Raw genomic sequence first — 72,089 nt, 5'->3', positions numbered from 1 at the left:
GTTGATTTAAACCGACAAATAAATCGTGTTTTCAATGTCGAAGATTTTGGATGACATTGAGTAAGAGACTTAGCTACTTTAAATATGAATAGGCAGATTCGTATGAATTGTTGCATACTTTGTAATGTAAACTTATCCAACTAAACTGCGTAGTCAAATGAAGAAAAATAAACATTGCCGATCAGTTAGATTTATTAAAAGACACTTTGGCTATAAGCCACTGATCAGCAAATGTTTCTTTTTCTTTTTTATAATCCCACATTTTTATGTGACGTATATTGTCGTCGCCCCTGTCCGTCCGTCCATCCGTCCACAATTTGTTTGTGGACAATCTACAGGTAACAATTTTTATCAAATTTTGGAGGAAACTTGAAATATAGATTTATCCCCCACAGATCTCGGTTCTTTGCGATGTTGGCGTGTATCAGATGGTAACTTCATGGATTATGACCCCTTATTGTACAAAAAATCGCGTTTTTAGCTAGTGGACACTCTAGAGGTCACATTTTATCGATTTTGATGAAACTTGACATATATGTTTATAACCCAACGATCTTGCTGAAAATTTCAGTCAAATTGATCCACTATGAACAGAGATTATAGCGATTGAATTTTCGGTATAGCCTCGATCATCATTACTAAAGTCGGTAGGATAAAAAATATAGTCTCGATTATCCAGTTCATGATTCAATTATGAAATTGGAACCTAATCCAATAAACATCACAGGCTAGCGATGCCACCGAGAGTTCATTATGGTCTGGATAAGTAAATTAATGTATAATTAATAATTTAGATAACATTTCAGGCCGAAAGAAAGACCTGCAATAGACAGATTTAGCTCTTGCATAATGTATGTTTAAATATATAATTGCTTTTATCACAAATCGAATAGCTGAAACCAGAATGTAAAACTTGCAGAAAGAAAGTTCCCAACTGAATTTTCGTTTTTGAATTACTGATTAAAAAATTTTTTGTGAGTCAAATCTGTAAATAGAATTTTCCGATCGTTTCAAAGAATTATGGCACCGATTTATATTGTCAGGGGAAGCGTAAAATGTAGAAATAGTCGCATGAAAAAGAATTTTATCAACTTCAAAAGCAGAGAATAATTAAATTGATTTAATGTGATTTTGTGTAACGCATTTTTTACAATTAAATTATACACTTGCATTGCCTTATTATTGGCTTGAAAATAAAAGACGATGCCGTGGAAAATAACGTCCTACTTTATGAAATGAAATGAAAATGAAATGAAATGGGGTTTAACGTCCTACTGTTTGCTCCTATACTGGGATAATAAAGACGGGCACACGCCGTACAGTGTGCTATGGGGGAATTTTTGCCCAGACAACAGCACTGCGGCCTACTCCTATTTCGAATTCCAACTGCCAAGGATTCTTTTCCGTGAACGCCAATGTGTAGACGAGAAATTATCAAATTCATAGCATCACTCAAAGGCCTAATTATCGACAATTCAAGCACTGGGCTATTTAATAACATATAAGTAAAGGCGGTTCGTTCAACTCCCTTACAACCATTAAAAATGCTGTACAAAGGGATAGTTAAAGCGGGCCTATCTCATTGGTAGGCTTTAAAAATATGTCTCAAAGATTGCACACTCCCGAAGAATCCCGATTTTACTGTATATTCAAATTATGTCAAATCATAAAATCTCTAGATATGTTGTACGACTGGAAAATTTAAAGTGGTCTCGCCGGGTGACTAGGGATATTGGTCTCAGACTGTACGCAATGCTGTTAATTTGGAAATCCCCGATTTAAATGTCAGATCAATTCCCATCGGATATGTGTTTTGCTTTCTTTAAATTTACCATCCAGTGCTAATGTCTCTTTAAATTTTTAAAACATTCTTTTTCTGTAAATAAGCATAAACCATAAACCAAAATCCATAAATAATAAACCATAAAACAAAAATCATTAATCATAAACAATAAATCATAAGCCATAAATAACAGACCATAAATCATAAATCATACATCTTAAACTATAAATCATAACCATAAAACAAAAATCATAAAACATAAATCATAAATCACCAATCATAGACCATAAATCACCAATCATAAATCATAAACCATAAATCACCAATCATAAATCACCAATCATAAATCACCAATCAGAAACCTTAAATCATAACCATATATCATAAATTATAAACCATAAAGTGGTAATTATTTTTGAACATTAAAGAGGCATTATGTAAGAACATCATCTGCCTATTGTAGGATATGTTTTTTTATTATTTTGGCTTTAAATTATACATAAATTATTGTTTACAAATTTATTCACATGGCAAGCCTATAATCAACTCTCTTGACCACCGAACGGTGGAGGTTTAAGCAGATTGAAATATTATCGCCATTAATGATTTAAATTTTTAACATGGAGAAGCGAGGATGACTCTGAGTAACGTTGCTATGATAATAACCAATCTAGGCTACATCTTCAAACACTCATAACTTTGCTCAGTATAAAGTGAAATGAAATGAAATGAAATGGGGTTTAACGTCCTACTGTTCTGCTCCTGTACTGGGCTAATGAAGACGGGCATACGCCATACAGTGTGCTATGAGGGAAATTGTGCCCGGACAGCGGCACTATCGCCTACTCTTATATCGAATTCCAACTGCCAAGGGATCTTTTACGTGCATTCTAATGGATACACGGTACCTCGGTTTTTCGTCTCATCCGAAGGACTAGACAGCTGTCCTTGTCAGGGCTAGCGAGCCAGCGTCTTAACCACCTAGCCACCGTGGGTCCCTCGGTATAAAGTAATTTGAATGAAATTTTCAATATATTCATTCTTCATTATCTATTTTTGAACTATATATTATAGCAAGAATGGCCAGCTTTTTAAATAAATCTTATTCTTTGAATGGCATTTAGTAATTGGAACATAATCAAAAACACACTTTTATGGAATAACAATTATTATGGTTTATTTCACTGCGACGTTTCAACAAGATTTCACAAGTCGTTATCAAAGAACGTCGCAGTGAAATAAATCATAGTAATTGTTATTCCATAAAAGTGTGTTTTTCATAACTAAAACTTACATTAACCTTAGACGCCTGAAGATCAACCCCGTCGATTTTATTTGATCAATTCCAGTTAATCAAATGATGATAACACTATATTCCCTGACCTTTAAATCATATTCTTTGACCTTTACATCAATATAGATCATAGCAGTCACAACTAAATCATTTATTTGAGATAACGTACATGGAAAAACACTCATGGTGCGTTTTGAAAGCATCAATATATGATAATTAAGCCACGTGCACACTAGTCGTTTCTCTTATTGCTTCTGTAACACTCAATGTTACTTCCCAGTTGTTTAAGTTCCACTTTGTTAACAGGTAAGAGGTGGACAGACTAGCCGAATGATTCGGCCGAATCGTTCGACCGAATCAATCGGCGCCGTATTGAGATTCAGTCGAATGAGTAGACACACTAGACGAATCCTTCGCCCGATTCACCACTCGATTGCATTAACTTTCACATTACATGATTATACTAGGCAGCGACCGTGTCTTTAAACAATCACGTGTCTTCTCGATATCCGTGGTGATTGGCCAATGAATTCTACAATCGGGCAAATGCTTCGGCGAAGCGGACACACTAGGTGAAAATAGTTCGGCCGAATCAAAACATGTTCGATTTGGCCGAATCATTCGGCTAGCGTGTCCACCGCTTTAGACATGGCATTCGCAACAAAATCTCAAACAGAACACGAACGGAAAGTGTCTGGGTTGGGGGGTCGGTTCAACACAATAATTCTGTCTTTGTACTATGTTACAATTTTTTCGGGACAGCAGCCTTTCCGCCTACTTTTCATGTCAAGTGTTTCTCGTCCCACCCGAACGACTAGACAACACTTTTCTGGTCAACACCCCAGGCGCAGCACTTGACAAATCGGAACTAGGCTTAAAAACTTCTTGTTCACGACCCACGCTGGGATTCAACCCCGGTCATTCGAGTGGCGAGTCCATAGCTCGACTACCTCGCTCCCATAATTCTATAAATACTATGCGTGTGTTTATGATGCATTAGACATTCACAAAATCTTATTTGTTCAATTCATGCGCGCGGATTCAGTGCGTTTTGGGTTTTTTTTTTGTTTTTTTTTTTGGGGGGGGGGGGGGTTACCACAAGACATCGCGTGTCGGCCTGTAACCAAATTTACATAACTAACTATATATATTTTGTAATGTGATAAAAGCTGTGCTGTTGGAACCGACAAAATATCGTTTCATGTGTATAGGGCTTTAGTGATGTGAAATATATCGTCAAATTGGTCACTTAAAGCAAGGCACGTAGAATTTAATCGGACTAACTTTAAATTATTGGTACGCTTTGAGTTAAATTTCTCGACTAAAACTGTTTCGTATAGATTGAATATTTTTGAATGTTATTAGAACGGTAAACAACCATTAACACCATAAACTGGCATGACATCTTGGACAAGGGAGCCACAGTGGCTCAGTGAGTGAGACGTTGGCTCGCTAACATATGGAGGTTCCGCGTTCGATCGTATTGTTGGCCGAAAAAGTTGATCTGGATTCTCTAGTGGGGCTCCACCTTGTAAGTGACGCAGGCCAGATGGTCTGGCAATTGACAAGGTATAGTCATTCGGATGAGACGATAAATCGAGGTTTTATCGAGAGAGAGAGAGAGAGAGAGAGAGAGAGAGAGAGAGAGATTTTACCTCTGTCAAAATAGATTAATTTTGGTCCAATTTTCGGCACGCACGCTCCCCCACCCCTATTTATTTTCTGCGGTGGCGAACAACTTTTTGCCCCATATATTCTCGCGGGAAAGGAGACCAAATATAGTTTAAGATGCAAATCGTGATTTACTCCGAAACAAGCCGGTTGGTGACTTGGTTGATTGCCCGTCAGTCCGCCGGGATTCGCACTCCCAAGTGGGGGTAGCACGCCCCCCCCCCCCTTCTGAAAATCCTGGATCCGCCGCTGAATTTTCTTCATGGCGTGAAAAGACAAGTCTTATTTAAACATCTTGGGGTTTAATCAAACTTGCTGTTAGGTCCATTAGCGTAAATGTCTTGTTGGTCTGGAGAATGGATAGTTTCAGTTATAGAAAAGTGAAGACTTTTAGTGACAGTCGTGTGTTTAAATCGGATTCTAGACGACTTTTACTTTACTTATCACAAACATTTTCTATTTTTAACGAAAATACTGTTCTGCTCCGAACTGGACTAATGAAGATGGGCATACACTATAATACAGTGTGCTATGAGAGAAATTTTTCCCGGGCAGTGGATGGCCTACTCTTATATCGAATTCCATCTGCCTAGGGATCTTTTACGTGCACGCTAATGTGAACACGTGACCTTGGTTTTTCGTCCCAACCGAACGACTAGACAGCTGTCTTTGTCTGGCCCTCCTTCCTAAACCAGTGACAAGGGGAAACCACGTCGGAAAAATCCCAATGAACTTTCTCAGCCAATGCAGGGATCAAAACGCGACCTTGTCTTACCCATTCAGCCACCGTGGCTCCCTGAGTTAGATGGAATAAATTTAACACGTTTTACCATTTTGCATCGACTGGGATAATTAAGAATAGCGTGCGCCTTACAATGTATTATTAGTGACATTTTGCCCAGACAGCGTGAAATGGATATGAAGAGGAGAAGGAAGATCAAATTTGTCAATACAAACACGATTTTTCAATTAAGAGGTTCAAAGGTCAGCATCGATTACTATAACTCGATAATGACCAGTAATGCTTGGTGGTTAGGAATTTTTTCTCGTCCACATCAAATCCTATTTAAATTATAGAACCGGTCAATAATATACAGTATGACTTATTGACACTTTGATTGACATGTGCCATCATGACCTAGTTCCTGTAAAACATCTTTAATTATTGTGTCCAACGTCTTCTTTAGATCTATAAGACAGATAAATATAACGCTATTTGGGGCGTTAGATGGCCGAATGGTTAGAACGTGCGCGCTGTATCATTATTATTATTATTACAGCATATTTATATAACATGTTCAGGGGCTTTACAAAGTGACAATGTGATCATAATCATAAATAAACAACAAGATTATGGACATGTTAAAGATTGTATATAGAGTCACTTAAAAGCCTGATTACATAAATGTGGTTTAAGTTGTTTTTTTAAAAGAATAACGTCTGTCACTGAGTCAACTGGCGTGGTTTCGAATCCCCGGTTGTACGTGACAAGGATTAGGGTCGCCTATCCAATCTCGTGTGTTTTATCCGGGTCCTCCAGTTTGCTCCCACTTCTAAAGACACCTACGCGCAAGCGAATTTTTGAAATAAAATTGAACCATATCTTAGTCCCGAAATAACCTAGCTTGTGTCGAGTGGACGTTAAACCCATCTCTCCCCCCCCCCCCCTCTCTCTCTCTCCTTAACTATTTATTCAATAAATACTTTAATATATGACATAAAGTTGAATAGAACTGGTACATAAAGCAACAAGCTAATACAGAATTCGTTGTCTGCGATATCACCTCGATGGAAGCGAACGTTAAATAAAGCTATTTCACATATATAGAATTCCTCTTGTCTGCGACATCAAACTTGGTGGAAGTGAATTTAAAGCCCCGTGAAATAACCTTAGAGATGTATTGAAAAGTTGGACCTTAAACCTTATTTACGAAACACTGTTCAGTTTTTGATATTGGCCGTCCAGGGTTAATTCAGTCATTCATTCTTCGTTTGTTTGTTCCTTAACGTCTGCTTCTACCTTGGGTGATATCGCAGACAGCTCATCAGTCATTAAATCTGTTCAGTTGTTAAACAATCTGATTACAACACAGATCTTATTTCGTTTCGTTTTTATAGTTCAAAATTTTGTTTTACTTGTCTTTACTACACAATGATCTGGAAGATTTGATATTTAACCTGTATTCTAGATGATGTGAGAAATAAGCCAATGAAACAGTCTGTTACGACGACTTCTTGGCGTACCATGCACGGAACTGTGGGTAAACCCACTAAAAACGCCAACGCTGATTGATTAATCAATGTCTGACGTCATAGGTCATAAGCCACTCGTGCGACCCCTGACGCAACCTTCCAGTACAGCAGGTCATATCTTCATGTAGTGTAGGCCATCGAAAGTATAAAAAACGAAACGAAGTATAGATCTGTATTTTAAACAGATTGATTGTTATATAGGGGTGATTTTTCTGGGGGAGCCACTGTGGTTAGATGGTTAAGACGCTGACTCGCTAGCCTGGAGGTCGGGTGTTCGATCCCTGCATTGGCCGAGAAAGTTCATCCAGATTTTCCGGCGTGGTTTCCGCTTGTCAGTGGTGCAGAACGGAGGGTCTGACAAGGACAGCTGTCTAGTCCTTCGGATAAGACGAAAAATCGAGGTCCCGTGTATACATTGGAATGCACGTAAAAGATCCCTTGGCAGTTGGAATTCGATATAAGAGTAGGCGATAGTGCCGCTGCCCCGGCAAAATTTCCCTCATCGCACACTGTATGGCGTATGCCCGTCTTCATTAGCCCAGTATAGGAGCAGAACAGTAGGACGTTAAACCCCATTTCATTTCATTTCAATTCGTGATTCTTGTGTACTATTTATATATAAATAAGCCTACATTTATAATTCATAACATATTTATCCCATTTCATTTTTCCAGACATGTTTTAAGCTTTGCTATTAGGTTTTGTCGGGTTCAGACGACAATATGTAATACTATAGGGGTTACTTTAGTTCTATGAAAGCTGCTCTGTTTAAATAACCTGAAGTTGTTAAACAAATGAGTGACAACTATAGAAATGGGCTAAGTCGGTATTTTGCAAGACTAACTCACAGACAGTTCCGACCACCATCAATTGCTGAAAGTAGGGTACTATCGTCCAGTCATCTCGTACACAGATTAGTCAAATTAAATAGAATAATGTTGACGATAAACGATGCCCATACGAAACACTTACCCCAAAATGTTAATCGCCTCGACTGACGCCAGGGCCGCAAGCTCCAGGAATTACCAGTAGGCTTGCCAGACTGACGCCAGGGCTCCAAACTCCAGGAATTTCCAATAGGCTTGACAGACTGACGCCAGGGCCTCAAGCTCCAAGAATATTATAGGCTTGATAAACTGACGCCTAGGGCCCCAATATCCAGGAATTACTAATAGGTTTGACAAAATCTCGATTATCCAGTTTTACTTCCCGTCCCAGTTTTTGTTTCCGACCTCGGATAATGATTGATGACCGTATTCTTTTGTTACTTTTTGCTTTATCTGATTGTTCTTAAAGGAATTATATTTTTGTTTGATGTGACGTGACATGAAAATAAATACAATTTTTAAATGTAAATTTGTTTGAAGCGAGTTGAATCTGATATCATCTCGACAAGATTACCAATACTTGAAACAGTGATTGAAAGATTGAACTGTCATTCAACACACGCCAGATCAGTGTGTGAGAGGGAGAGCTCGAGAGAGAAATGAAATGAAATGAAATGGGGTTTAACGTCCTACTGTTCTGCTCCTAAACCGGGCTAATGAAGACGGGCTTACGCCATACAGTGTGCTATGAGGGAAATTTTGCACGGGCAGCGGCGCTACGGCCTACTCTTATATCAAATTCCAACTGCCAAGGGATCTTTTACGTGCACACCAATATGTACACGGGACCTCGGTTTTTCGTCCCATCCGAACGACTAGACAGCTGACCTTGTCAGGCTCTCCGTCCTGCATCACTGACAAGGGGAAACCACGCCGGAAAATCTGGATGAACTTTCTCGGCCAATGCAGGGATCGAACACCCGACCTCCAGGCTAGCGAGCCAGCTTCTTACCCACTTAGCCACGTGATCCCCAGCTCGAGAAAGAGAGAAAGAGAGAGAGAGAGAGAGAGAGGGGTGGGGGAGGAGGGGGTTAACCTCCATTCACCACAAACAAACCAGATCATTTCGAGACTACTATGTAGTATATTTTTTAAAAAAATAATTCGCTTGCAAGCTGTAATCTTTTAGATTTTGGAGAAAACTACTGGAATACGCAGAGAAACCCACGAAGTTAGCCAGGCGAATCTACTCTTTATCACGTACAAGCATACCTCATGCTTTGAAGCACACACGGGGAGCTACGGTGGCTAAGTGGGTAAGGCGCTGACTCGCTAGCCTGGAAGTCGCGTGTTCAATCCTTGCATTTTGCAACGTGGTTTACCCTTGTCAGTGGTAAGGATGGACGGACAGACAATGGCAGCCCCCTGGTCGTTCTGATGGGACGAAAAACCGAGGTCCCGTGTTCACATTGGCGTGCACATAAAAGATCTCTGGCAGTTGGAATTCGATATAAGAGTAGACCATAGTGTCGCGGCCCGGGGGAATTCCCCTCATAGCACACTGTATGGCGTATGACCGTCTTCATTACCCCAGTCGGAACAGAACAGTACGACGTTAATTTTCATTTCATTTTCTTTTCATTTCATTTTCATTTCATTTTCATTTTCATTTTATTTTCATTTCATTTAAAGCGCACACGTTAGAGAACTAGGTCACACACCCACGAATATGGGTAAGATATTCATCATTTCCCTGTTCAAACTTTTAAAATAGATTTATATTTATTTAACTGAGTACAGAAAAAGAGAAAGTGTTTCCTATAAGTTAATTATCTATCGTCTAAGAGGAAATTTAAATATAGGTCTATATGTTTAAGTCTATAGTTTGTTGTTAAGTAATCTCGATATGTCGCGTCTACTTGTCCCTTTCATTTACACTAATGGAACTCGCTATAAAGAACAAATTTATTTACAGTTGTAAGACTTGCTTCTTCTTTCACTGCTTGGTTAATGAATTAATGAAGAATCGGTCTTCAGCTATGGCACAGAAAGAAGTTCAGTGGTGTTTCCGCCCGATGATAATTAATGAAGAATTGGTCTTCAGCTATGGCACAGAAAGAAGTTCAGTGGTGTTTCCGCCCGAGGATAATTAATGCTTAAAACGTTCTTCTAAAGTCATTTGATGTATTTGTAATCTCTTGATAACAACAATCCAACCTCGTGGGTTTTCTCCGGGTCCTCCGGTTTCCTCCCACTGCTAAAGACCCCTACGCGCAAGCGAATTATTGAAATAAAATTAAACCATGTGTTAGTCCCGAAATGACCTAGTTTGTGTCGAGTGGACGTTAAACCCCATTTCTCTCTCTCTCTCTCTCTGATAACAACAATAATAGGAAAATTGAATCTCTAAAAGGAAATGAAATGAAATGAAATGGGGTTTAACGTCCTACTGTTCTGTTCCGACTTATTGAAATAAAATTAAACCATGTGTTAGTCCCGAAATGACCTAGTTTGTGTCGAGTGGACGTTAAACCACGGGCAGCGGCACTATGGCCTACTCTTATATCGAATTCCAACTGTCAGAGATCTTTTACGTGCACACCTTTAATGTATACACAGATCCTAGGAAATAGAAATAGATTAAATACTTCTCGGTATTCCAGAAGTGCACTAAAATCGGCCATTTAGAAATTCAAATGTCGGTTAATCCGTTTCGTGTCTGTTCTCAAACGGGGCTAATTTTAGAGACAGCGCAAGTTTCGTATTCAAAAGATGTCGGTATCGTGTGGGGGACAGCGTAAGTTTCGTATTCAAAAGATGTCGATATCTTGTGCCATTGCTATAAATGTGATTAATTCTAGTCAGGCAAAACGTGTGATGTTCATCTTTGTTTTAATATCCTTCTCCTATGTTTTTCTGGAATTAGATGGCGATTTATTGATCTCGGATGCTTCATTATTTGACCACACTTTATTGTAACAAGCCACTGGTCGACTGGTCAGTGTTTATTCTCTTGATGGTATTTATTACTTTGACCACTGCCCTTTGTAGAACGATGTTTGGTTTTATGGTTAATCTAAGAGACTTGACCTCAATTGACTTGGATACTTCTGACCATGGACAAGGAATACACTGAGTGAATATCTATAATCGATATTATTAAAGGACATTGCTGGTGTCCACCCAAATTATATATTATTATATGATAAAAAACTGGTTGAACACATTCCAAATACAATTGAAGAGTCCAGGGGAAGAACGATCTAAGTCTCATTTTTGTCTTTTTGCATAAATGGCAAAACAGACTTTTGGACGAGAATGCTTGACGCGAACAGAACAACGAGTGGGTTTAATTACAACTTCAAAATGATGTTTAATACGAACCATAATTACCAGTACAACAACTGACTTCAACTTTTCAGCCAATTTAAGGTCAAATAAAGGGTACGGTGGACTTGTATTTGTCCGAGAAGCCATTTTAGAAGGGCCTTGGCTCAATGTGACTCCGATTGTTTTTACCTGAAATTGATTGTTCCACAGAAAGCTTATACAATTTGCTACCAGATGGCGCCATTAACTGTGGTTCGTTGAAAAAGTGACTTAGATCGTTCTTTCCCGGGGCTCTTCAATTTTAACACAGAGATCTTTGAAGTACCCGTAAATCGATTTTCGGCTCACTGATACTTCCTTTTAAGACATAGGGGGGTTGGGGGGAGGGGGGGGGTAACACGTGCAAGTGAAATCATAAGGTCCGTTATTGATTCAAGTGGTGTGGTTTCGATTTCCAACTTGTAGTGACAAAAGGTAGGGTCGCCTGTCCAACCTCATGGGTTTTCTCCGGGTCAACCGGTTTCATCCAACTGCTAAAGACTCCTGCACACACGCAAATTATTGAATTACATGTAGTTTGTGTCAAGTGGATGCTCTTCCTCCCTCTCTGGTAATACTACAGTGCACTCTGCCACATCCGACATCGTACAGGTTTGTTACAATATGTCGGATTACACAGAGTGTCGGAATACCCAGTTTTCTCAAAACCGGAAATATTGTAACTTGTAGTTTAATATTGAACCATGTGGAGTGGATGTTTTAAACACCAATTCTCTCTCTCTCTCTCTCTCTCTCTCCCTCTCCCTCTCTCACCTGGTGGGTTTCCCTGCATATAGATACCGATACCCGCTTGCAAGCCAATTATTATTGAATGGGCATCTCTCTCTCTCTCTCTCTCTATTGACTGTGTTCTAAAACCAGGGCAATTAACGGGAAATTAAACCATATTTATTTATCAAATACTGCATTCATATTCATTTTTCATCTGACCGATTAAAAGTTCTTGCAAAAATAGTCATTGAAAATTTTTCTAATTGATCTTTGTGTAGATTAGGTACCCAGCGCCCTACTCACTAAGGTACCATGGCTCCCACGGATGGAGGGAAAAATGTTTTATGAATCTCTATTTTCACCGAAAAGCGAGTGACAATAAAAACAGAGAGAGAGAGAAATGGGGTTTAACGCCCACTCGACACAAACTAGGTCATTTCAGGACTAACATATGGTTCTATTTTATTTCAATAATTCGCTTGCGCGTAGGGGTCTTTAGCAGTGGGAGGAAACCGGAGGACCCGAAGAAAACCCATGAAGTTGGACAGACGACCCTACTCCTTGTCACGTACAACCAACAATAAAAACAGATATAGAGAAGATATTTTATTTTCTAATATATGTATCACGTTATATTACAGGGTTTTATATAATATCTTTTATATCATAAATTATAAATGCAAATTATTGCCGCTTTATTTTCTTTCACAGGCTATCTTAGCCTTTCGGATAGGACAAAATAACCCTTAACAGGTGGAATTCGATATAAGAGTAGGCCGTAGTGCCGCTGTCCAGACACAATTTCCCTCATAGCACACTGTATGGCGTATGCCCGTCTTCGTTAACAAAGTCGGGGCAGAACAGTAGGACGTTAAACCCCATTTCATTTCCTATTTTGACTACTGTTTCTATTTCCGCTGACTTTATTCACAGTTGGGAGGGGGGGGGTATTATGCACGAAGAGGTGGCATGTCGGATATAATCCAACGGACGTGGGATCTTTTATGTCATAATCCGATTTTGGATTATCGAAGAAAGGGAGATAATTTTGCAGGAAAGATGGCGTTAATAAGCCAACTGACATGGGACCGCTTACTTGCTCTGTCAATATGCACCGTGGACAATAATAGTTTATGAAGACTGAATGGTCTGTATGTAGGCATCCTCAGTGGTCTCATTCCTTACTATTCAACTTTACCCTGGGTTCATCCATAGGGTATTCGCGCATTCAAATTATCTGCCCTTGGTCATAACTTGATTCTACGAACCAATCAAAATAGAGTTTACAAACCAGTCTTAGTCTCATTGTTTACGTTCACAACAATATGGCGGCTTGTTTGCTCAATTATGAGAAAGTTTGCAATAAATTTAATATAAAAGAGGTCACAAGCACACAAAAAGATGTCCAAAAACATCTCTTTGATGTTTTTGTCAATTTTTTTTTATGTATTTAACGATTTTTAGATTGATCGATAAAAATAGCACATTCATCAAGGGCAGATAATTTGAATAAGTGTCTCCTCCATGGATGAACCCATGGGTTAGTGGAGTGGCACGGAATGAGACCACTGGGCATACCGCGGATGACTTTTAGGCTGGTTGTGGAATTTGGAAATTCTCAAACGCCGAGACACGACCTGGTTTATGGGTAGATTATCTTAAACCCAACCCATAATCCCGAATTTCCAATAGATGGAAATTACGTGTGGCAATTACCACGCTCAGCCAATCGGAAACTGGTGGCGAGAGATATGTAGGCTTATATAGTCTATGAAAGAAAATATGTATGGATTTTGATACTTTATTAATTTGAGTAGAATTGTTCATGATATAAGGAACACAATTAAAGATGACTGAATAATCAATGAATTGCACAATGCTTTATCAAGCTCATTAAAATAAGACGTAAATTTCATTCCGTTTTATTTTTGATGTTGCTAAAAAAAACGACAATAAACGAAACGTTATTCCAGTCAAATTATAATTAGATTGTATATGACTAATATCAAGCTCATTAAAATAAGACGTAAATTTCGTTCCGTTTATTTTTGATGTTGCGTAAAAAAACAGATAATAAACGAAACGATATTCTAGTCAAATTATAATTAGATTGTATACGACTGATCTAACTATACAATAATGGAAATTAATCATTTCTAACCCTTCTATTAAACATATAACCATTTAAAATACATTAAAATTATACAGGAAAACATCTAACCGAAGCAATTTAACAATCATTTCTAAACAACAAAACTAGGCAATTTCGGGACTAATAAATTGTAAATATAGTTCTATTTCCCCTATTTTTGTGTAGCACTCGTTAGCATTGTGAAGAAAGCCAAAATTCTAAGAAATTAAGAAATGCAATGACATTTCTAAACAACAAAACTAGGCAATTTCGGGACTAATAAATTGTAAATATAGGTCTATGTCCCCTATTTGTGTGTAGCACTCGTTAGCATTGTGAAGAAAACCAAAATTCTAAGAAATTAAGAAATGCAATGACATGAAGGTTTTAACGACTTACTTTTGTGGATTGATGAAATTTCAGGGTTAGAGGTTTTGATCATCCAGTCTCTAAATGAATTAGTGTGCGGGAAGACATTTTACACTACCCGGGAAAACGGAGATGACCTGGGGCCTGTTTCACGAAATTTTAACTAAGATAAAATCCAAATTTTAGTAATTTGATTGGATAATATTAGACTGATTGTAGTGCTTAGCCGATCAAAATTGAAGTATCTACTAAAAGTTGGATTTTATCTTTAGTTAAGATTTCGAAAAACAGGGCCCTGATCCTTGTTGCTGCATTTTCGGGGATAACCTATTATCTCTGAGGCTCTAAACGTCCACTCGACACAATCTAGGTTATTTGGGGACCAACCTTTGGTTCAATTTTGTGTGTAGGGGTCTTTAGCAGCAGGCGGATACCGCAGGACCCAGAGAAACCCACAAGGTAAGACAAGTGATCCTACTTGTGGGATCAAAACAACGCCACTTCACACTTGACAGACCCTATGCTTTCAGTGCATGCATTAGACCACTCGGCCACGCAACAGAACAGACCAAATGAATTGAAAGCATAGATCATTTGCCAGCTTCGTGTGTGCGCAATGTTATGATAATAAATGTATATGTAAAGTAACGGTTTATTCCATCAGACCCGTTCAGCAGAAAGAAAACATTTAAAAATTACTAGCAACAAAATTACAAAATTGTACAAAACTTCTCTTCCAACAATTAAACAAAACAAACTGCCAACAAACTAAACCTATAAACAGAATTTTTAAAGGTTCAATACCACTCTTGTTGTAACTGAATAATATGTCCCAATCTTTATTCTGGTCAACAAATTGTACTATTTTACAATATTCCAATTAATTGATGATACAAATTTCATCTTAACACACCTAATTTAAAAAATTGGAAAAATTCAACTAAATGATTTGAAAAGCCTGACGTAAAGCTTTTCAAATGTGACTTGGATTAAAAAATATTTTTGAACCCTCTGGACAAGTAAAATACCCAAGAGTTATTTGTGGATGTGCATCAGGCCCAGTGTCTTGTTAATTGAGAAAAAAAATTCTAACGATATGATGTGCATTAGGCCCAGTGTCTTGTTAATCAAGAACAAATTCTAACGATATGATGTGTAGCAGACGTAGTGTCTTGTTAATCGAGAACATGTTCTAACGATATGATTAACATCAGACCCAGTGTCTTGTTAATCGAGAAAATGTTCTAACGATATGATTAACATCAGGCCTAGAGTCTTGTTAATCGAGAACATGTTCTAACGATATGATGTACATCAGGCCCAGTGTATTGTTAATAGAGAAATGGTTCTAACGATATGATTAACATCAGGCCTAGAGTCTTGTTAATCGAGAACATGTTCTAACGATATGATGTACATCAGGCCCAGTGTCTTGTTAATCAAGTAAAATTTCTAATGATGTGATGTGCGTAAAGGTAATCTCAATTATCCAGACAATATATATTATCAAGCATGGCTGTCATGTTTATACTAAATTAAAACCTATAAAGTAGGCAGGTTTAAGTAATTAAATCAAACCCCAAAAATACGATAATTTAGTCTATTAAAGGGGGAACCCCTGATTTCACATAGAGGTCGTAAATAAAACCAGATGACAATAGGGGAAGTCCCTCATTTTATAAAAATTGGTTTAATGTAAATTAACGATCAATATATGGCAATATTGTCTATATAGTTAGAATTATTTAACCCTAAACAAATCATAATTCATTCATTTTTAAAGATATACATAATAAATTAAATATATTTATTTCACAAAGCAACACTTAACTATTCAGCACTTGGTACATATTTAAATATTGACTATGCCGTTTACTTGAAAAGAGAGGTGATCCTCTAGTCTATTTATTTCACACATTTACTTTGATATTAACCCTTTGGGATCCGGTAAATGAAAAATTAGCCACCCCGGCCAGTTCCTTGAAGATAGTATAGAGAAAAGCAATCTGATTAGAATACAGATCTATATTTCGTTTCATTTTTTTTTTTTATACTTTCGATGGCCTGTAGTGAAGACAAGTAAAACAAGTTTTTGAACTATAATAAAATGAAACGAAATAGGATCTGTGTTTTTTATCAGATTGAGAGAAAAGTGATCTATTTTAGGCCAGTAAACTATAACACATACTGATTGAAGAGCAATTGCCAATTTATTTTGTACTAGATTGAAAACTCTGAGAGAATACTCTGAGGGAAACACCCCCAAAATAAATCAGTAGTTGCTCTGCCATAAATATGTATTATTGCTTTATTCAGTTACTAAATGCTATGAGACAATTAATGTTACATATAAATATATATCTGAACAGCCTGAAACCATCTGAAACTAACGTTCCTTGGACCAATTCAAACTGCAAACCGACTAAGTTATGTCAACAACACTCTGTGTTGTAGGACGGTTTAGTAGTTCTTATGGGTGTCAAAGTTATTTGCGTTGTCTAAGATGCATTAGTTATATGCGGAGTGGTCTTATATAAAGCTTACATTAAAGCCAGTTTACAAGAACAGGGATTGCATATCACCTATACTTTGCTTAGGCAGAAGGGTATACTACAGCCGGTGGCTGGAGGATGATGGAGGGAAGAAATGACGGGGTAGAGAACACCTGGTGAGGGAGGGAGGAGTGTCTGTCCGGTTTCAGATCATGGAACTATGATCTGGATCAGGGGCGTCAAACATACGGCCCAACAGGCCAGATTCGGCTCGTCGAGGGTTTAAACGTGACCCGTTGAACAAACTGCAACAAACTGACGTGTCTATAATTCTTAGAAACTGGCGGTGGAAATCATTTGTTATCATAAATTCTAGATATTCCTCCCTTAAAAACATTTCCCAGGGTCATCATCTAGTCAAAAGAGTGATCAGAGAATTGTAACCATATTACAGTATTGGTCTGAATTTGATGGTCATCATCTGATCTCCTATAGACTTTAAAATGATTAAATGGACAACAAGGATAGCTCTAGAGACTTTAAGCAAAGAATTTTAAGCATTTTACAGCAATGGTCTGAATTTGATTGTGAAAGAAAGCATCAAATGGTGAAACAAGTACTGGTATAATAGTATTATATAGTTATCGCAGAATTGTGATATTACATCAAAATTCAAAGTTCGTCAATTGATGCACAATTGTCTAAGGTACATGCATGTCAAGTTTCATATCAATAGTACTTATAGCATGGACTAGGAACGGAGCAGGACATCATCATCACCATATTGGCATTGTGACGTCATATCAAAATCTGAAGTCTGTCAGATCATTGCACAATTGTCAGAGGTACAAGCATGCCTAGTTTCATGTTGATTGTACGTGAACCAGAGCAGTCTTAGGTAGGATCTTTGTGAAGAACGTCGCCCCCAACAAGAACAATAAGATAATCAGTGCTTACGGACCTGGGGCCTTTTTCACAAAATTTTAACTAAGATAAAATCCAAATTTTAGTAATTTGATTGGATAATATTAGATTGATTTTAGTGCTTAGCCAATCAAAATTGAAGTATCTACTAATATTTGGATTCTATCTTTAGTTAAGATTTCGAGAAACAGGGCCCAGTTCCTAATTGAAAAATTTGACTATTCTAAAATATTCTTCACCAAGATAATTCAATAACAACCATAATCATAATTCAGGGCTAGTAGAATACGACAATTAGAAGCAGGTGCTTGTGTAAAAGTTCAAATGTACATGGACGTTTATTTACTTAATTATTGATATATTTTTTTTACAATTTTAATTGTGCCGAGAATTCAGCGACATAAAATATTTATACAATATGACTATTATTTCTTGCCTTAAAATCAACTAGACTAAAGACATTAATTATTGATGTATTATTTTCACAATTTTAATCCTGCATTGAAAGATAGCAACATAAAATACTTTTACAGTATCACTGTTAATTTATGAGCTAACTGTTATTGACGTAAATTCAATTACACTAATGACGTAAAAATTGGAGTTTTATCAGCCAATAAGCTACAGTTACCCATGTGACTGATTATAATGATGACATCAGAGACAATATGACATCATCTCCATGGTTACCATGCAGCTCATTTCTGACACCCATTCAACAGCATGTATGATATGAATGGGCATTATTTAGAGTTGCTGATCTTCTTTTTGAATTTTTGGGACAATAATCCACGCTAGATTGTACTCAAAAGTCCTTATAATATCATTTATTAAAGAAAAAAAAATAAAAATATCAACGGTAGACAATCTCCTGGTTTGGATGAATTGGATTAAAAAGAAGCCAATCAAAAGATTTCTGCGGAAATCATAGGTGATGCTGACTTGTGTTGACCCTATCGAATACATTGTATGCTGAGGATGCCGAATTAATTAAAGGGGCATTATGTAAGATTGGATAAAGAGCTGACAAATAGGTAAATTACTTCACTCTGAGCCAAGTTACCAGCGTTACAAGAACAGAGTAGCCTCAATTGTCATTGCTACCATCGTTACGATAATAAACAAAGTCTTGATTATCCATTTTTACGTTAAATCATCAACTGCAAATCATATGTTGAAAATCTAACGTATCTAATGGCATCGAGATTTGATTAGGATCTTGGTAAGATATTAAATGTCTAAGCAACATTTAATGTCTGCAATAGGCAGGCCTAGCTCTTACATAATGCCTGTTTCATTCTTAAAATATTTAGGCCCTATCCATGTCTCAGGAAATATGACAGCATCATTACAAAAGGGAGTAATTTTAAATCAACAGGCCTGGAAATAACGCTTTTAGATGTACCTAGCAAAATGAAATAGTACCTGACATTTTCAACTTAGTGCCGGACATGTATTAGTAATATCAATAAAAAAGAAAAATCAGTGCCGGACAAAATGACAGGCACCAGAGGTTTAGTGCCTGACAAAGCCTGAATCTGTGTCTGACATTGTCTGTGACAGGTGCCTTATTATTGTCAGGCTTATATGGAACATTGTGTAAGTTCTAGCCTAATTCCTAATCTATTTGTGCCTAAACATAGATGTTTTGTTTTCATTCAAAAGCAGAATTTACTATACAAATGTCCAAAAGAAAGTATACGCAATAAATATAGGACTAAGTTTTTTTTAGATTAAAAACATTTGATGAAACGTTACTGAGTTCGTCTCTTGCGTCCAAACTCAACATTTCTAAGCAAAATAAACAAAGTGAAACAAATTGACATTGTACCCAAATACCACATACAATGGAAAAATTATTTTGGTTGATGCAGCACCAAATGGACGATGTATACTTTCTTATGGACATTAGTCTATTATCACTGATCTGTACTTATTTTAAAAAAATATTATATTGGATATTTAACCACATGGCTTTCAAATTCCTCGTCATGGTTTCCTTGTATATTCAGAAACTATTTACAGGCTATTTTATGTTAAGTAACACTGTAACCCAGGTATCATTTAATATTTGGTATTTAGCACTAATTTCTTTCAACTTCGTTTAACATGAAATCTTTGTTTAAAAATTTGTAAAAATCGTTTAAAATCACCAAAAATCATTCAGTTTAAAGCTGACCATTCCATTTTGATAATGAGTGTCCAATTTACCAATTTAAAAGTGTTTAATTTCTCAACCACTGTTAAAAAATAAACAACCCAATTGATTATTGGTGTATAATGAATAATTTTTAAACAGTGGTCAGAAAATTGAATACTTGTAAATTAGGCACTCATTATCAAAATTAATCAATCATTTTTAAACTGGACACAAGTACAAATTAGATGATTTTGGGTGATTTTAAACGATTTTTATGAATTATTAAACAAAAATTTGATGTTAAATGAATGTGAAAGAAATTAGTGCTAAATACACAAGATTAAATGATACCCGGGTTACAGTGACAGGACCAATTAGATTTTGTTTTCATTGTGTTTATTTTGCACTCAATCCCTTTAAAGTTGATTTTTAATTAGAATGTTCGTCCAGATGTGACATAGTCAACAATTTGCGTTTTATTGTAGCCCTTCTAGGTGTATAAAATAAAGGGATGATATTTTGTTGTAAGATTCTAACCCAACTTTAAGATAAAATACAACTACTTTTCTCTTGTCCAACATTTTCTGATTTTTCTACTGTCATCAATATCTGTGTAAAAACATCTTGTACACTCTGAAATAATAACAAACAATACAAGGGAATGAATGAATGAATTACTGAATGAATGAATAAATGAAATAATAAACAATACAGAGAGAGAAATGAGGTTTAACGTCCACTCAACACAAACTAGGTCATTTCGGGATTAACATATGGTTTAATTTTATTTCAATAATTCGATTGCGCGTATGGGTCTGTAGCAGTGGGAGGAAACCGGAGGACCCGGAGAAAACCCAAGAGGTTGGACAGACGACCCTACTCCTTGTCACGTACAACTGGGGATTCGAAACCACGCCAGTTGACTCAATGACAGGCTTTATGATACAGCTCGCACGTGCTAACCATTCGCCCGCCCCCCCCCCCCCAATAAACAATACAGGAGAAAGAATGAATTGAATAAATGATATTTAGCCACCTATGTGTACCTTTCTGCACCTACAACCAGTCGTGCAATGTGCTATGAGGGACATTTTTGAACAATGAATTCCAACTGTCAAGGGTTCTTTTACGTGCACGCCTAAGTATAAACAGGAAATTTTGTAACCAACATATGGAACGAACCCAGTACCGCCAGCTAAACAAGCCAGCACCTAGCTCACTGAGCTACCCTGGCTCCTTCATACATAAACCATACAGGGGCATGAATAAATGAACGAATAAATGAATAAATTAATGATTTTTCTGCACCTACAGCCAGTCATGCAGTGTGCTATGCTGGAATTTTGCCTGGTCAGCAAATGAATTCCAACTGTCAACGATTTTTTTTTTAACCTGCATGCCAAAGTGTAAACAGGAATAGAACCCTGTAGTACTGTCAGGTAAATGAGCCATCAACTTTTGCACAGACAGTGGTGCTATGGTCTACTCTTATATTGAATTCCAATGATCAACGGATCTTTAACCTGGATGCCAATGTGTAGAAGGGACCTTGTTTTTCCAACCCATCCGAATGCCTATACGTTGTCCATGCTAGGACCTCTGTCCTGTCGCACTGAAGCGTTCCGCAAAATCTCAATGAACTTTCTCGCCCAATGCAGGAATCAAACAAGCGACCTCAAGGTTAGCGAGCCAACATCCTACTCACTGAGCCACCATGGCTCCCTGCATTAAAAGGGATTGAGCTATATAATAATTATATCCTTGTAAAGGTCTGGCGGCCACATTAATGAATTAATTCAAGAGAATACCCTACCTGGTTTTCTTTGGCTGATGCTTCTAAAAATGGTGCTTTCCACGATTCAGCTATTTTCTTACCATCATCAAAACTGATTTCCCTGTATAATCAAAATAAACACAACTAATGATTTCCCTGTATCATCAAAATAAACATTACTAAATCCGGAGCAAAAAAGAGAGAGAGAGAAATGAGGTTTAGCGTCCACTCGACACAAACTAGGTCATTTCGGGACTAACACATGGTTTTAATTTTATTTCAATAATTCGCTTGGCAGTGGGAGGAAACCAGAGGACCCGGAGAAAACCCACGAGGTTGGACAGGCAACCCTACTCCTTGCCACGTACAACCGGGGATTCGTAACCACGCCAGTTTACTCAATGACAGACTTTATGGTACAGCGCGCACATGCTAACCATTCAGCCCCCCCCACCCCACCCCCCGGGAGCAAAAACAACCATAATAATATTAATAACCCGTTACAAAATACATTTTACTTTATATTTAATCAGGATACTTAGTTCCTATCGAATTATAAAAGCTAACCGGATGCCTGATTGTGATTCCAGGACGTTCAGAATTAACAGAATAGGAATCGAGGGAAACAGAAATGAGTCCCTTCAAAGTTCTGCCAGTCCCAACAACCGAATGATTAATGGACATAACCATGCATTGTGCTATACGGAGAATTTTGCCAGAACAGTGGCAATTCGCCATAATGATAAGTCAACTTCCAGCTGCCTATGTTTATTTTTACATTCATGCTAATGTGCACTGTTCCTTGTCTGGCCCTGGCATGTTAGTCCCTTTCGGGTCAATGGAGATCTGCAATAAATACTGGGGATACACTGTAACCAGGGTATCATTTAATCTTGTGTATCTAGCACTAATTTATTTCACATTCGTTTAATATCAAAGTATAAATTAGATGATTTATGGTGATTTTAAAACGTTTTACGAATTTTTAAACAAAAATTTGATATTAGACATATGTGAAATAAATTAGTGCTAGATACACAAGATTAAATGATACCCTGGTTACAGTGATACTTGTTTGAACGTTCTGGAATAGAATTCTCTCAATCACAATAATAGAGACAACCAATTGAAACAAGGATTTCAGGCTGCAAAGTTTGTGCCATATGCATAAGAAAATACCTCAACCAACCATGACATCTGAAACATATTTGTTGTGTTTAATGAGGTTATGATTCCATTGACACCACCTCCATTGTCTGTGATGGGACTGGATTCCTTTTTACTCAATTGCAGGTCTGTCAATTCGGAACAACATATATAAAGGGAGGTAAATCCAGAATAGCAAATAGTACGGGGACACTAGATTGAAGTTACAGAATTAAATTTTCTCAATTCCAAAAATAGTGTCAATTGAGTGAAAAGGAGAATTTCAGAGTACAACGCATGTACGTGCTGACTGCATAAAAAATATCTCAACCAATCACTTGATTGCAATTCTGTCAATTCGGGATGTTCCGGACTCACAATCGAGCACCCCAATGTGAATTTATGTCTACTAATTACAAGTGTAATCAATCAAATCAATCAATGATTAATATTAATTTTTAAATTCAGCCTACCTCTCCATTCTAAGGTCACTTTTATTACCAACCAAAACAACTGGAACTCTAAAATAAAAAATGCCATACAATTTAAACAGTCAAAGTAGATCCAGTGATGGCAACTTTCTCAATCTGATTAAAATAGATCAATATTTCTTTACGTTTTTTTATACTTTCGATGGCCTCCACTAAAAGAAGATCTAACCAGATGGTGTGAAAGGTCGCGTCAGCGGTCATACGAGCAACTTTTGACCCTATGACGTCTGATATTTGATTAGCTAAGACCTCGCTGTAAAAGACCATTTAATTGGCTTATCCCTAACGAGGGTTATATATAGAGAGAGAGAGAAATGGGGTTTAACATCCACTCGACACAAACTAGGTCATTTCGGGACTAACACATGGCCCTCGCCAACAAATAGACAATTATTCTTGCCTGGCCCACCCATCCTGCTACAGTAGAACAAGGCTGGCAACTCTCAAGGAACTCTTTCAGCCATTTGACCAAACAAAAATATCTATATGTTGGTCTCAAAATGACCAAATATTGTGTTGAGGAGATTTAACCAGCGGCTGCCAAGAGATGGATAGAAAACAAGCTAAAACGAAAGTGATTTTTCCTACAATCAAGGGCCATAATTCAGGAAATTACAATTCGATATGCGCAAATATCGAAGGGAACCAAGATCTTTGAGTTATAAACTTACATTTCAAGTTTCAACAAAATCGGATAAAAATTGTGACCTCTGTACGGTCCACAACCTTGATATAGCATATTTTTACGCAATTTGAGAACGCGGGGTGGCCATTTTGTCTGTCAGTTTTGGGCCGATTTTCACGAAATTCTAACTTAATTGCCCTTAGGGTGTAACGGTGATATAATAATATGTTTTTTTAAATCGGATAAAAATTATGACCTCTATAGGGTCCACAAGCTAAAAACGTGATTTTTCGTACAATCAGGGGCCATAATTCAGTAAGTTACGGTCCGATATGCGCGAATATCGAAAGGAACAGAGATCTTTGGGTTATAAACTTACATTTCAAGTTTCAACAAAATCGGATAAAAATTGTGACCTCTACAGTGTTCACAAGCCAAAAACGTGATTTTTCGTACAATCAGGGGCCATAATCCATGAAGTTACGGTCCGATAGATGCCAATATCGAAAGGAACCGTGATCTTAGGGTGATAAACCTATATTTCAAGTTTCATTGAAATCGGATACAAATTGTGGCCTGTAGACTGTTCACAAACAATTGTGGACGGACGGACGGACAGGGGCGACGACAATATACGACCACATGAAAATGTGGGCGTATAAAAATACATTTCTTTTGATGCAAACACATTTATATCTGTAGTACTGTAGTTAATCCCAATTTCCTTGAGACACAGTATCTGATTGGCTGATCAAGTTCTTCTGATAACCAATGATAACTTTCAACAAAAAATATTAGATCAAAGAAATATCTTATTACGAAATAGGTTGTGTACAAAGTTTCACAAAAACATTTTATGACATTGGCTCGTAAAGCGCAGAATAGCAAGGCTTGTGTTGATGTTTGACAAGATCCATAACTTGTGAGAAGAATGATATATTGATATATGTTAGTAATTTTCACACACACTGCACGCTTACGGCTGGCCACCGGATCCATTCACTTGATTTGATATTTGTTTTTTTCTTGCAATGTTTTGTCCCCAGGTTTGTCTTGACGGTTGTGTTTTGTGTGTTGTGCAGTCCTCCTGCAGTTACTATTAAGTAAAATAATTACTTACTGTGTCTTTCCTTTCATGTCTAATATTTTATCATACACATATTTTATCACATCTAGGCTGAAAGAAAAAAAAACACCATCAAGTAATGGATATATTTCTTTATTATGAACACATACAATATATAAATGGTGTTTAATATCCGACTGTTCTGCACTGACTCAACTAATGAAGTTGGGTATATGCCATGCATCATGCCAGAAGCTAAGTTTGACCTCTAAAGGTACACAGCAGTACTTCCACCTACTATTTGTTGAATTCCAACTGTCACAGGTTTTTTAACGTGCACTGCAATATGTACACGGTACCACAGTCAAATGACTTGACTTTGTTCCTTGTCAGGCCCTCAAATTCCAACTGCCAAGGGGAAATGGATGGCTGAATGCTTAGCACATGCACATTATATCAGTTTCCTCCGACTTCTAAAGACTCCTACATTCAAGTTAATTATTGAAATAAAATTAATAAAATTGAACCATATGTCAGTCCTGAAATGACCTTGTTTGTGTCGAGTGGACCTTAAACCCCATTTGTCTCTCTTTCTCTCTCCTTGCCAGGCCCTGTTCCTTGTCCTGCAACACTGAAAGCTAGTTGGATATACCAAGACACCAGCACCTTATACACTGAGCCATTCTGGCCACAGAATCAAGTAACCTACAAGACTTTTAACTAGCAAACTATTGTCAAAATAAGAAGAACAGAAATTTTTTGTGATTGTTTTTCTTTTTAGAAGCCCAAAATTTAGTACAAACCTTTTTGATGAGTTTACAGAATAAACTAGTACATAACCATCAATATTGGTAAAATACGACTGAGGTAGAACAGAATATTCATCCTAGAAGAGAAATAATAATTATATTTCAACATACATTGCCTGAGCAGTTATCTTTAAACATACATTATGTAAGAGCTAAATCTGCCTATTGCAGGTCTTTCTTTAGGCCTATTGCAGGTCTTTCTTTAGGCCTATTGCAGGTCTTTCTTTAGGCCTATTGCAGGTCTTTCTTTAGGCCTATTGCAGGTCTTTCTTTAGGCCTGAAATGTTATATAAACTATTAATTTGACATAATTTAAAGATACATTATGGGAGATAAGATAAAGAGCTGGAACTTCTCACTATAATAGTTAAAAACTAGATAAGGTAAAGGCAATTTGGAAAAAATTTAAGTCAAATTGATCGACTTTGAACCAAAATTTTAGAGATTGAATTTTTTTCAGCCTAGCCTCGATCATTATTACGTAAGTCGGTGCGATAAAAAACATAGTCTCGATTATCCATTTCATGATTAAATCATGAATGGAAGTCGAACAGCAAATCGGAACCTAATCCAATAAACATTGCAGGCTAGCTTTGACATCGAGAGATGATTATGGAAACCAGGCTGGAAAATCTCAAGGATCAAGCCTCGGACGTCTGGTTAGTAAGCCTGTATTAAACATTAAACAAAAAATATGGTAATTTACCTGCCCAGCTGTATCTACAAGTTGTAAACTATATTCTTGACCTCGTATTTTTATAACTTTCTGAAATGCTAAAAACATAAAAATAAAAGTAACATTCCACATATCTTTATAAATACTGAAGGGCGGGGGGGGGGCGAGGAGAGAGAGAAAGAGAAATAAGCTTTAATGTCCACTCGACCCGAACTAGGCCATTTCAGGAATAACACATGGTTCAATTTTATTTCAATTAATTTGCTTGCACGTGGGGGTATTAAGAAGTGGGAGGAAGCCGGATGGACCAAATCCCACGAGGTTGGACAGACGACCCTACACCTTGCCACGTACAACCGGGGAATCGAAACCAGTGACAGACCTTATGATACAACACGCTAACTATTTGGCCATCCAACACCCCTTGAACCAAATGGAACCATTTTTGGACTGATATTTATGAGATATATGATTCCTATGGCCTTGAACCCCTCTAGTAAACTTGTGGCAGTCAAGCGCTCCAGGCCCCAACTTTGCCTTTGCTTGATCATAAAACAAGCGTCCCAGTTTCTTCCATGAATAATTTAGGGAGGTTGGATGACCGAATGGTTAGGGAATGCACGCTGTATGATAAGATCTGTCATTGAGTCAACTGGCGTGGTTTCGATTCCCCGGTTGTACGTGACAATGAGTCGGAATGTCTGTCCAACCTCATGGGTTTTTTCCAGGTCCTCTGGTTTCCTCCCACTGCTAAAGACGCCTATGCCTAAGCGAATTATTGAAATAAAATTGAACCATATGTTAGTCCCAAAATGATCTAGTTTGTGTTCAGTGGACCTTAAACCCTCTCTCTCTCTCTCTCTATCTCTCTCTCTCTCTCTCTCTCCATGAATAATCTGGTAATACTAGCTACATTCAAGTGATTTAATATTAAACACCAATTCTCTCCCTCTGTGTCTCTCTCTCACTCCATCTCTCTCTCAATAATTTCAGTATAATTATAAACTTACTGTTTTCTATAGTTGGATCATAAGAATCAACAAACTGATTTTCAACATACTGTATAGTTAATGAAGATTTCCCTGTAAAATAAACAAATATACACACAATTGATTCATTGAAATTTACAGGACACAATACCTAGATGAAATATTAAATACAATTACTGGTTACAATTAGGCTGATAAACACCATGGATTCATTACAGCTGTGACACAATCTGATTAAAACATGTCAGGCATTCATCATTGGCAAATTTTAAACTTGTTAAGAAGATTTTCACTTCAATTTCAATTTCTCATAGCTTTGTAAATACTGAACAGAACTGAATCCTTTTTGCATTCATATTATAGCAATCTGATTAAAACACAGATCCTATTTCGTTTCGTTTTTTATAGTTCAAAATTTCGTTTTACTTGTCTTTACTGCACTAGGATCTGGAAGAGTTGTTATATATAACCAGCGTTCTAGTTGATGTGAGGGGTTAGCCAATGAAACGGTCTGTTACGAAGAGTTTTTGGCGTGATTTGCATGGAACTGTGGGTAACCCAATAGAAACATCTACATGTACGCTGATTGGTTAATCAATTGTATAACATCATAGGGTCAAAAGCTGCTCGAATGATGTCTGACGCGATCTCCCGTTACAACTGGTCTGATCTTCATGTAGTAGACGCTATCGAAAGTATTTTTAAAAAAATGAAACAAAATATAGATCTGGGCCCTTATTCACGAAAACTTAAACTAAGATACAATCGAAATTTTAAGAAATACTGCAATTCGACTGGCTGACCAGTAAAATCAATTTGCACATATCCAATTTGCATATTGGTCAGCCAATCGAATTGCAGTATTTTAATCAGATTGACTATGACAGGGCCTGTCAATAGCCTAATATCACTTACTCTAGACCTAGTAGCATTATCTATGTATATGTAACTGTACAGTTCTTGAGACCTAACAAGATTATATATCCTACTTTACTCAAATGCATGCCAGTTATATAATTGTCCACAAGCAATCTCGTTCACACGAAAGGTCTAGTTTAAGTCGGCCACAAATATCAAAATACGTTGGTTGAGACGTCCATGCGGCATGGGTTATGTTAGGAGAGAGAGAGAGAGAGATATGGGTGTTAACGTTCACTCGACACAGACTACATGTAGGTCATTTAGGGACTAACATATGGTTTAATTTTATTTCAAAAATTCTCTTGCACGTAGTGGTCTTTAGCAGTGGGAGGAAACCAGAGGACCCGCAGAAAACCCACAAAGCTGGACAGGCAACCCTACTCCTTGTCATGTACAACCGGGAATTCAAAACCACGCCAGTTGCCTCAATGACAAAACTTATGATACAGCGCGCACGTGCTAACCATTCGGCCATCCAACCGCCTGGTTATGTTAGGGATACGAAAAGAATTCATAGTGATTACCATTAAATGTGGACGACTTTGTACATGGGCAAGTTAACTGCCCTCTCTCCCCCCTACTCATCAAATTACTGATGAGTAGACGATTTTTGCTCAAAATATTTCTAGGAAATGATTGTTATTTGCAACCGTAATTTATTTTAAGCACATATTATTAATTATCTTAAAATTATATTTTTCGTTTACTGCGATTTCGTAATGCAAGTGGACGGTTATGCCCTGTTTATTTTCAAATAAAAACAACAACGTGAACATAACATAAACAAAAACAAAGACATGTGGGTCAGGACGTTCTAGTCTAGTTTTCTAGCCACCGACAAGAGATAAAATACCTACCAACAGATCTGTAGCCCATCAAGGCTATTCTCCTCTGTTTTGGGGGCATAATAAGAACTTATGTATTTACGTTACATTTAAAACACACCAATATATAAATAATTCTTTAACACAAAGTCAAAACAAGTGTGAGACTAGTACAGGAAGTGAACCAATCCTCGATTTTTCGGAGTTATTTCCCCTTTATGACCTTTAGACTTGATTATCCAATAATTAACAAATCTAAAATAGAGTTGTTCCCCTTCCACTATTTTCTTGGCTAAACGAATGCCGAAAACTAGGAATTAATCTTTAAAAAAATATATTTTTTTCTTTAATATGCTTATCATCAGTTGTTATTTTAAAACATTACTTACTATACCCACTTGACAAGAAAAAATACCGAGGATATTAACTTGAATTGGAAAAAATTATTATTTATTTCTGGTTGTACGAGTCTAAGATAATGTGAACTAGAAGATCCAGTCATTCTTCATCAAAACACCAACCCAAAGTTATTGACATTTTATTAGAAATTCTTGATGTCTTTTTAGGCAAAATTAGACGTACAATGTGCACAGCTTTAGGCAACAGGAAATCAGAATTGACATTTAAAAAAGAGTATGGGTGTATAAGTTTTATAAATAACAGAATTTATGGCCTAAATCCAAGTAATTTTCAACGTTTGTTGAGGGAAAAGCTGGCATTAGCTACAGGGCTGTACCAAACAGACCTGAAAGCCCACTATGGATGTGTAAATGCTATTGAATTCTCCAACAATGGTGGTGAAATGATAGCATCTGGTAAGGATGACGTGTTGTCACAGTCAAATTGTTAAATACATTGAATGACATGTAGATTTTATTTATTTAGGCCTCACTGGGCGAGCATGTAAACGAGTTTATTAAGTTATGCCTATAATTGAAACAATAAATGTCATTTGTTAAAATGTCATTCGCATGTTTAATCAAGCATACATTACAAGTGATCAGTTGATATTTTGTATCAGATGTATTCAATTTCAATCTAGACTACTAACAACATTCATTAGGTCCCATTGAACATTGTCACATTGTGACAGCTCAAGTGTTTGCGAGTGAATACATGCTCTTGTCTTGCGTTTGAAACCAACACAGCCACCCCGACCCTCCCTCAGAAAGTTCTATCATTGCAAATTTCAATTTAAAACTGTGCTGTACTGACTTTTTGTAACGGAATCCCAGTTATCAACCTGCCTAGAGATAGGTGTGTGGGAGGGGTCCTATTATGATAGATGAAAGAATTGCTTAGCAGTATGTGTGAAAACTTCATCTAATCAAGAGTCATTTAGTAAATTTTTGTGAAAATACTACTGGTATATATATTATGAAGTAGTGACCGCTGCAATTTTTAATGAGAGAGAGATATATACATGTATACATGTAATGTAGTGGACCTAATATTAACTGCATTACACTTCTTGCACCCCAAACCTTTCTGGGCTAAATCTATTTGTTACGGCCAACTCAATTTTCGTCAAGGTCGCTGAGATGTAAATAGGTTAGGCCATGTGATTGTTGTCGAGAGTGTAGTTTAGGGTTATGGTAAGCATTAGGACTAGGTCCAAGGTTACGGTTAGGGTTGGGATTAGCCCTAGCCTTGTCTACATCATGTGACCATTGACCAAACTATTGAAGTTGGCCTTATCAAATAACCCCAAATCTCCCTGTAGCCTACTCGATTCTTAGTTTTATAGAAATTCCTGCACCACCCTTGCCTATTATGCATCAGTCCAATACATAGTTTAATATTTTAGCCTACTAGTATATATATTACATGTAATTGTACAGGTGGAGATGATAGAAGAGTATTATTATGGAATACACAGAGAGCAATATCTAATAATGGTTCTCCAGCAATTATGAAATCAGAACATAGAAGTAATATATTCTCTCTAGCATTTGATAAAGATAATGAGAAGATATTTTCTGGAGGTAGGTACAGGTATATTTAGATACAGATATAAGTAGGTACAGATATAACTAGGTACAGTTATATTTAGGTACAGATATATGTAGGTACAGGTATAACTAGGTACAGCTATGAAGGTACAGGTATAAGTAGGTACAGAGCAGGTATATGTAGGTACAGGTATAACATAACTACGAACAGGAATAACATAACTACGTACAGGTATATGTAGGTACAGTTAGGGTATATTTAGGTATGTGTAGGTTAAGTAAAGTATGTATAGGTAAAGGTAAAGGTACACGTATGTGTAGGTACAGGTATATGTAGGTATAGCACGCCTGGAAAAAAGGCACCTGTCACAGGCAATGTCAGGCACAAATACAGGCTTTGTCAGGCACTAAACCTCTGGTGCCTGTCATTTTGTCGGGCACCGATTTGTCTTTTTTATTGATATTATTAATACATGTCCGGCACTAAGTTAAAAATATCGGGTATTATTTCATTAGTGCCTGATATTGTGTCAGGTACATCTACAACCGTTATTTCCAAGCCTGCTATAGTGATATAGAGAAAAAAACCTTAAGGTTATTCTGTTCAAATTTAAATCTAGATTATTCAAATAATGTCTGTGCAATTTCGGATAACATTAAATTTTCCACGGCTTTATCCATTTTACAATGATCTTGGATTGATTATTTAAAATTTAGTTGAGTAAACAAAATCAAAATATCAAAAGTAGATAATTTCCCCGCTTCGATTCATTCGGATTAAAATGAGGCCAATAAAGAGATTTCAGCACAAATCATAGGCTGTGTTGCCTTGTCATTTGCAGTCATCATGCTGAATACTCAACATAACTGAACCATTTTTGAACTGATATTCCTTTCAGAGTTTCAGCTTTCTCATTAGAATACAGATGTGACGTCATCCTTTGATGTTGGAGTACCATTATTTCAAATAATCGTACGGGCAATGTGCCAAGCGTAACTTGGTAAAATATTGAACTCGAGTGACGTATTTCATTGCAAAGCACGTGCAAGTGTCTGTATTTTAAGTTGTTTAATGGTCTCGAGCTTAAGACATTGCGTAATATATTGTAAAAACACTCTTGTTGTTAAAATATATTACCTAATGTCTCGCTCTCGACCACTAAAGAATACTTAATGTTGTTTCCAAGGGATTATTTTACTGGTTGTATTAAATTAATTGTAAGACATTTGGAATCGATCTATTCTGAAATAACTACATTAATTAACGTCCTACTGTTCTGATCCGACTGGAATCTATTTATTCCTGAAATAACTACATTAGTTATGATGTTATATTTTGTATTTTATTTTCAGGTAACGATGAACAGGTGTTTGTACATGATGCAGCCACGTAAGTACTTGTTGTCTCAATCTGTTTAAAATACAGATCTTTCGATGGCCTTTACTGAAGATCTGACCGGTTGTATTAGAAGGTTGCGTCAAGGGGTCATACGATTGGCTTTTGACCTATGATGTGGGGTTATCTACAATTCCATGCACCTCACACCAAAAACGCACCGTAACAGACTGTTTCATTGGCTAATTCCTCACATCAACCAGCAAGCCTGTTATATAACAACTATTTCAGATCGTAGTACAGTAAAGACAAGTAAAACGAAATTTTGAACTATAAAAAACGAAATGAAATAGGATCTGTGTTTTAACCAGATTGTTGTAGTCTTAAAAGAAAAAAAAAGTTAATTTGGTTATCGAAAAATACATAATTAAGTATGAGAAATGTTATCAGATCCTTTCCTGGTGCATGTGCCTAAAGTGCAGTTTAACGACCACTCCACTCGACACAAACTAGGTCATTTTGGGACTGACATATTATGGTTCAAGTTTATTTCAATAGTATAGTTAGCTCGCACGTAGGAACCTTTAGCAGTGAGAGGAAACTGGAGGACCCAGAGAAAACCCACAAGTTTGGAAGGCAACCCTACTTCTTGTCATGTGCATGCAAGGATTCAAAACCACACCACTTGACTCAATGACAGAACTTATGATTTCACTTGTACACGTTAAACCACTAGACCCCCCCCCCCCCCCAGTGACATAAAGGATCCCTTGGCAGTTGAAGAGTACTCAGAAACACTGCTGTCAAGGGAAACCTTTCATCCGTAGCCCCCTAGCCATAGAAATAACAAAATTACTGTATGGTTTTAAATTAACCGTAGTATTGTTAAAGCATTCTGTAAATATAACCTTGTATTGTTTCAATGGGAATCCAATCGATAATTTTATAACACTAAATTGTTTCAGGGGGAATCCCTAGATAAATAAATATGACCTTGTATTGTTTCAGGGGGAATCCAGTAGATAATTTTATGCATGAAGATGCCGTGTATGGTTTATCAACAGATCCTAATAATAGTAACGTATTTGCCAGTGCTTGTGATGATGGCCGTGTTTTAATATATGACATTAGAGAACCAGCAGATTCAGGTACAAATGAAATGAAATGGGGTTTAACGTCCTACTTTTCTGCTCCGAACTGGGCTAATGAAAATGGGCATACGCCATACAGTGTGCTATGAGGGAAATTTTGCCCAGACAGCGGCGCTACGGACAACTCTTATATCGACTTCCAACTGCTAAGGGATCTTTTACATACATGCCAATGTGTACATGGGACTTCGTCTTTTTATCCCATCCGAATGACTAGACAGCTGTCCTTTGTCAGGCCCTTCGTCCTGCGTCACTGACAAGGGGGAATCATGCTGGAAAACCTGGATGAACTTTCTCGAACAATGCAGGGATCGAACACCCGACCTCCAGGCTAGCAAGCCAGAGTCTTACCTACTTAGCCACCGTAGCCATTATTATATGATATTAGAGAACCAATAAATTCCTGAATAAAACATTTAATTTATGATGTTAGAGAACAACTGGATTCAGCAAGCCTGGAAATAAGGCATCTGTCACAGACAATGTCAGGCACAGATTCAGGCTTTGTCAGTCATAAAGCCTCTGTTCACAATTACTCAGTGTTGCAAACTTGTGTGATTCTTGAGAACATTTTCCATTTGTTTTGATTACAATGATATGTATGTTATTTTCAGAACCATTCTGTCTAGCCAATTATGTTTCCTCCATGCATGCTGTTATGTACAACCCTACAGAACCCCGTCTCCTAGCAACAGCTAACGCAAGAGAAGGAATTGGATTGTGGGATATACGGAAACCAAGAAGGTATTATTATTTTTTTAAAAGTATATTTGACAGCTTAATGCTCTGAAAACTTGACTTCATAATTTAAAAAGAATACGCTTTCTGGATTCCAGTGCATTATTTATTTATTATTATCGATTTGAAAATAAAATATAAAATTTTGAGTTCACAAGACTCAATGACTAGTTGGTATGATTAATATATTGTAGCTGTTTGGGGTCATTCCATGTCAAATCACCCAATGGGTTTAACCCTCCCTCCTTGGATTTTCATGAAATTTTATGTACATGTTTCTGTATGGTGGCAAAACTGATTTCTTAAATTTTAACGAAATTGGACGATCGGTTTGGTTGCTATGGGCAACCAAAATTTACGAAATTGGGTTAAAATGAACGATCCTTCTAATCTTTAAAGCCCCATATCTCAGCTACTAGTGGATCAATCTCAATGAAATTGGTACCAATTTTGTATGTAGGAGTATATTTAAGTATCATGACCTTTTGACCTAACCTTTAACCTTTCGTCTGATTTGTTGCCCTCCGATACCCAAGGTCAAGGTCGTCTAGAACCGAAGCCCAGCATCATGCCCTTCATATTTGAAATAATTGGAGATGTAAATGTTTTGTTTTTCCACAAAAGTTTTGAAAATCATACATACATGTACCATTTGCTATTTTGAAGTGTTTTGCATAACATTTATGGTTTTTTTCCGGGTTCTCCAGTTTCCTCTCACTGCTAAAGACCCCTACGAGCTAGCGAATAATTGAAATAAAATTAAAACCATATGTTAGTCCCGAAATGACCTAGTTTGTGTCGAGTGGACGTTCAACCCATTTCTTTCTCTCTTTGTATATTTCATTTTCTGTTTGATGAGATATGTTTGTATATTTTAGCTGTTTAATGAGATATGTTTGTATATTTTAGCTGTTTGATGAGATATGGAGGTGAATTTGAACAGCAGAGTTGTATGAGTGTAAGGATCAATGGTATGGGCAACCAGATTCTGGCACTGAGACGACGTCTTCCACCTGTGATATATAATATACACAGTTCTAAACCAGTAGCCGAGTTCGAACATATGGGATATTTTAACTCGTGTACGATGAAATCTTGCTGTTTCGCAGGTGATAGAGATCAGGTAAGAAATCTATGGTCGATGAAATGAAAGAACGAAATGAAAGAAATGAAATGAAATGGGGTTTAATGTCCTACTATTCTGCTCCTACTGGGCTAATGAAGATGTCCCGTGTATACATTGGCATGCCCATAAAAATTCCCTTGCATTTGGAATTCGATATAAGAGTAGGCCATAGTGCCACTGCCCGGGCAAAATTTCCCTCAAAGCACACTGTATGGTGTATGACCGTCTTCATTAGCCCAGTTCGAAGCAGAACAGTAGGACGTTAAACCCAATTTCATTTCTTTCTAATGAAGATGGACCATGGTCGACCAAGACTCCATCAACTTACCTCAGTAAATTTTGGTAATTTGTGATATTTTTGGACCTTGGAGATCTAGCAGGCAGAAGAGTTAATTCAAATAGCAGGTGCAAGAGTTAATCCTGGTTGAATAGAATGGACCGATGTTTCGGATATGTCAGCTCATATATATTGCAGTTATAAATCCTGGTGTATACATTGAGTGGGTGTGGGGGTGGCGGAATGGTGAGCACACGCTTTGTATCATAAGGTCTGTCATTGAGTCAACTGGCATGGTTTCGATTGCACAGTTGAACGTGACAAGGAGTAGGGTCGCCTGTCCAACCTTGTGGGTTTTCACGGTTTTCACCCTCAGGTTTCCTCCATCTGCTAATTATTGAAATAGAATTGAACCATGTGTTAGTCCCGAAATGACCTGGTTTGTGTCGAGTGGACTTTAAACCCTCTCTCTCTCTCTCTCTCTCTCTCTCTCTCTCTCTCTCTCTAAGGGTCAAATTGTTTATATATTTAACAGTATGTTGTATCAGGATCAGATGATTTTAATGTTTATGTATGGAAAATACCAGATGATTTATCGGAAAGTAAGTTATACTTTATACCTACAATAAAATTATATATTTTATCGTTTCAAACATTTACCTAGATTAATAAACTACCCAGTATTAATTCATTGATGTTTGAAAAGGGGTGTGTGTCCGGAGTCATGTCATCTATGCAATGTTTGAGTTCGACCCTTTTCTATGCATGAGAAAAAGTATTCCACAGGCTGACCATATGGAATCTTATTCCTAACTTTGCGTATAAATGATTATTTAAATTAAAATATGAATTGCCCTAGGTTTTAAACCTCTGTCGCTTTATATTGTTTACGAGTAAGACGTTGACTCGCTAATCTGGAGGTCCCAGTATTGGTTGAGAATATATGCCATGGTTTCCCCTGTCATTGGTGCTGGTCAGTGAGCTTGACAGAGAATCATATCTAGTTGTTCGGATACATGTCTTGCACGTAAAAAGAGTTTATTTTTGTATATTTTTAGGATTGTATATAAACAGTGTTTATTTTTGTATATTTTTTTAAGGAGTGCTCTAAACAATGTTTATTTTTTTATATTTATAGGAGTATATGTAAACAGTGTTTATTTTTGCATATTTTTAGGAGTGTATGTAAACAGTGTTTATTTTTGTATATTTATAGGAGTGTATATAAACAGTGTTTATCGTTTAGTTTGTATATTTTTAAAAGTGTATGTAAACAGCATTTATTTTTGTTTATATTTAGGGGTGTATGTAAACCGTGTTTATTTTTGTATATTTATAGGAGTGTATGCAGACAGTGTTTATTTTTGTATATTAGGAGTATATTTAAACAATGTTTATTTTTGTATATTTTTAGGAGTGTATGTAAACAGTGCTCATCTAGTGTTAAAGGGACATAGGTCAATAGTCAATCAAGTTCGATCAAATATAGATACTGGTTTAATTTTATCCTCAGGTGTTGAGAAAACAATCAAGGTAAGAAACAAACACACATTCAAGACAACACAAGGCCACAATGTTTACTTTGAGTCATTTTCCATTTTTATGCACCCCTGATGAAATGTGGCTGTATATATATTGTTGACGCCCGCATTCATCCGGGGGGGGGGGGCGTTGGATGGCCAAATGGTTAGCATGTGCGCGCTGTACCGCAAGGTCTGTCATTGAGTCAATTGGTGTGGTTTCGAATCCCCGGTTCTACATGATAAGGAGTAGGGTCGCCTGTCCAATCTCATGGGTTTTTTCCGGATCCTCCAGTTTCCTCCCATTGCTAAAAACCCTTATGCGCAAGCGAATTATTGAAATAAATGTTTTTTTCTGACTATTTACAGGCATGGAGTCCTTTTCCTCTGAAGAAGATAGATCCAGAAACAAATACTGAGATAGAACCAATTGAACGACCAGTTTATACCCACGAGGAATATATTAATCTTGTTCTACGTAGTGGTCATGTGATGTCACATGACTATACTCAGCATTCAACGGAGGAGGATCCTAGGATGATGGCGTTCTTCGATTCGTTAGTTCAACGTGAGATGGAAACGTGGAGCTCGAGCGAAGAGTTCTCCAGCAATGAAGAAGAATTGTATGATCGAATATTACAGGTCTCACGTGCAGAATCGCAGGATGTCGTGATCCCAAGAATAGCAGAAGAACTTATTTCGGATAACTCTGATGATGGCCTTAGTCCTTTCACGTTAGCATTCGCAAGTGTAATGGCCGCTCAAACAGCCGAACAGAGTAATACTTCTCGTCTCCTAGACGTGGAGGACTCGACGGAATCAGAGAATAATGAGACAAACGCAGACGGAACCGAAATGCCGAATAATACAAACAGACGGAGTATTTCTGATATTATCGCAAACAATAAAAAAGAAACGTTAATGAAGAATATGGAAGCTAAGAAAAAAATGAAATGTAAACGAACTCTTAAGCGCCATATTGTATCTGACTCGGATTCCGACAATGACACAAATCCAGGTTTCAGTCATGAAAAGTTGCAGAAATTAATGGATGGACCTGGGGAATGTTCTACGAGTGCAACTACTGTTTCAAACAATACGAACTCCAAAAAAGGCAATATCAAATTTCATCTGAAAAAACTACGCGATTTACGCAGTCAGATTTTAAACAGTGACAGCGAAAGTAATGATAATTCCCACGCCAGTTTGTGTGATATTAACCAATCAGATGTTGGAGTTCCAGTTTCTGCGGAACTACCATCATCGACTGTTACTTCCTGTAAAGATCATTCTGATGCCAGTAATGCATATGGACCGTTTCTGCATGAAACTAATGTATCGGTGATAACAAGCTCGATGGATGTGAACAAAACAAACCAGGAACAAAGCAATGTACGAAACAATATGAATTTCCCGAGAAACAACAATACTAATGAAAATTGTGATAACACTTATGACCAACAGATTAATAATAATGTTGATTCGGACCAAAATCCATTGTCAAAACATGGTCGTAATAATGATAAAATGGACGATAATTCTGATAAATTGACAGCCGAAGATCGTGAAAGATCAAAACGTCATTCAAACGGCCCACAAAACAATTCTAGACATTTGAGGAATGTTTCATCTACGTCTTCTAGTAGTCAAGAAGCTAATAATACTAACTTAGACTCTGATGATACAACCAGTGGAATATCATCAGAGGTGAACACAGAGCAAATCCAGAGGACTTTAGATTCTGCAAAACCAGTAGAAAATATGAGTTGCCAGTCAACAAGTTCGGACCCTGGTAACAAAACCGTTAACAACGGTACAGATAGTGAACCAACTTGGAATGAATTTAAACGCTACAAGAAAAAACTGGAACGAGCCCATCGTTACTATCGTCGACACAGTGGTAGTCAGGCGTCTAGTGATGAGGACATTTAAATTATTTTATATATCTCTGTGATTCTGTTTTCATAATCAAATAAAAGACAAGCTCTTTAATTGAAATATAATGGGACATCATTGTAAACAAATTACTATATATAAGATTGGGTTTCAATATGGAAAAAAATGAAATGGGGTTTAACTTCCTACTTTTCTGCACCGACCGGGATACTGAAAATGAGCATACGCCATGCAGTGAGCCATGGGTGGTGGGAATTTTTTATGGACAGTCGCATTTTTTCATCCAATTTCAACTGTTGGATTGTTCGTTTCCGGGCATGACAACGTGTACACAGGAGTTTTTTGTACTATCTGAATAACTAGGCCCTTTATCCTGCATCACTGACAAGGGAAAATCTGAAATATCATGAGAAACTTTCTGGGATAACTCTTATTTCGATTTTGCAACTGCCAGGGGATCTTTGTTGTGCTGCCAACGTTTATAGATATGAATTAGGTTTTCCTTTCTATCAAAACTACTAGAAGCTTTCCCTTGTCCAGCTGTCTGGACTACACCACTGACCAAGGGATGCTTGGCCCTGAGTTCACAAAGCATTCTTAGACTTAAGTTAAGAATTTACTCAAAATTGTTAAAAAAAGTTTTGTTGTATTAATGTATCAAATACACCAATAATAAACTATGTCAAAGTTTTGTGTTTCTGGATCAAAGATATTTCTCTAAACAGTGATTGAAAGTTGAGTAAATTCTTAAGGTAAATCTGAAAATGCTTTGTGAACTCCGGGCCTGATTCTGGAGAAACTTTCTCAACCAACATGGGTGCATTAGATACATTCTGTGATTGAATCAGGTGGCATGTTTTCAGTTCCAGGATTGTAGGTGACTAGGACTAGAGTAGCCTGTCTAACCCCATCGTTTCTCTGGGTTTCCTGTCACTGCTGAATACCCATTATAGAACACTGCATGACATATGATGGCCTTCTTCATTAGCTGGGGGAGTCACGGTGCCTAAATGAGTAAGATGCTGGCTCGCTAGTCTGGATGTCGCGGGTTCAATCTCTATGTTGACCGAAAAAGTTCATCCGGATTTTCTAGAGCGGTTTCGATTTGTCAGTGCGTGGTCCAGGACTGACAAGGACAGCTGTCTAGTCGTTCAGGTTCCGTGCTTACATTGGCGTGCATGTAAAAGATCCCTTGGCAGTTGGAATTCGATTTAAGAGTAGGCAATAGTGCCGCTGTCTGGGAAAAATTTCCCACATAGCATACTGTATGGCGTATGCCCGTCTTCATTGCCCCAGTCGGAGCAAAACAGTAGGACGTAAAACTCCCATTTCATTTCACTACCTCATGCCCAAACAATATAATCCTTCGAGCATATTATGTATTGTTTGGAGTGTAAGATATGCCATATAATTATATGAACCATTATACCAGTAAAACTGTATCTGGATAAATGTGTCTAAATGGGTAGTCATGATGTTGAGTCAAAATGTGACTGGATGGGTAGCCATGATGTTAAGTCAAAATGTGACTGGATGGGTGGCCATGATGTTGAGTCAAAATGTGACTGGATGGGTAGCCATGATGTTGAGTCAAAATGTGTCTGGATGGGTAGCCATGATGTTGAGTCAAAATGTGACTGGATGGGTAGCCATGATGTTGAGTCAAACTGTGTCTGGATGGGTAGCCATGATGTTGAGTCAAAATGTGACTGGATGGGTAGCCATGATGTTGAGTCAAACTGTGTCTGGATGGGTAGCCATGATGTTGAGTCAAAATGTGTCTGGATGGGTAGCCATAATGTTGAGTCAAAATGTATCTGGATGGGTAGCCATGATGTTGAGTCAAAATGAGTCTTGGTGGGTAGCCATGATGTTGAGTCAAAATGTGTGTGAATGGATAGCCATGATGTTGAGTCAAAATGAGTCTTGATGTGTCATTGATGCCATGTAAGAAACAAACTATAAATATTTGATATAGTCAGAACAATATGGTACTTAGAAATTAGTGTGCACAAAATTTTGAAGCAGCATCCCTGTGGACACCTAGTCAACTGGATGAGCATGACTGCATGTACTTGATTGTGAAAGAAGAAATTCTTGATTTTTATCCAAATTAAGGAATTTGTATTCATAGATCAATGTTTGTTTACAACCAAATACAACCCAAAATGATAGAGCATTTTATACAAGAATAAGTACTAATTTATTTGGGTGATTTTTCGAAGAGTATTCTCTTGCCCAAATAAATTAGTAATTGTTCTTCAACAAGTATGGGGGGGGGGAGGGGAGGGGGGTGACTGAATGGTTAGCGCGTGATTGTTGTATCTTTAGGTCTGTCATTGAGTCAACAGGTGTGGTTTCGATTCTCTGGTTGTACGTGACAAGGAATAGGGTCACCTGTCCATTCTCGTGGGTTTTCTCCGGGTCCTCCGTTTTCCTCGCACTGCTAAAGACCCCCTACGCACAAGCGAATTAATGAAATAAAATTGAACCATATCTTAGTCCTGAAATAACCTAGTTTGTGTCGAATGGACGTTAAACCCTGTTTCTCTCTCTCTCTCTCTCTCTCTCTCTCTCTCTCTCTTTTACTAACTCAGGTCTTAATTTTGTCTTCAAATGTTATATAAACTATTATTTATACATTTATTAACATGACCACCTAGCCCATAATCAACTCTCTAGATCACCCAATTGGAGAGATTTAAAGGTAAAAAGTATAATCAAGACTTGGTCACGTTTATCAAGTACCTTTGCTACGATAATTAACGATCTACACTATATCTTCCAGCACTCGAAACTTCTCTTCAAATAATTTAATTTTAATATTTTCATTATATTCATTTCTCATTATCTATTTATGAACTATTATAGCAAGAACAGCGAACTCTCTATCTAAATCTTATGCAACCTCGTGGGTTTTCTCCGGGTTCTCCGGTTTCCTCCCACTGCTAAAGACCCCTACGCGCAAGCGAAGTATTGAAATAAAATTAAACCATATGTTAGTCCCGAAATGACCTAGTTTTTGTCGAGTGGACGTTAAACCCCATCTCTCTCTCTCTCTCTCTCGATTCCTCGCTTGTACGTGACAACCCAAAATGATAGAGCATTTTATACAAGAATAAGTACTAATTTATTTGGGTGATTTTTCGGAGAGTATTCTCTTGCCCAAATAAATTAGTAATTGTTCTTCAACAAGTATGGGGGGGGGAGGGGAGGGGGGTGACTGAATGGTTAGCGCGTGATTGTTGTATCTTTAGGTCTGTCATTGAGTCAACTGGCGTGGTTTCGATTCCCCGGTTGTACTGACAAGGAGTTGGGTCGCCTGTCCAACATCGTGGGTTTTCTCCGGATCCTCCGGTTTCCTCCAACTCCTAAAGACCCCTACGCGCAAGCGAATTATTGAAATAAAATTAAACCATATGTTAGTCCCGAAATGACCTAGTTTTTGTCGAGTGGACGTTAAACCCCATTTCTCTCTCTCTTTGACCTATAGTGGTTGGACATAAATATGTATTAAAATTAATATGGGACCTGGAACATCTTTTCTCAGAATTTTAAGAATGGATGGCTTTTATTTAGTTGATTATAGAAATACCACACCCATTAAAATAATATCAGAGAATTGTTTTGTTAGGAATATTGATAATTGTTGGGATTTTTTTTGTTTTGTTTTGTTTTGGGTTTTTTTAGGCGGGGGGTGGGGGGGTAATCTTCATTAGCCCAGTCGGTGCAGAACAGTAGGATGTTAAACCTATTTCATTTGTTTTGAGGGGTATGATGTTAAAGCGAGAATTTCAAATTTTCTAAGAAAGTCAAAACATAATTATTTCTATGTCTTTTGCTCAATAGGTTATCAAATCACTTATACGATCATGGGCATTATTTCCCTCCCTTAAAAAAAATCTATGGCACAGGAAATAACACCATTACCTCCCCTGTTTTGCTATTGACAACATGGGGCAGCCATTTTCCAACGTTGGAATTTGAAGTTAAAAATGATATTTTTGCCAATTTCTCAGCTGGCAGTAGCGAATTATAGGATTAATAGGATTATTCTTTAACAAGGTAGGACTGTTTATGGATACCATTTATTTTAAGGCTTTATTTTAATACATTTTAAAAATATAACTTGAAAATTTGCAACTTTAAGGTGACTGGTATATGACTATCCCTTGTTATATTTATGTTATGTCAAAGAATAGTAATGAAATGAAATGGGGTTTACCATCCTACTGTAGAACAGTAAATGTATATTGAAACTAATGTGAACATTAATAGGATAATATGAAGAGGCTTCTACTCGAATTTGTTCAATGAGGTTTCAATGTATAAATGCCTGAAAATTAAGAAAATTCTTCTTTTAGCTTTCAACAAAAATGTTTGATGATTATGGCGTTTGGTTTTTTTTATGTCAGTAGCTATATTTGGTATCTAAATTAGAAAAAAAAATACACACAAAATGAAATAGAGCACCTTATTTTTGGTATAAATTTCCAGATCTTTTTAAAAAAAAAATTATGAATGCACAATTCTTTATTACTAATATTTACATTCTGTGCATTGTAACGCTCAATTCTCAGAGTGCTGCATATGTCTGTGTGTATGCTGCATATGTCTGTGTGTATGCTGCATATGTCTGTGTGTATGCTGCATATGTCTGTGTGTATGCTGCATATGTCTAGATGTGCTGCATATAATTAGATGTGTTGCATACATTTGGATTTGCTGCACTTATCTGTTTAGATACTGCACATGTTAGTATTTATGCTGCAGTGTCAATATATATCCGTATATATGCTACATATGTCTGTCTTTATGCTGCATATGTCCACTATAATGCTGCATATGTCTGTCTTTATGCTGCATATGTCCACTATAATGCTGCATATGTCTGTGTGTATGCTGTATATGTCAGTATATAAATAGAGAGGCGATATTCTGTCAAATAATGTATGAAATATATTTAGATAATAAATATAATATTTATACAGATTTCATAATGTTTTTTATTGTATGGACTGAATAATTGGGAATCTGGTGGAGGAGGTCCATACAAAAAAAAAATAACCGTACGTTAGTTTCAAAGTTTTGCGTTGATGAGATGTTAATATCCATTCTTGTTCGTTCTTTTTTGGAAAAAACGTCACATTGTCTTTCAATTTTGAGTGAAATCTATATCACTACAGGTCCAGGACTGTATAGCGCAGTGGACGCTTACGGCTAGCCCTCTCCCCCCGGATCGATTCGCTTAATATCATATGGACGTTTGTTTGTGATTTCTGCGTATTGTGTCTTGTTCGTAGTTTTGTTTTGTGTAATTATGTGTGGTGCAGCCCTCTTGCAATTACTATTAGACGGAACAAAATCACGCTTTAGGTAACGCACTAAACCGCTTTGCGTCGTGGATCACGTTTTTGTGATCCATTGAGTTTAGGAGTACCCTCTAAAACATCCTCGGTCCGCGGTGGTATCGTTCCGACGTAGTCAACTAACCCCTGGGTCCATTTACAGGGGAGACACATTATCAAATTATCCGCCCCTGATACCTGTGCTATTTTTATCAATCAGCCCAGTGAGCGAATGGAACAAAATCAAATGATTTCAATCACTACTGAAACGTTTCATGAGCTGGCCTTAACAAATACATGTAGATTTAGTCTTTCATGACCAGTGTTGTTTGCTGCCCTTGATTCGGATTCAGACCAACCAGTTATTTTATAATCTCACTTACTTTGTCATAGTAAAGAGATTTTCCACGATACATGTTTCATGCGGTTTTCAACACTTATGGCAGATATTTATTTTCATTAGTTCATAATCATATTGCACAAACCATGTCCAACATATAACGTGGCTCAGATACTAAATCCTAACGATTTAAATATTTGCTCTCTCTCTCTCTCTCTCTCTCTCTCTCTCTCTCTCTCAATACCCCCCCCCCCAAGCCCAAGGTAAATGTGGCTCAACTGTGACTAATCTATGTGGGTAAGGCGCTGGCCTGGTGGTCGGGTGTTCGATCCCTGCATTGGCCGAGAGAGGTCATCGGGATATTCCAATGCGGTTTCCCCTTGTCAGTGGTGCAGGACGGAGGGCCTGACAAGGACAGCTGTCTAGTCGTTCGGATTGAACGAAAAACCGAGGTCCCGTGTATACATTGCCATGCACGTAAAAGAACCCTTAGCAGTTCGAATTCTATATAAGAGTAGGTCAAACATATTGCCGCTGCCCGGGCAAAATTGCCCTCATAGCACACTGTATGGCGTATGTCCCTCTTCATTAGCCCATTCGGAGCAGAATAGTAGGATTATAAACCCAATTTCAATTCATATATCTATCTATACAATATACATTATAACATCTGGGCGTATTTTTATATATATTTATGTAGTGGTCTACCGTAAACATAGAAGTACTTGTGTTATTAAATAACAGAGAGGGAGAGAGAGAAATGGGGTTTAACGTCCACTCGACTCAAACTAGGTCATTTCGGGACTAACATATGGTTTAATTTTATTTCAATAATTCGCTTGTGCGTAGGGGTCTTTAGCAGTGGGGGGAAACCGGAGGACCCGGAGAAAACCCACGAGGTTGGACAGGCGATCCTACTCCTTGTCACGTACAACCGGGGATTCGAAACCACGCCAGTTATTAAATAACAGAGAAGTAGTTATATACTTTTTTTAAATTAATTTCTAAATATCTTAATATGTCCATCTTATGGTCTACGTTTATCTGATTATCCGTAATGATTCAGGTTCTGTTTGTGTGACGACGAGTAAACAACATGGCTGCCATCTTTGATGATCTTAACCAACAACTTGCTCTTATCCCATTAACCCTTAATCCCCGCCTATTGTTTTTCAATTATAAATCTCCCGCCCTTTTGTATATTTAAATGAACAGTTTTAACCCATGGGTTAATTACAGCTAATTACCGAGTTACTCTATTGTGACACAAATCAATGCCAGACTGGACACTGGTTATAACCTGGATTATAATACACAGCTCTCTTAATTAGTCAACAATTATAATTTAAATCGTATTCTAATTTTATCATCGAGACGTTGATATGTTTGTACATTAGCTGGGATTATAATAGACAGCGATACGACCGATTACAGTCATCGTAATCTCTGTTTAATCAACATTTTAATTTAAATCCGTTTGTTTATTTGTTTATTAAGATTATCTTAGAAACGATGATCTGTTTGTTATAATGTATAAATAAGACTGCTTGATTTACAATGATCAGTATAGGTTTAGCCAGCTCTTGTATCGTACCAGATCTAAGTGACCATTACTCCATTTAAATTAAAGAGAGTAGAACCAAGACTCAACAGTTATAATATTCACCAACAGAGAATCAACCATCTATTTTGAGAACATCGCCGACGAAATTCTAACGTTCTTAATTTGTGATCGAAATCCAGTGCTAAAGAAATAAGTCGAAATAAGCATCAAGACTCAACAGATATATTCACCGAAAGAAAATTAAGCATCTATATTGAGAACATCGCCGAAACTCTTAACATTCTTATTTTGTGACCGAAATCCGGTGTTAAAGATACCAGAATATCGTTAAAGTATATTTCGTTTTTCATCTGAAACTATGGCACACATTTTTCCTAAGAAATTGGCCAATTGGCTGAAGATTATGGAAGTGACTACAGAGGCGGATCTATGGAAGATAGAAAATGGCGAGGACAGATTTTCTGTAGTTCTAACATGGATTTCAAAAAGCAACGACTCCACGGCACAGAGTCAAAAGCCAAAATCAACCAGTAGAAAAAAGCGAGATTTGTATCGCGAGGAAAAATACGCTGCGAAGAAAACTGCTGAACGGCAAGTGGGAATTCCTAAATCGTCAGAAGATTGTAAAGCCGAGTTCCAATTATCTGTTAAGGCTCGTTCTAATGAACACAAGGAAAGAACTTCCGAGGTACCAGAGAACGACAGAAACGATTCGGTAGTTCGTCCACCCATTCAGGAAACAGAATACGGAATTGATAGTTGTAGACAGCTTGATGTTCCATTAGATCGACAACGCGTTCTGGTAGCAGTACCTCCATCAGATGAAGAAATAGAAGCATCAGGAACTAGATATTCGAATCGTTCTAAAAATGATATCCAGATGAGAGTTTCCATAGAAACTTCGACCAGTGCGGCCCTACAAGAACGACGCCCGATGACAGACCCCATCCAAACGCCATACAACAACTTCAAGGAAAACCAAAGCTTCACCGAAGATATTCGTGCGCATAGATCTTATAACCAATCGTCGGAAAGCGAGTTAGCTGTAACGCACAAAGAGTCGGGGTATACCAATGAGAACAATTACATACCTGTAGAGTACCAGATCATTCCTGAAACATCTTCCCAATATTCAGAAACGAGCATATATAACGAACCAAAAGAATATTCAGGTAGCAGTAACAACCCAAAGTGTTATTACCCCGTAGAGAAGAGTCAGGATTCCGAGACGTGTTTATACAAAGTTGAAAATCTTTATGAAGGAAATATAGATACAAGTGATGAACCCAAAAGAAGTAATGGCAGACCTCCAGTACCAGTGAACTCCGCGGTTACAGCTTTCACCACCGACAGCGATAGTGGACACACGGCTACTCAAACAGATCGCAATACACATTCCACAACTAGAAAGGAATCTAAACATAAAAGTAGCAGACATGAAGAACACAACGAATCTGCTGCAGCAGTAGCTCCGACTTTTGTTGGTCAAGGCAACCGTGAATCACCATTATCTATTCTAGAATCGCCATATGTCAGACATAATAATCGACGCCAGTCGCACCCCGGAGAGCAAGAACGAAGTACGCGAGGCGTAATGCATTCTTCAGACGAAAAACCATATATCAATAGCAAGCAACGCCAACGCCCCTCCACGACAGACATTGATACAGTAAATATCGATACAGTTTCACAAATACTAACAGAAGCTCGCCGCAACACCACTAGACAGCGTAGTCAGTCCACAGAACACAACATGACTCCTTCAAGTATGTTGGTATTGTCAACAGAAACTAAACCTGTCAGTGACGACAGTCATGGCTGTACTGCTAGCACCACCGAGTCTAAGGAACATTTGACCAATCGCCCATTGGCACAAGAAACAACCAAGCCAAGTTATAAAATTCCGAAGCGACGTACGCACTCACGGGATCATAGCAGTCACGAGAAAATGGGTTCAAAGCAGGATGCAGTTAGAACGAAACCAACTCAAGGAATCAACGAAAAGGTCACCAAAAAACAAATATCAACGAAAGCTGCAGAAAAGAGCAGGAACGTTCAACAATACGAGAAAGATCATTCAAAGAGTAGACATTCAGATAAAATCACCCAAAGTACGCTGAAAATATGCGCTCTATTGACAGAAACTCTTGAGTCCGTTCCAGTCCGCAGAGTACACCATGCTTTGTCTAATGAGTTCGAATTTCAAATGAAGAAGTCTCTAAACCCTACCGCCGACGACAAGATTAAAAGTAAAGAAACCTCAAGTAAGCATCTACCTAGCACCGTACCTCAAACCCCAACTTTAGACACCAGTTCAACCCGACAACTACACGAAGAGGATCTTGGTAAGATTCCAACCAGAATTACATTAGACGATTCGTTCCAGACAACTGAGTCGAACGACGATACGAAACCATGGTCTACAATATATCATAAAACTGAAAACAAAAATCGAAGAGATGTTGTACGCAGTCAAAGGCAGAAGGAGGAGATGTCAAAAAAGGACAACAAGGAAACTCCTGTCCCGGTATTCGAAACCCCCAATCCCGAGCCATCACGTGACAATTTGCTAACTGACTACCAGGCATATACATGTAATACAGAAAAAACTAAACCATTCACTAGAAAAAGGAAACATTCCACGGAAAGCCAGATACCACTGAATGCGGTAACCACGATCCAAGATACTAAGGATCTCACAAGCAAACAAAAGACCGACAAACCGATATTTAAAATTGAATTCCCAACTCCGCAACCAGACTATCAGCCAGTTAACTCAAGAACTTCCATTGACATGGCACCAACAAGTTACCATGATGGGGGCTTTTCAGATTTCCTAAAGGAATACGCAGAAAAAACAAGCACCACCATCGAATCCAGCAACACCGGGATTGATTATAACCCAGTTAAACCTGGGGGTAAGGAAATCTCTTATTCAACTGACAATAAAATGGAAACGTTTGACGACAACGTTTGGTTTCAACTGGCAAAAGTAGGACACAAGAAAAAGAAATCTTCCGCCAAGAAAAGACGAGACGAAATACGCGGCGCGAAATTCCAGGCAAGATTAAAGGCTGCCCGGGAAGCGAAGGAGAACGGCGAGCGCAGTAACCTGAAAGATGAAAGTCCACAAACAACATATGGAGTAAATGAAGCCGAAGAAAGCACAGATGTTTTCGGACAACCGACAAAGAAAGCACGAAGTGATGAAAAAGGACAATTCTTCTTTTACCGGGATACAGGCGATGCTTTAGGGGTTCATTAGTGTGGCGAATTGAAAATTTAAAGAACAGAAATGAAACTGGGTTTAACGTCCTACTGTTCTGCACCAACCCAGCTAATGGCAACCGGTATGTGCCATGCAGTGTGCTTTGGGGGAATTGCAAATGTCAAAGGTTCATTTACGTGCACTGCACCTTTTACACAGTTTGTCGTCCCATCCGAACGACTAGACTCTGTTCTTTGCTACGTCTTGCGCGCCGTTTACCACTGACGAATGATAACAACGCTGGTTCTCCGGGTTAGACAACTAGCACCTTATTCACCGAGGCACTGTGGCACCCTTTATAGAATAGGCACAAGTGACATATCTAAATACAATAGTGTAACAGAATGTGTTGAAAGTCGTTTGGTTTGTTTCAACAAGAATTTGTAGTTACCAATACGTTATGTTACTTACGGTTCCCATGGCAACTACTTTTTGTGATTATTAGTGAATTTTTTTATAAGTAAATGATGATATGTTTTGTAATTATTCCTCTTATATATATTCTTTAATTCTCAGTGCTATTTAAAATTGGTGATATTTCTGTTTGTACATATTGTTATTTATTGTTTTACAGTATAAAATAAAATATTCTTTTCTTTTTCAAAACATTGTTGTTAAATAACACGTGTTTGACACGTGTTTGTTATTAAATAACACGTGTTTGTTATTAAATAACACGTGTTTGTTATTAAATAACACGGGGGTGGGGGGATGGATGGCCGAATGGTTAGCGCGTGCGCGTTATTTCATAAGGCCTGTCATTTACTGGGGGGGGGGGGGCGAATGGTTAGCACGCGCGCGCGCTGCATCATAAGGTCTGTCATTGAGTCAACTGGCGTGGTTCGATTCCCCGGTTGTACGTGACAAGGAGTAGGGTCGCCTGTCCAGCCTGGTAGGCCTTCCCGGGGTCCTCCGGTTTCCTCCAACTGCTAAAGACCCCCTACGCGCAAGCGAATTATTGAAATAAAATTGAACCATATGTTAGTCCATGGCCTAGTTTGTGTCAAGTGGACCCCATTTCTCTCTCTCCCTGCTCCCTATTAAATAATGATCTGTTTCCTCATTATATTCGGGGATGTTGGGGGCAGGGACGATTAAAAACCTATATCAAGGATCGTTCTGGCAGAACACAAATCCAGGGTTGCGTGTACGTACAAGCCACAGGCAAAACAAATATGCCGTGAGCACCATAGCAGCTCGTACAGAGTAACCGTGTCTTTACCTCCCGTCATCTGTACATTATGACTCTGTCATCTGATTATTATGATTACGTCTAGCTTGAGAGAGAGAGAGAGAGAGAGATAGAGAGAGAAAGAGATGGGGTTTAACGTCCACTCGACACAAACTATGTCATTTCGGGACTAACATATGGTTTAATTTTATTTCAATAATTCGCGTGCGCTTAGGGGTCTTTAGCAGTGAGAGGAAACCGGAGGACCCGGAGAAAACCCACGAGGCTGGACAGGCGACCATACTCCTTGTCACGTACAATCGGGGAATCGAACCATGCCAGCTGACTCAATGGCAGGCCTTATGATACAGCACGCACGTGCTAACCATTCGACCACCCAACCTCCCTGCTTTTGGATGAAACTTATCTTGGACGCTACGCCAAAAGACATTGTTTCTTTATCTAAAGGAAATGGAATCAAACCGGCATCATAATCTCCTATCTATACGCGACATGCCTATCATTTGGTGCCCTTGCAAGTTTCCCAGGAAACACTTGTCGGCGATATCACCCAAGGTGGTAGCTGCGGACGTTTATGGCTGGCGGATGTGGACAGAAATCTGATTTAATATCCATATTAATTCGACATTTAATGTCTAAATCGATTTAATGTGTGTATTAAGTCAACTAATGGGAGCATCGTTTTTTATTATCCATATTAAATCGATTTAATATGTGTATTAAGTCCACAAATTACTAGCTAGGAATTAATATCTATTATATCAACCAATGAAAGCCATCCTTTCAACGACTGGCCATTGTGTCAATAATTGATGGGAATCCTAACGAATTGGCACGTTTAACTGATTTACAATAATTCATTAATGATTTTCGGAACGAAGTAAATGACTGTTGCAGAGCATTCACTGTTGAAGAAGACAGGGTAGCAATTACCGAACCGCGATCTTTACCGGACAAGAGAAGGTTCGAATCCTCTTCTGCTCGTGCATGCAAATCGATGGCTTTCATTGGTTGATTTAATACAGATATTATTTCCTTGCTAGTGATTGGTAGACTTAATGGATTTAATATAGATATTGAAAACGATGCTCTCATTGGTTGACTTAATACACATATTAAATCGATTTAATATAGACATTAAATGTCGAATTAATGTGTAAATTAAATCATCTTTCTGTCCACATCGGGAAAATTGGTTGGCAGAAAATAATTAAGAATTTACTTAGGCCTCAATATGTGTGTTAAATGGAGAGAGAGAGAAAGAGAGAGAGAGAGAGAGTTTAACGTCAACTCGACACAAACTAGGTCATTTCGGGACTAACATATGGTTTAATTTTATTTCAATAATTCGCTTGCGCATAGGGGTCTTTAGCAGTGGGAGGAAACCGGAAAGCGAGGAATCAAAATCACGCCTGAAACATATGCACCATACTATAAGACACGCATATTCTCGAAAGTAGACCTGTATTTCCATATGATGGACACCATCAATGCACCGAACGGTAAAAATGTGCTGTCGTTTACCTATATTTCGTTATTATTTTAATACCGCTTCTAGGCGGTAATAATATTGGAACAGATGATTTAATCCAAGCCGCAATAATATCTAGCGGTGGTATTTGGTTTTGGGTTTCTTAATTTTCTGTTAAATATTCAATCTGAGTACATATTTAGCGTGGATTAAACGGTGACAAATTTGAAATTTTAGCAACAAATACAAATGACACATGTAACACTAAAGATAACAGAATAGCAGCATAATTGATAAGACCTTTATTAAGAACATGAAATAGACATAATTCGGTAGGAGCTCTATTCCATGTCTGACTTATTGTCAGTAAACTCATGGTTATATAGCGTTCAACAATTAGGGAAGATGGACAAGAGTGATTACCATATATTATATTGTTTATTTATCAAATTATGATGTCTATAATTACACTGCATATTTCCTTGGATGTCATTGTCAAGCCATAACCCTGCCCCCTACTACATTCTCTTTGAAGTTTTTCCTGGAGAGAGAGAGAGAGAAATGGGGTTTAACGTCCACTCGACACAAACTAGGTCATTTCGGGACTAACATATGGTTTAATTTTATTTCAATAATTCGCTTGCGCGTAGGGGTCTTTAGCAGTGGGAGGAAACCGGAGGACCCGGAGAAAACCCACGAGGTTGGACAGGCGACCCTACTCCTTGTCACGTACAACCGGGGATTCGAAACCACGCCAGTCGACTCAATGACAGACTAGTTTTTCCTGGTGTTATACTTGTAAAGGACTTATTGATTTCACTTTGTCACACACATCATTACTTTAGTTACATTAATTTTGTATGTCCAATTAAAATTTTTTTGCAAATTTGTGTTATGCATCAATTCTTGCTTATTGCTCTGGTATGTTGGCAGAGGTGTCAATTCGTTGGCAGATTGTTTTCCTGCGCGCCCTTGGGAAATGACAAAATCAACAACCAGATACTAATAACTAATGAGTGGACACAGCTAATAATTCTTTTGTCATTCGTTTTATTTTATACAACAATTTAGAAAAAAAGTGGGGTCGACGAGAAGCCATTAACCGGTGCAAAAATTAATGGCAATCGAATTTTTCAAACTTTTCTCACGGGATAATCCTCGATCGGGAAAAGGAGCCCCCCCCCCCCACACACACACACAACACCCCCCCCCCCCCCAAAAAAAAAAACAAACAAATATAACATGCGCCCACTAATGCATGTAGTCAAAATCTTCTCTAGTGTTGACATTAATTGTTCCACAGATTAGATATCAAAGGAAAACTAAAATCATTTTCGGTAATTAATAGATGACGCTACAAAATATGTTGATTATGTTGCCATGGACACTAATGAACATTCAATTCTGGCAGACCATACCTATAAATATAAATACTTAGCTTTTAGTTTAAGAGATGACATACGAAATTATATTTCATAGTTTTACTATGTCTTGTTATCTTGAATATTATTCTCCAAGGTCGAGTAAATATATATCCATATTTTTATGTATTAAAGGAGCTACATCGCTATTCTTTGGCACCTAGAAATTGACACAAATGGGTCGCAACGCATATAATAATGTAATATGAATGTATATAAACTGATTTACACTCAGTCGTTTCCGCTTTTACGCTAATTTTTAATCAGGTATTTTCGGCGAAATATGCCAGAAGTCTCAATCCAATGGCAATCTCTAGCATCTGGTTATTCCAGTCTGCACCGAATGTATTTATTGCGCATGCTCTCCAGATAAGAATATGAAGTCACAATTTGACATGACTAATGGAATATGTCTAACCTCTTTCTTCGAGTCCCTTGTTACAAATGGCCCTGAAACGCATTATGGTGCACGAAAGGGAGAGAGAAATGGGGTTTAACATCCACTCGACACAAACCAGGTCATTTCAGGACTAACATGGTTCAATTTCAATTTTATTTCTATAATTTCTATAGAGGTCTTTAGCAGTGGGAGGAAACCGGAGAAAACCAACGAGGTGGGACAGGCGACCCTACTATTTGTCACACACAGCCGAGGAATCACGCCAGTTGATTCAATGACAGGCCTTATGATACAGCTAACCATTCGACCATCCAATCCCCGGTTGAGTTATGACTTAGTGTATTAATTGTCTCGGTGAGCTTAACTGATACTTTAACTGACTGTAAAGGATCAGAATTATTCTATGAACCTATTCATTGAATCGAAAATATAGATATATAAATGGCTGACTTATGAATATGAATTAGTCTATTGCTTAGCTCAGAGGGCGTCACTGATAATTTAAACTAATTTAAAAGAGCAGCGACTTCTACTACGGCATTTCCAGTTGGTAATAGCGTGTTCTATCACGACAACTTGACAAAAGTCGATTAGAAAGTGTGGATACATTATTGGGTAAGATCTGTTTTTAAGATGCTTGTAATATATTTATTAAAGATGACCGTAAAGATTTTATTAAGGATACCTGAATGGGGTTATACACATTGATTTAATTTAGTGAAGTTGTAAAACCGATATCAGCTAACGTCATCATAACTAACATACTGATACCGATAACTAGTAACAATGCGTGATTTGCATTTTTTAAAAAATATAAAATTTCCTAAGGTTTAATCCACGCTAATATGTAATCATACTGATCATTTAATATTTAAAGGGCTAATCCCGATAATTTTTTGGAGAATAAAACTGTTTAATTTTGTTTTAAAATCCCTTAAAATCCTCTACCTAAGGGCCGAGCAACTAACTCAATATTTGTGATAAGTTTTCAAATAACTGAAACCCATCAGTCTCCATCTAGAAATGGAGACCAGTGTCCCAAGCTGTATTATGCGGTGTCTAGATAAAACCAGATATTTTTTTGTATAAAAATAATGTGTAGGTGAAATTTACCTTTCATTATCAGGTACAGCATTTGGGTCATTCACTGTATAGACCTCTCAATGAACTGGAATCGATTATCAGGTCTCCCAACGAAAAAATTGTCCCAAAATCTTAAAGGGGTTACGTGTCCGGATAAGCAGTTTTGACGGTCACGTCCAAACGACTCAATATTTTGCGCTGAAATTTTAAGATACGGTCAATACACCATTCCTCTATATTTTGGCGTTAAAATTTCATACATACTCAGATTTTAATTTTAAGGCTCTGTTCAAATAAGGGATAGTCCCTTTAACTCAAAATCAGAATCTAAATACCAACTCTAGACAATCTCCCAGCGTGGATTAAATCGGAATAAAAACTGTTCCATCAATTTGGTTCACGGCAAATAAAGATGACGACTGCCCGACGACCGCCCTGTTATGACATAGAGTAGCACATCTTGATGTTATTTTCAATTCATTATGTATCTGTTAATACTGAAAGGAATTGAATACCTTTTGGACTAACATTTATATAAGGATATCAGAAATAAATTGTTTACAATATAGTAGTTTGCAGGGTACCTTTAATAGTTGTAGCTTAAAGGGACAATAACACTCTTGCTGGCTTGAAAGCTCCAGAAAATAAATAAAATCTCTATCTAAGTACTAGATGTTTAAGTGTCCTACCTGTTGTGTAAATTATCCATTACATCCTATTTTACTTGTCCAGAGGGTTCGAAAATATTTTTAAATCGAAGTTTCATTTGAAAAGGTTTACGTTAGACGTTTCAAACCATTATGTTGAATTTTTCCAATTTTCTTAAATTAGGTGTGTTAAGATGACATTTGTATCATTAATTAATTGAAATATTGTAAAATAGTACAATTTGTTGACCAGAATAAAGATTGGGACATATTATTCAGTTACATCAAGAGTGGTATTGAGCCTTTAACTAGTCAGTAGTTATTCAATCTGATTAAATTACAGATCTATATTTCATTTCGATTTTTTATACTTTGGATGAAGATCTGACCGATTGTTGTGGAAGGTCGCGTCAGAAGTCAAACGAACGGTTTTTGATCCTATGACGTCAGACATTTGATTAACCAATCAGCGTTGATGTTTCTAGTGGGTTACCCACAGTTCCGTGCACCGCAAGCCCAAAACTCGCCGTAACAGACCGTTTTATTGGCTAATTCCTCACATCCTCCAGATTTATAACAACTCTTCCAGATCCTAGTGTAGCAAAGACAAGTAAAACGAAATTTTGAATTATGAAAAAAAACGAAACGAAATAGGATCTGTGTTTTAATGAGATTTTAGTTATTTAGAGATATGACCATTGTGAAGTTGTTGGCAAATAGGTATATACATAAAAATTTACTTGAAATTAGACGTTTATCACTATTTTCGCATGACTTAAAATGTTTTTGATACATCTTTTAACTTTGAATTGACCGACCAGAAGTTTTTGACACAGGTTAGTTTTGCATTAAAGGTGTTAATATTAAAGATACTATGAATCCCGGAACATGGAATAAAGTTAAAGAATAAAACGAGAACACACAAGACAAATAGAAAATTAAACAATTGAAAACGAATTATTTTAGTATGTATTTGTTGAAGTTTGTTTGTTGTAAAAATTAAGTGTATTCCTCCATCATGAAAATGTAGACTAAAACACCAGGATTGCGATCCCATGTGCGCCATTTGCATATTATCGGAAATATGTGTGTCAAAAACTGGAAATATACAAGAATATAATAAGAGTAGATGTAATTAATGTAACATTTTCAGAATAAAATACAAATATTTGGCCATGATCTAAGGTATGCCATCTTGTCTACTATAAAGCCTTTAGAGTAGCATACCTTAGATTATGGCCAAATATTGCACATTCTATGTTGAATAAACCAATTTTGTGTGTGTGGGGGGGGGGACTCCCCCTACCACACCCACCACTGGCGCAACTGGGTTTCTGGATCTGGGGTCTCCTAACCCAGCCGTACACCACTAGCATCCCAGACCTTCCGCACTTTCCATATCGAACTAATTGGTTTTCCGGTTTCTCCACACTGCTAAAAACACCTGCACCCAATTAGAAATTCTCATGATATGGCGATATCCAATCATGTCTCCTTCACCTCTATTAAAATGAAAATCTTCCTATTACGTTTTTTTCTTTATTTACATAATCAGGTTATAACAGAGATGGCATTTTGGGTCAAGTACACGGCGGTTATTGTCGCCATATTTGTTTTGCACAACCCTGTTTGGTCTCAGATCTGTAAGTTTAATTACATCTATATATTTAGTTTATAAAATATATTCCCTGTATTAAGTTTGACATATATGAATATTGTAAATTATATTCATGGCTTTAAGTATGATGAACATATACATGATCAAATAAAACACTTCTATGAATAACAATTACTATAGGTTATGAAGCATATACACAAAAAAATGTATTTGCGTATATGCTTGATAACGACTTGTGAAATCTCGTTGAAACGTCGCAGTGAAATAGACCACAGTAATTGTTATTCCATAAATAGTGTGTTATTTGATTACGTTCCAATTACTAAATGAGTTTTATAGTTTATATTGAACTGTCCAGTGCTGTACATGCTTATTATTAATGTATGTAAATTTACAGATTATTTATTAGAAAATGTTATAGTAACACCGAAACTGGTGTTGACATAATATTCTATCCATTGCTGGTTAAACCGATTCCAATCCGGGTTATCCGGTTTCCTCCCTCTGCTAAAAAGACCCCTACGCGCAAGAAATGACCTAGTTTGTGCCAAGTGGACGTTAAACTCTCTCTCTCTCTCTCCCTCTCTCTCTCTCTCTCTCTCTCATTAGCCGCCCTGTTTCAAGTTATAAGGCTTCGCGAGAACAAGATTTGGTTACCCGAGGACCGATCCCTGCTGCTTCTAACCGTAGCGATTTCACACTACGAATCCAATATTGGCGCTTCAGATACAGGGTATATATTCATAAGGTTGTTCCTTAATAAAGTGATTGGTCAATTTGCCATCTAGTGAAAGGGTAAAACTTAAATGTCTTTGGTAGTTTACTACCTGAAGTTCCTGGTCCCAATATGTCAAATACTGATTAAAAATTTTTAGGTCAGCTTATAAATCAATCATTCGTTCAGATATTGATCCTAGTCAATATTCAGTGCAGGATCACAGCAACATACATAACAGCTAAATGTATGTTATAACGAAAACAATACAATAACTTATAACATAAATAGTAGAATATCTTATAACATAAATAGTTTATAACATAAATAGTAGAATATCTTATAACATAAATAGTAAAATATCTTATAAATAGTAAAATATCTTATAACATAAATAGTAAAATATCTTATAACATAAATAGTAAAATATCTATAAATTAAATAGTACAATATCTTATAGCATAAATAGTACAATATCTTATAACCCAAATAGTAAAATATCTTATAACATAAGTAGTACAATACTCTTCAAGGGAGATTTGTTTTAAGGTTAGCAACAATATTGCCTTTACCTGTAAAAAATACTATCTTAGAAATATTCTTACTGAAGTTGGACTTTGGACGGTTTTAACAAAACTAGATATTTTACATAATCAATATACTTTCAACAGGAGCAATGCCATTAAAGATAATGTCAAAATAGATGCACTACTTTATATTTATTATATATTCCATAAAAAAACAGTAAAAATCAGGTACATAATATCTTCCAGCAAGTGCCAAATAAAATCTATGACTAAATCAATTACCAAGGGACATAAATTATGCCTAACCCAACATGTCATTTGGTGCAGAAGATTTCGCGGTTATACTCATCGTAGATACTTTAGATAAAATCAATTAAAAATGTAATGCTAAATCAATAAAAACGCTTGACTGTTCTACCTTATATACCATGCTTCGACATTCAGATCTTAAAAGAAAATTTGGATTGGTTCGTGGATAAAGATTTCAATGAAGCTTTCGGAAAAGGCAGAAACTTGAATATACTAAATGGATTATAAAACGTCGGAATGTCAACACTGTGGTTTTTGACAAAGAAAGTTCCAAAAGTTTCAAAATATTATACATTTTCTTATTGACAATGCCATATTTGAGATTGGGGATCTGATAATACAACAAACAATTGGTTTACCAATGGGGACTGACCCTGTCCCATTTATGGCAAATATGAATTATGTTTTCAGGATCATAAAAGAAAAACTGATTACAAAGTAGATACAAGTCTAAACTGTACCTTCCGATACTTTGATGACATAACACCTATCAATAATAACAAATATAAAAGAGAAATATATATTCAGCAGAACTAATATTAAATAAAGAAAATTCTGGCACTATAACTGCATCTGTTCTTGACTTGGTTATTAATATAATTAAGAGTAAATTTAATGTCGGTATTTTCGACAAAACGGACAAATTTGGCTTTGAATTAGTAAAATACCCGCCAAATTTTTAGGTGAAGTCTGCATCAATACAGACCCGGGACTGTACATCGATAGCCCCTGGATCCATTCACTTAAACATACATGTACTGTACATTATGCAAGAGCTAAATCTGCCTATTGCAAGTCTTTATTTAGGCTTCAGATGTTATAGAAATTATTAATTAGACCTTTATTTACATGACAAGCTCGAAATCAACTCTGTAGACCCTCGGATGGCTTGGATACAGTTTGGATTTAAACAGTCGTCCATTTTAAAATTAAATCAAGAAATGGCCGACCATGCTAACGTTTACCATTAGTCACTGACGTCAATACTGGCAACTGGTGATGAAAGGCCTACCACGCGAGCGTGCCATTGAGAATGTTACTTGATAATCGAGAATACATGGGTGGAGTTATCGTCTGTCGATCAAACGATCGGCAATTCTCGTAGACGGTGCGGACACATTTGATGCCTATTTCTAGTCCAAACTTCCAACGGTGACAATTCCGTTCAGAATAAAGTAATTTGACTGAAATTTCAATATTTCCTACAGATTTATGCTAAAATTTCTAAAGGAAAAAATAAAGTATTCTATGGTGTTTTCTGTAGTAAATTCTAGTTATCTTTTTGTCTTTAATCAAGTTTTGTGAACAGACTGCACAGTTCATCAATTATTGTTGTTTTTATTCCACAGGTCATTCCTTGTGAAGATAACAATTGTACCTGTCCTTCAGGTAAATACGGAGAAGGTTGTCAAGATCTCATATCAGGTAAAATTAAAACCCACTGCTTGCATCTATAAACAGTTTTAATGTATTTGTCTAATTTCTAATATAAAGTTACATATGCTTATGATTTATTGTAAACTTTGTGTAATATAAAACAAAACCTGTTATTTTTAATGAAAATTGGATAAAATAAAATGCATACAAACGAAAGAAATTGGGCTTCAGGAATTAGAAGATAAATTAACATATTGATACTAGTAACTCAATATCATCCAAAGTCTTCGACATTGAAAGCACGAATTATTAGTCAGTTTAAATCAACATTGATGTTGTGATCTTACCTGGAAAAGGTGGGTTTCTGATATCCAATATTTAAAACAAAATAAACATATTACCATCGGTACACGAATCGTGTACCATAATGCGTTTCGGTGCCATTTTTAACAAGGGAATCGAAGAACGAGTCTAGACATAATTCCATTAGTCATGTCAAACGGATGGCCCGAAGAAAACCCACAAGGATGGACAGGCAACCCTACCCCTTGTCACGAAAAAACCGGGGAATCGAAACCACACCAGTTGACTCAATGACAGACCTTATGATACAGCACGCACGCGCTAACCATTCGGTCATCCACCCCCCTCCCCTTAAGACATACCTATGCAGATACATTATTTCACATTATTATAAATCTATAAATAAAAAGAATTCATATTACCTTCCATTATTAAAACAGATTTAAAAGAAACAATTATCTTAAATCTATGATAAGGAAACAAAAAATATGTAGAATCCATTGTATTATACCTTTTTATAAAATAAGTTACAAGAGAAAAAAAAATATAGAAAAAAGAAAGCTCTAGATGTCAAGTATAACGACAGGGGCTATAACTCTGCACGCATCTCATTATCTCATTAAGCTTTCAATGTTATAATGAGTTAGGACGGCCTGTTGCTTTACATTTGACACTATAATATTAATATATCTGATCGAATCCTGTGATTATGCTTTATGCTACAGGCCCCTGTGAAGCTGTTCGATGTCTAAATGACGGTAATTGTGTAAGAGGCATATGTGAATGCACCTGTGGAAATTCTGAACCAGATTGTGACGGTAAGATTTTTCATTACTTGACAGTTGGAATTCGATATAAGAGTGGCGTCTTTTCGGTATTAACAGTAAGACCCCCCCCCCCCCACCGTCTTGGCGGTATTCACAGTAAGCCCCCCTCCCGCCGCCTTTTCAGTATTAACAGTAAGCCCCCCCTCCGTCTTTTCGGTATTAACAGTAAGCCCCCCCCCCCGTCTTTTCGGTATTAACAGTACCCCCCCCCCCCTCCCGTCTTTTCGGTATTAACAGTACCCCCCCCCCCCCCTCCCGTCTTTTCGGTATTAACAGCCAGCTCATTAATGTCCACTTTATAGTTCGGAGGTGGGGGGCATAAAAACACAAACAATTACACAAGACATACTAACATTTACTTCAACATTTTCTATTATATATTTGTAGTTGATTCTTGTAATAACATCTGTTTAAACAATGCAACATGTAACAATGGTATATGTAATTGTCCTCCAATGTTTACTGGAGAAAATTGTGGAATTCAGATAGAACCAGGTATGTTTTTAATACAATTTGATTAAACATACATTATGCAAGAGGTCTATCTCTCTCTCTCTCTCTCTCTCTCTCTCTCTTTCTCTCGGAGGTTATTGGTGACCGAGACTACGCTGCAAATGTCTACTCACAGTTACATGCACTGCACGCAAGGAACCAACCGCAACAAACAATTTCATTGGCTAATCCTTCACATCAACCAGAACGCAGACTATTACAACAACTCTTCCCGATCCTAGTATTGTGAAAGCAAGTAAAATAAAATTTTGAACTATAAAAAACGAAACGAAATAGGATCTGTTTTTTAATCAGATTATTTTTTCATAAATATACTAAATAAATATAGAACTAAATGTCCTAATGGGTGATAAAATTAAAGGACACATTAAAGTAATATTTCGAAAGTGTGTGTGTGTGTGTGTGTGTGAGAGAGAGAGAGAGAGAGAGAGAGAGAGAGAGAGAGAGAGAGAGAGAGAGAGAGATGGGGTTTAACGTCCACTCGACACAAACTAGGTCATTTCGGGACTAACATATGGTTAAATTTTATTTTAATAATTCGCTTGCACGTAGGGGTCTTAGTCAGTTGGAGGAAACCGGAGGGCCCTGAGAAAAAAAAACCAGGTTGGGCAGGCGACCCTTCTTCTTGTCACGTACAACCGGGGAAACGAAGCCACGCCAGATGACCCAAGGACAGAATTTATTATACAGCGCACCTGATATCCATTCACCTGATTCCCCCCCCCCCTCTACAGCAAACATCACAAACTAACTGTCGATTTCAAAGCAAAGTAATTTCATGTAACGAAAGTTCGAGAGAGAGAGAGAGAGAGAGAGCCAGAGAGGCTAGAGAGAAAAAAATGGGAGGGATGGGTTTAACGTCCACTCGGCACAAACCAGGTCATTTCGGGACTTACATATGGTTTGATTTTATTTCATTAAATCGCGAGCTCGTAGGGGTCTTTAGCAGTAGGTTATCTCTCTCCCTCTCTCTCTCTCTCTCTCTCTCTCTCTAATAACTACGGATATTCTGTTTATTTTGTAGCTGAATTATGTGAACCTAATCCATGTACTAATGTAGGGGAGACATGTTTCCTTGTTGAGGATGGATACGAATGTCAATGTATTAATACTCAAGATGAAAACAGTAAGTATAGATGTAATATCAGACAAACTGTCTTTTCAAAATTCTAGTTTAAAGGTCAACGGAGAACCTTCAGAATTTTTTCAAATAATGCAAGTAATTATGTCAATATACCCTTTCCATAAGTATAACACGAACCCGAATCTCAATATCACCTGCAATAGCTAAATAAATTGCAACGTTAGTAATTTCCGCCATTCTCCGTGGATAGTCGTAACTTTCCGTCAATAAACAATCCGTGACGTCCTGTTAGGCCTTCTGCTAAATGCAGACTAGAATATGAGCAGAAGGACTAGAATGACGTTACGGATTGTTTATTGACATAACTACGAGCGTACTTGTGCTATGGAGGCCGGGTTTTTGATTCCTGTATTGGCCGAGAAAGTTCATCCAGATTTTCCGGCGTCGTGACCCCATTTTAGTGATGCAGGACGGGGGGCCTGTCAAGGACAGCTGTCTAGTCGTTCGGATGGAACAAAAACCGAGGTCCCGTGTACACATTGGCATTTCCCTCATAGCACATTGTATGGCGTATGTCCGTCTTCATTAGCCCAGTTTAGGAACAGTAAGACGTTAAACCCCATTTCATTTCATTTCTTTTCTGTCCTATTTAATAAAACATGTTTACGAGTTTGAAAACCGATATTAGGCTGGACCATGATAATTATCATTTATTGTTTATCATAAAACTTAAAAGTAGGTAAGTCTCTAACTCAATATCACCCAAAGTCTTGAAAACAGGAATTATTTATCAATTTAAATCAGCGTTGATGCTGTGATATTGGCGGCAAAAGATGGACTTCTGACATCCAATATTTAAGACAAAATACTCATTTTACCATTGGTACACGATTTGTGTACCATAATGCGTTTCAGCGTCATTTGTAACAAGGGGCTCGAAGAACGAGGCTAGACATATTCCAGATGTCATGTCAGACAGTGACACCATATTCTTTTCTGGAGAGCATGCGTAATAAATACTATCGATGTTGTCTGGAATAACCAGACGCTAGAGATTGCCATTCGATCGAGACTTCTGGGGTATTTCGCCGAACATAACTGATTAGAAATTAGAGTAAAAACGGAAACGATTGAATGTAAATCAATTTATATACATTCATATTACAGTATTATATGCTTTGCGGCCCATTTGTGTCAGTTTCTAGATCTAGCGATTAAGCTCCCTTAAAGTTACAATTTCATATTTTTAAGTTATATTTTTAAAATTTATTAAAATAAAGTTTTAAAATAGATGGTATCAATAAACAGTCCTACCTTGTTAAAGAATAATCCTATTAATCCTATAATTCACTATTGCCAGTTGAGAAATTGGCAAAAATATTATTTTGAACTTCAAATTCAAACGTTAGAAGATAGCTATTCCATGGAGGAATAGAATAACAAGGGAGGTAATTGTGTTATTATTTCCGGGGTCAAAGGATTTTTAAGAGGGAGAATAATACCTATGACCGTATAATAGTGAGTCGACAACCTATTGAGCAAAAGACATAGAAATAATTATGTTTTGACTTTCTTAGAAAATATGAAATTATCCCTTTAATGTGCTTGTTTATAGTTTCAGTTATAATAGTGAGTCGACAACCTATTGAGCAAAAGACATAGAAATAATTATGTTTTGACTTCTTAGAAAATATGAAATTATCCCTTTAATGTGCTTGTTTATAGTTTCAGTTATAACCTCACCAAATTACCCTAATAATTACCCTAACCATTTCACTAAGTGCTATCTTATAATTGGTCGACCTGGTCAGAATATCAATCTACATGTTGATGCTCAGTTTGACATTGAACCAAGCGGCAATGATTGTGAATATGACTATCTAGAGCTTCACAGAGTAAGGTAATCTTTTATATTAAATCTATTTTTACCATTATCAATGACACCTCCACTTTTACCTGGTACATTAAACAGGTATTATGCCTATTGCAGGTCTATATTTAGACCTCAAATGTAATCTAAATTATTAAAGATACATTATGCAAGAGTTAAATCTGCCTTCAGACAGACAGACAGACAGACAGATTGCTTGTCATGTACAACTCTGAGAGAGAGAGAGAGAGAGAGAGAGAGAGGTCACGTCTACTCAACACAAACTAGGACATTTCGGGACTAACACATGGTTTGATTTTTTTCAATAATTCTCTCTTTCTCTCTCTCCCTCTGTAAATGATTGATAAACAAAGAAGATATATTGGTCCGGTGACCATGTAAATACTGTTAATTATTCATGAAACCAATATGATATTGTTACAGTTTATGTTGACCTATATTGTAGATATTGTGGAATGGTACCACCAGACACAGTCGTAATACCAACAGGTGACAGTACGACTGTACGATTTAGATCAGACCATTCCTCCACACACAATGGTTTTAAATTAACCATAACCTACACAAATGGTATGTTTTATTAATTGTATTATGGTTTCACACTCGGCAAACTTCAGCAGTTTCTAGTACCCTACATCTAGCCTCGGCTGTATGACGAAGTCCGCCATTGGAACTTTTTTCAAGTTCCCGGATTACCAACGGCGTTGCCCATGACGACGCCTTTGAAGAATGTTTTATCATACAAATATTTCAAACTCTGAAGCTGTTTTCTTTCAAGTTTATCCGATTTTCTTTAAACAAGGAAAACTTTGCACTAAAAATTCTACACGCGCTTCGAACGACGTAATTTTGATAACTTCTTTTTAAAAGCGGCAAGTTTTCCTAATAAGTAAACCGGTGCCGCATAGCAATTGTATAGGCGTCATACAGCCGACGCCAGATGCAGAGTCACGGAATCTGCCGAGGTTTGCCGAGTGATAGTTTCATTCGATTAACGCACGCGTCAACGGTATGAAGCGGAATTTCCGTCATAATTATAATTAATAACCTAGTAATTTGAATGCTTACTTCTGTGTGTGTAACTTCTTTTGACTATTTAAACATGTAAAAATGCTAATTTATATGACTTATTTTTTAAATATCCCCTCACATTGCGCACTTCATGGCGTATGCAGGACGTTACTTAAAGATACGTTCCCGTGTACAAACTGGTTGATTAATTAATTAATACAAACTAATTAATCTATCAAAATTTTGCTTCAGATCCTTATCAAAACACTGTTTGCGCGAGGGAGTACCCCCGCTATAAAAAATCTATTACCAGAGGCCATGTTTGTGTCACGTGACTTCGCGGACGAACCACCTAGCAACGGGTGCGAAGTCGGAGGCGAATTCATTGCATACTCAAAAGGATGTTGTCTTTAATCGCTATAAATATCGAAGCCTAATTAAATTCTCGGATTATCCACTGCCCACGTCGTTTTCCGTAATGTTGATCTCAGAAAGTGCCGATTAGAGAAACCCTTACATTTGTGTCTTGTATGCGCTCCATGAGTGTTTTCAGGGAATCCAGTATTTTTCTAGTAAGATTGGATATTTCTACTTTCCATATATACCAAAATTGCCATAGTTTATTAGAATTTTAATCACACGATAAATACTTTTCTGGAAAATTATCTTTAAACTTTATTTCATTTAATTTCATTACCAAATTACCGGTTTTGCGTTATAAGGTAGGAGGGCTCTTTGGGCTTTGGGTTAACGATTCACCGCTGGTATGGATCTTATTCTTCAGCTTGGTGACATAAATTAGATAATGGCCAAATGAATTTAAAATTGGTATAGTTCTACACCGTGAATTAACACTCTCTAAACAGCCCGTATTATGCTCCCATGGAGGCGTTCCGGGTTAATTGTCTCACCACCCCTCCCCTCTTATATTTTTTAACGTTTCCATGCTTATAAATTTGGAATCAATAAATAATGAGTTCTTACTATATATTTTACTGTTTTTTTTTAGAAAAAAATAGGCCAAATCAATCAATATGACAGTAGAAAGAAAATGCACGACAAAGTAGCCTATTTATTTGTTTGAAAAATATCTAGAATAATTTGCTTTTGTACGTAAAATACTATATTATTTTTAACATAAAAATTTCGCCATGTTTGTCGGGTTAGGAACAAGGCAAGATTTTACATGTTCCAATCAGCCACCATATTATTGTAAACAGCGCCGTCTGTTACCTAAAATGAGCGTTAGAATTATGACGCCTTTAACGCATAACATTTGTCATGTGTCAAAATGTTAACGAAACTAAACTGACTACAATAAATTAAAAGTAATAATGGAAATAGCAGCTAAAATACAAATTCTAACTGCAATATTATAAATTAGCATTTTTACATGTGTAAATAGTCAATTGAACATATGTAAGAAGTTATATGCATAAGTAAGCATATTACCATACACATCACTAGGGTAGCAGTTAGAATTATGACTGAAATTCCGCTCCATACAACCACGGACGAAATCGCAAAAAGTTTTGTTTCCCCGAAGACCTGTCAGGGACCTCAGTCGTGATTAGGTGGGAATGGGGGTGAGGTGGGGTCGGGTGGTTGAATTCAACTAGTCACCTCCGTCCCATTGGTTAAAAGTGAAACCATGCCTTGTGAGATTCGGCGTCTAATGGAATCCCTCGCTAGAATCTAGGGAGAAGATTAAATCAAAATATGGCTGAATGGTTCTAATTTATTTAATATCGGAGAAATCCGATGCCATCGAGAGTTGAATATGTCCTGGATTAATTAATTGATGTCTAATTTATAGTTTATATAACATTTCATGTCTAAAGAAAGACCTGCAATAGGCAGATTTACCTCTTGCATAATGTCTGTTTAATTTGAATTACACCTTGTTTTTTGTCTGTGTTTTGGATGTGTAATGCCAAGATTAGTGCCGGATTAACCTTGTGGGGGGGGGGGGGGGCGGGACATACCAACTGTGCGGGGGCCCCATTGTTGTTTGTTCTAATTGTTCGTACTGACCGCGGATCGTACTAATATGTACTCCGCCCCCTTGAGTGCCTGGGGTGTTTTCCTCCAGGAATTTGTTTTTAAAATTAGGATTAATTTCAGTGCATCTGAGACAATTTAGGAAGCGATTTCCTGGGCCCCCGAACATCTGTTGGTACCTACCAGTCCCGGGGCCCCAATATCCCTTACTGCCTATGGCCCCAATCCTCGCCCTCTCAACACAGGTACTGATTGGCTCCGTCCGGGATAAAATATTAGTATGACCCAGAATTGTGGGGGGGGGGGGCTAAATGTGGGGGGCCCACTTTGCCCCCACTAGATCCGGTACTGGCCAAGACATTAACAGCAAGATAGTCGTCTAATATTTTTGTTATTTAACCGTAGACATCAACAATCGAATGTCACGCTTGCTTTTTGTTGAAAACACTAACAATCCTATTAAAACACAGATCCTATTTCGTTTCGTTTCGTTTCGTTTTTATAGTTCAAAATTTCGTTTTACTTGTCTTTACTACACTAGGATCTGGAAGAGTTGTTATCATTGACGTGTTCTGGATAATGTGAGGGATTAGCCAATGAAACGGTCTGTTGTGGCGAGCTTTGGGTGTGTTTTGCACCGAACTGTGGGTAATCAACTAGAAACATCAATCAAATGTCTGACGTAATAGTGTCAAACGCCGCTCGTATGAACTCTGACGCGACCTATCGGTACAACCGGTCAGCCCTTCATGTAGTGTAGGCCATCGAAAGTATAAAAAAAACGAAACGAAATATAGATCTCTATATTAATCAGATTGAAAACACTAAGTAAACTTAGATAATTTTGAGAAGTATATTCTGCTTCTATTTAATAAAATCGAAAATGTTTATTTAGTTTTTGCCGGCGTGGTTTCCCCTTGTCAGTGATGCAGGATGGAGGGCCTGACAAGGACAGCTGTCTTGTCGTTGGGATGGGACGAAAAACCGAGGTCCCGTGTACACATTGGCGGGCACGTAAAAGATCCCTTGGCAGTTGGAATTCGATATAAGAGTAGGTCGTTGTGCCGCTGCCCGGGTAAAATTTCCCTCATAGCACACTGTAGCTCAGGTTAGGAGCAGAACAGTAGGAGGTTAAATCCCATTTCATTTCATTTTATTTCATTTATTTAGTTTTTGTGTCTATAAATAAAGGGCTGTAAAGAAACCACGCTAATTAAACAGACATTACTCAAGAGCTAAATCTGCCTATTGCAAGCCTTTCTTTAGGCCTGAAATGTTATCTAAATTACTACCTAGACATTAAACATACATTATGCAAGAGCTAAATCTGCCTATTGCAGGCCTTTCTTTAGGCCTGAAAAATTAAATAAACTATTAATTCGAAAATTATTAACAAAACAAGACCATAAACAACTCTCGATGGCATCGGATACTCGAGATTTTAACTAGATTAGAACCCTTTAAAGATTTAATTTAAAAATAGTTAAACGAGGCTAAGTCTCGAATATACCAGTGCTCTGGTTGCCACAATGCACACATCTTGTCAAAATTACAAACAGTGATGACTTTGTTCAGAATGAAGAAATTAGAATGAAATTTTCAATATTTTCATTTTACATTATCAATTTAGAGCTACAATAGCAAGAATGGTCAGCTCTTTATCTAAATTATACATAATGTACCTTTAAATGCCAATAATATACCCTCCGAATAAGCAGATCACCATTCGTATATTTCAGAAAATATAACAGTTTCCACTGTCGAAATCACGCTAAAATGTTCTTTCAAAATGATTTAAAGGACAATATTGGTGTCAGTCATTATCTCACATTAAAGGATAATATTGGTGTCAGTCATTATCACACCTTAAAGGACAATATTGGTGTCAGTCAGTATCACACCTTAAAGGACAATATTGGTGTCAGTCATTATCACAACTTAAAGGACAATATTGGTGTCAGTCATTATCACACCTTAAAGGACAATATTGGTGTCAGTCATTATCACACATGTGAGAGAACTGGTTAAACACATTCCAAATACAATTTTAACACAGAGATCATTGCTATGATAAATGCGTAATGCAGGTTTAGGTTAATCTATGTTTAAAGGATAATATTGGTGTCAGTCATTATCACATATGTGATAGAACTGGTTTAACATGTTACAAATATTATTTTATTACAGAGAACATTGCTACAGATGATTATTGAAAATCTCAAGAAACAGAATTGACGAAAGCAAAAGGAAAACACGATTCATCCTTCTATATAACTAACTGAAGTAACGAATGACAACAGATACCCGGGTGAATTTCTGCTCACTATCATTCCTTCGAAGTTGTTAGGAGAGACTGTGAAAGGATATCTGATAATTCAAAAAAATAAGTGAATATCACTAGATTAAGAGAAAACGAGAAAAACAGAAATGGTCCGTACATTCCCGTGTTTTTATTCATTCTATACTTAAAGCTGAACTCCGGTTACAAAAATACCGAAATAATTAAATAAAAAAATGTTAACGCCCCCAAGCCGGCATACCTGTTTCCAATATGTGAAATAAATATGGCGGACATGGAGGCTTATGACCTGGAAAGGTTAGCCGATCCCACTTCCAGTTTGTTTCTTGTCAGCCAGCTATACACATCCGGTGTTATTCTCTACACACGCTTCACTGGTTGCTCTATTTTTTCCCAACAAGTATGGCGGCTTGGGGGCGTTAACTTTTTTTTATTTCATTATTTCGGTATTTTTGTAACCGAAGTTCAGCTTTGATAAAAACGTGGTTTTCTTTTATAAACTAATAACATTAATAATGCTCTTCTTTGATTGGCATTTAGTAATTGAACATATTAACACACGGTACAATTTTATGGATACACAATTACTAAGTTTAATACTAAGCGACGTTTCGACAATGGATTGTTAAGTTTTAATTGTATTTGATTGTTATTTTGTTTCATATTCTGTATATTATTTGCCTACTATTCACATACCTGTATCATTTGCTTGATAAAGATGAAAGTATCCTCGTCGAAACGTCGCTTAGTATTAAACTCAGTAATTGTGTATCATTGTACCCTGTGTTAACTTAGCCTTACTGCTACTTTAAGCCATTTGATACTTTTTATTTTATTATTTTAAACAATGTATTGATATTCTTTGTGTAATTTAATTCATTATTCGACCTATTTCAATGAAACATTATTGACACTCCTCTATGTTCTTGTAAAGGCTGGCGCACACTATGCGACAACTTAAGCGACGAGTCCGGCGACAAATATCGCCGCAATATAAGTGGAGTGAGCACACTGCACGAGAACTTTGGCGATCACGAAAGAAACACTTCGTCACGTGACACCTCTAAATTCATTTTAGTCGTCATCGCGTTGAATACTTCAATAAATATTGTTTTGTACATAATGATCAGGCGGCGACGTAGTCGTGTTAGTACAACGCCCGTCGAGTGCGGTGTGTTTATAGTATTCTAAGTAACTAGCTCAAATCGGGCGACTCTTAAATGTATAAAAATAAACAGGCTACGTGAAGATGAGTCCAGAAATATTCCAGAGAATCCTAAATATAATCACTCCTCTCATTACCAAACAACCAACCAAGATGAGACAACCAATAAGCCCAGGAAAGCGATTGACGGTCAATCTCCGTTTTCTCGCTACAGGTAATAGAAAAAAAAACATAAAAAAACGCCCATTCTAATTACCATCTATGAATCCTAGGACTATATTATTATTGAGTATATTGCTAGACGGAACAATCAACTCGGTCTACCATATGTATTTGGCAGCTTTGTCAAAATTCCAATTAGTTAGTTAGGGCTAAATTAGAACACCCGAGCCATTTATATATACTGTACATGC

General features: G+C 37.2%; 2 protein-coding genes across 2 annotated transcripts; one reads left to right on the top strand and one right to left on the bottom strand.

The window, feature by feature from the left end:
- Positions 1-19,986: 19,986 nt before the first annotated feature.
- LOC126822459 (GTP-binding protein Rheb) lies at positions 19,987-29,494 on the bottom strand. The gene is made up of 8 exons (XM_050551391.2): positions 29,340-29,494; positions 27,583-27,654; positions 26,603-26,670; positions 25,891-25,973; positions 25,142-25,198; positions 23,379-23,426; positions 21,799-21,880; positions 19,987-20,618 (listed from the first exon to the last, which is right to left on the bottom strand). The coding sequence occupies exons 1-8, from the start codon at positions 29,386-29,388 to the stop codon at positions 20,529-20,531; spliced, it is 549 nt and encodes a 182-aa protein (XP_050407348.1). The 5' UTR covers positions 29,389-29,494; the 3' UTR covers positions 19,987-20,528.
- A 323-nt stretch (positions 29,495-29,817) lies between these two features.
- LOC126822429 (DDB1- and CUL4-associated factor 5) lies at positions 29,818-41,549 on the top strand. Its single transcript, XM_050551334.2, has 9 exons — positions 29,818-30,121; positions 31,148-31,291; positions 32,612-32,648; positions 33,603-33,742; positions 34,360-34,489; positions 35,393-35,606; positions 36,422-36,488; positions 37,301-37,419; positions 37,776-41,549. Exons 1-9 carry the CDS (start codon positions 29,890-29,892, stop codon positions 39,336-39,338), a joined length of 2,646 nt encoding a protein of 881 aa, XP_050407291.2. The 5' UTR covers positions 29,818-29,889; the 3' UTR covers positions 39,339-41,549.
- Positions 41,550-72,089: the final 30,540 nt, after the last annotated feature.

Source organism: Patella vulgata, chromosome 5 (assembly GCF_932274485.2).
Source record: "Patella vulgata chromosome 5, xgPatVulg1.2, whole genome shotgun sequence".
Lineage (NCBI taxonomy): Eukaryota > Metazoa > Mollusca > Gastropoda > Patellidae > Patella > Patella vulgata.
Note: the sequence above shows the minus strand (reverse complement) of the source record. Positions and strands in the feature narration are given on the sequence as shown.

Coding starts and splice junctions, on each gene's coding strand:
- LOC126822429 (XM_050551334.2), top strand. CDS start 29,890: ATGTGCACAGCTTTAGGCAACAGGAAATCAGAATTGACATTTAAAAAA. Junction 30,122..31,147: donor TGGTGAAATGATAGCATCTG/GTAAGGATGACG, acceptor GTAATTGTACAG/GTGGAGATGATAGAAGAGTA. Junction 35,607..36,421: donor TCGCAGGTGATAGAGATCAG/GTAAGAAATCTA, acceptor TATATTTAACAG/TATGTTGTATCAGGATCAGA.
- LOC126822459 (XM_050551391.2), bottom strand. CDS start 29,388: ATGCCCCCAAAACAGAGGAGAATAGCCTTGATGGGCTACAGATCTGTT. Junction 25,199..25,890: donor TCTGTAAACTCATCAAAAAG/GTTTGTACTAAA, acceptor TTTTTCTTTCAG/CCTAGATGTGATAAAATATG. Junction 21,881..23,378: donor AGTGACCTTAGAATGGAGAG/GTAGGCTGAATT, acceptor TTGATTATACAG/GGAAATCAGTTTTGATGATG.